General features: G+C 34.3%; 7 protein-coding genes across 12 annotated transcripts; 2 read left to right on the top strand and 5 right to left on the bottom strand.

Annotated features, from left to right (window-relative positions):
• Nucleotides 1–5304: 5304 nt before the first annotated feature.
• On the bottom strand, nucleotides 5305–6295 carry LOC110810282 (PLAT domain-containing protein 3-like). Its single transcript, XM_022036396.2, has 2 exons — nucleotides 6115–6295; nucleotides 5305–5943 (listed from the first exon to the last, which is right to left on the bottom strand). The coding sequence occupies exons 1-2, from the start codon at nucleotides 6193–6195 to the stop codon at nucleotides 5476–5478; spliced, it is 549 nt and encodes a 182-aa protein (XP_021892088.2). The 5' UTR covers nucleotides 6196–6295; the 3' UTR covers nucleotides 5305–5475.
• Nucleotides 6296–7007: 712 nt separating this feature from the next.
• Nucleotides 7008–16717, bottom strand: ATG3 (autophagy 3 (APG3)). 2 transcript variants are annotated; one of them, XR_002538962.2, is made up of 10 exons: nucleotides 16246–16717; nucleotides 12829–12899; nucleotides 12570–12686; nucleotides 12330–12493; nucleotides 10773–10858; nucleotides 9351–9402; nucleotides 8625–8690; nucleotides 7936–8063; nucleotides 7446–7609; nucleotides 7008–7293 (listed from the first exon to the last, which is right to left on the bottom strand). XR_002538962.2 is itself a non-coding variant. In XM_022036382.2 (9 exons), exons 1-9 carry the CDS (start codon nucleotides 16404–16406, stop codon nucleotides 7513–7515), a joined length of 942 nt encoding a protein of 313 aa, XP_021892074.2. In that variant the 5' UTR covers nucleotides 16407–16717; the 3' UTR covers nucleotides 7008–7512. The 2 variants fall into 2 exon arrangements, 1 of the variants encoding a protein (XP_021892074.2); XM_022036382.2 differs by having other exon boundaries at nucleotides 7008–7609.
• A 929-nt stretch (nucleotides 16718–17646) lies between these two features.
• LOC110820469 (8-amino-7-oxononanoate synthase-like) lies at nucleotides 17647–30561 on the bottom strand. Of its 3 annotated transcripts, none has more exons than XM_088210895.1 (11): nucleotides 29991–30548; nucleotides 29434–29579; nucleotides 29214–29321; nucleotides 28346–28584; nucleotides 28209–28250; nucleotides 27917–28004; nucleotides 27636–27769; nucleotides 19741–19829; nucleotides 19189–19339; nucleotides 19004–19072; nucleotides 17647–18024 (listed from the first exon to the last, which is right to left on the bottom strand). In XM_088210895.1, exons 1-11 carry the CDS (start codon nucleotides 30235–30237, stop codon nucleotides 17895–17897), a joined length of 1443 nt encoding a protein of 480 aa, XP_088067021.1. In that variant the 5' UTR covers nucleotides 30238–30548; the 3' UTR covers nucleotides 17647–17894. The 3 variants fall into 3 exon arrangements, with proteins under 3 accessions (XP_088067021.1, XP_088067022.1, XP_088067023.1); XM_088210896.1 differs by lacking the exon at nucleotides 17647–18024 and adding an exon at nucleotides 18031–18160 and having other exon boundaries at nucleotides 29991–30554; XM_088210897.1 differs by lacking the exons at nucleotides 17647–18024; nucleotides 19004–19072 and having other exon boundaries at nucleotides 19226–19365; nucleotides 29991–30561.
• A 10155-nt stretch (nucleotides 30562–40716) lies between these two features.
• Nucleotides 40717–42022, top strand: LOC110820528 (2-oxoglutarate (2OG) and Fe(II)-dependent oxygenase superfamily protein). Its single transcript, XM_022050018.2, has 2 exons — nucleotides 40717–41129; nucleotides 41234–42022. The coding sequence occupies exons 1-2, from the start codon at nucleotides 40774–40776 to the stop codon at nucleotides 41841–41843; spliced, it is 966 nt and encodes a 321-aa protein (XP_021905710.2). The 5' UTR covers nucleotides 40717–40773; the 3' UTR covers nucleotides 41844–42022.
• Nucleotides 42023–45319: 3297 nt separating this feature from the next.
• Nucleotides 45320–48571, top strand: LOC110820554 (8-amino-7-oxononanoate synthase-like). 2 transcript variants are annotated; one of them, XM_022050054.2, is made up of 10 exons: nucleotides 45320–45671; nucleotides 46028–46143; nucleotides 46563–46670; nucleotides 46873–47111; nucleotides 47208–47249; nucleotides 47332–47419; nucleotides 47505–47638; nucleotides 47719–47807; nucleotides 48020–48119; nucleotides 48253–48571. In XM_022050054.2, the coding sequence occupies exons 1-10, from the start codon at nucleotides 45422–45424 to the stop codon at nucleotides 48377–48379; spliced, it is 1293 nt and encodes a 430-aa protein (XP_021905746.1). In that variant the 5' UTR covers nucleotides 45320–45421; the 3' UTR covers nucleotides 48380–48571. The 2 variants fall into 2 exon arrangements, with proteins under 2 accessions (XP_021905746.1, XP_021905745.1); XM_022050053.2 differs by having other exon boundaries at nucleotides 45321–45671; nucleotides 47900–48119.
• A 19-nt stretch (nucleotides 48572–48590) lies between these two features.
• Nucleotides 48591–55167, bottom strand: SWI1 (SWITCH1). 2 transcript variants are annotated; one of them, XM_088211478.1, is made up of 9 exons: nucleotides 54917–55167; nucleotides 54147–54213; nucleotides 53163–53268; nucleotides 52972–53072; nucleotides 52118–52833; nucleotides 51631–52014; nucleotides 51289–51406; nucleotides 51144–51209; nucleotides 48591–49874 (listed from the first exon to the last, which is right to left on the bottom strand). In XM_088211478.1, the coding sequence occupies exons 2-9, from the start codon at nucleotides 54198–54200 to the stop codon at nucleotides 49188–49190; spliced, it is 2232 nt and encodes a 743-aa protein (XP_088067604.1). In that variant the 5' UTR covers nucleotides 54201–54213; nucleotides 54917–55167; the 3' UTR covers nucleotides 48591–49187. The 2 variants fall into 2 exon arrangements, with proteins under 2 accessions (XP_088067604.1, XP_088067605.1); XM_088211479.1 differs by having other exon boundaries at nucleotides 48591–49862.
• Nucleotides 55168–56454: 1287 nt separating this feature from the next.
• Nucleotides 56455–60036, bottom strand: LOC110820572 (GroES-like zinc-binding alcohol dehydrogenase family protein). The gene is made up of 5 exons (XM_022050083.2): nucleotides 59727–60036; nucleotides 59151–59292; nucleotides 57856–58082; nucleotides 57502–57759; nucleotides 56455–56973 (listed from the first exon to the last, which is right to left on the bottom strand). The coding sequence occupies exons 1-5, from the start codon at nucleotides 59994–59996 to the stop codon at nucleotides 56668–56670; spliced, it is 1203 nt and encodes a 400-aa protein (XP_021905775.2). The 5' UTR covers nucleotides 59997–60036; the 3' UTR covers nucleotides 56455–56667.
• Between the last annotated feature and the right edge of the window lie 1750 nt (nucleotides 60037–61786).

Below are 61786 nucleotides of genomic sequence, written 5' to 3'. Positions count from 1 at the left end.
AAAAGAGAGGAAGAAAGACATCTTATGGTGGTCAAAAGATTTTTAAGGATTTCAGTTGATATAAGCACAAAGATATTGTCAAGAACAAGCAGCAGAAGACGCTGTTCTTTCTTTAAGCATTAAAAGTTGATGCATGTGATAAGTTATAGTTAGTGGTAGCACAATCTTCTTAAAGGTATAGGGTTTAAGTTGAAATCATTTTGCAAGGTCACTGGAAAACTCATCGACGTACAAAGAATAAGCCAGATAAAAAATATACTTCTCATGGGTAAAACAGATGATATATGCTCTAATAGTTGTAATTGTCATTAGGAATGGATCTGTATTTAATTGTAATATTATGTTACCTTATTTATCAATATTATTCTTGTAAATAACTAAGCTTAATTATGGGATACACTTTACTAAATTAAGCATAATCAGCTTAATTAGAGAGGCATGTATGCAGAAAATATTTATTTATTTAAGATTAAAAATACTCCCAAAGAGAAGCATTCAGCACAAACAAAATAGTTATCATGGTATCATAGCCTAAAAAGTAAAAATAGGTTCATCTTGTCTAGAATTCAAATTTTTTTTTTTTTTATGTGGTAGTTGGGTATGGTCTTATCATTCTCTTTGGGTTCCTTTTGACTGTACTTTTCTGTGGTGATTCTCTACGTCAGCATTTTTTATTGTAGTGACTCTTTTCTCTGGTAATCTTCTAGGATCACTTGTATCATGCAATATGTCTACTATCAATTCTTCGGACACCTTTGAAATGCGATTTGCTAGTAAGAATTATTATTTTTATGAATTTCAACTTTAGCTATTGGTTACTGGTAAGGATTTGTGGGGTTATATTAATGGGAGTTCTCCAGCATCTACAGATGCTACAGAACTAGTTCAATGGATTGTAAAAGATACACATGTAATGACATGGATCTTAAGTTTTGTGGATCTTGTTATTGTTCTTTGCTTCGTTTCTCATTTGTACAAAGTTAATATGATTCCTCTTTGTTTCTTTGCAAGACTACCACTGATGTTGTTCTTCTACTTGTTTATGTTGATGATATTATTATTACTGGCAGCGATTCTATCTTAATTCTACAACTTCAACAACATCTTTAGGAATCTTTTCACATGAAGGACCTTAGTCAGCTTACTTATTTTTTGGGGCTGGAGATGCATATTAATTCTTCGAGAATATTCCAGAATCAACATAAGTGTACTAAAGATTTAATTACTTTAACAGGTCTCTAGGATTTCTTCTCTATAGATATTCCTATGGAAGTTAATGTGAAGTATTGGAGTACAGAGGGTGACCTCCTTCCTGATCCTACAATATTTTGAGAATTGGTTAGTAAGTTAAACTATCTTATTATCATACGTGATCCTACAATATTTTGAGAATTGGTTAGTAACTTAAACTATCTTATTATCATACGTCCTGATATCTTATTTGTTGTGCAGCAGATTACTCAATTTATGCACACTCCTCGCCATCTTTATTTAACTGTTGTTCGTTGTATTATTAGATATTCTCGAGGCACACCTATTCGTGGCTTGTTTTTCTCTATTGGTTCTTCTCCTTGCCTGGAAGCTTCTAGTGATACTGATTGGGTTAGTTGTCTAAATACCCGTCGTTCAGTAATAGGCTGATGTATGTTCTTGGGTTCTTCACTAATATGCTGAAAAAGTAAGAAACAAGATCGTGTCTTCAAATCTTCAATTGAATCAGAATATCGTGTCATATTTGTTACGTGTTCTAAAATTATTTAGCTTTGTGGATTATTAGTTGAACTTAGTTTTTCTCAAAATTGTCCTACGTCTTTCTGTATAGATAACACTAACACTATTCACATTGTAACTAATCCAGTCTATCATGACGCACAAAGCACATTAAAGTGAATTATCATTCAATTTGTGAGGCTGTAGACAACCAAGTTATCTCTCTTCCACATATTTTCACTAATTTATAAATTATTTACGTATTTATTGAAGCCTTGACTCATCAACGACATTCCTTTCTTGTAGGAAAATTGATGTTTCTTGATCTACTGACATCCATTTGAGGGGAGATGTCATTAGAATGCATATGTATTTAATTGTAATATTATGTTATCTTATTTGTCAATTTTATTATTGTAAATAATTAGCTTAATTATAGGGATAGGTTTATTAAATGGTAGACTTACTAAATTAAGCATAATTAGCTTAATTAGAGGCATTTATTTATTTATTTTATATTTAAGAAAGAAAATACTTGCAAAGAAGGGCATTCAACACAAAACATCAGTAGTATGATTGTCCAACATTTCTTAGGTTATCATATAATCTTACACAATGGCATTAGCATTAAAGTTAAAGGAAATCAAGAAATCCTGCTCCTTCCTATATTCTATCATATATTTTTCTTTCAATTAATCCAGATGAATGTGAGATTCAAATAAATATTAAATGATATGCTCGCTTCAATTCCTATTTAAGTTTTATTTGGATGATAATATATTAATACATGATATGATTTTTTTCATAATTTTATTTTGTTTGTTTGTATTTTCAGACATATGATATAGTTTTTTCAAACCACTAAATTAGTGTTTTTGTGGTTTAGATGATTTTATTTTCATTTATACCCTTAATTTTTTTATTATTTATATTTATACCCATTTATTTTCTTCTTTACCCGATGTTTCTTCTTCTTATAAAAGAAATCTTCCTATTTTTCTTTATTTATTTTTATCTAATTATATATATATATATACATACATACATACATATAGCCACTTGATCTTTTTTTTGTATTTCATTTATTTATTTAATTATATATATAATACGAATATAAAAAAAAAAATCTTCTTTTCTTCTTAAATTTCTTTTATTTAATTGCACCTATAAACATACATACATATATATACACTGTATTGCGACTTGATTTTATTTTTTATAAACTTTATTTATTTAATTATATATATACATGTATTTATATATATATATCTATATATTTAATTAGATATATACATATATTTATATTATTACATACAATAAAATAAAATAAATAATTTAATCGAATATATAATCATATTATCCTATCAATCTAAATAAAAAAAAAATTATTATTGTCATATATTAATATACAATCTTTTTAAATATAATATAATTTTAATATTATCATACTATATATTTACTATACAATACTATATATTAATGAATAATCCTGAAAATCACACAAACACACCCTTACTCTGACCAAACTTATATGAGAAGTTAATTTTAAGGCCTTTTATCTTCCCATTACAATCTAGCAAGAAGTTACTTTCAAGAGGATGAAAGAGTGCTCTACATATCAGTCTACAAACTACGGCACTTGTTTAGAAATATAGTTCAAATTATGGAGACCTAATTAATTAGGTACCCTGGTATACTTTAAGAATTTTATAAAACCACATATAAGGGTTGGGAATAAAGGTTTGATGGATAGGAAAATAACCAAAAAAGTAACGAGGAGTCACACACTTTAGATCCCTTAAGCATCATAACATATTAAGCGTTTAATTGCAAAATACTACTATAACAAGTCTATTAGAAAAAATTTTCGTTACTGTATCGAATAATGGTTATCTCATAAGAGAGATTAGAAGGTACATATACGGCTTTAATTTATTATTAATCTAACTACGAGTAAAAATTATAATAGGATACTCAATTAGAATTTAAAATATGATTGAACTCCTAATTCTACTAAAGTTATAATAATAGACTCTGAAGTATTACAAAAAATTTTAGATTTTTAACAAGAATATGATAATTAAATCTATTAGGAAAATTTCAATTCAAACCAGTCTGTATCATTTGCTTGTCAAGACATTCTCGTAAATTGATGGTCAATGGACTAAAATTACTGGCATTTGAAATCAAAATATAAAAGAGCTCATGAGATGGTGAAGTCAGCTATTTCAAGATCAATAAATCAAAGATAGAACGCTAAGTAAAAATAACCAAAGACATATCACCAGGACTTAAGGAATCTTAGCTATAAGTATCAAAATGGACACAATTCTTACGTGATGCTGGTATTATAAGTTCGGGTATGCAGAATATTGTCATCATCAGGTTCATGAGCCACGAGATACATATTCTGCGGTGTAGCTTGCATAGAAATGCCGTCAAAATTCAAATACAGCAGAACAGGCAAGAGAGGATCATACATTGAACAGAAAGACAAACCATTCTCAAAAAAATTTGTCAAAATATAGAAATTCAATCACTATCAAGAAGAATGTTCCTATCTTTACAAATAATAATTGGTAAAATGCATAGAAAGAGAAGTGCAAACCATTGACTTTTTAAGCTCCATATCAAGAAATTTATCAACATTTAGAATTTGATGTACCTGAATGTTGTTTCTTTATTTACAACAAACAGTTGAACTCATTTAGTTAGCATCGTTGTCACAAAACCATACAACAATAAATTAAATTTAGCTTTAGCTATTCTCTTACAGACTTGAGGGTTTACTTTTTCAAGGGGAAGGAGAGTAAGGTAAGATACTGAGTTAAGATCATCACTATTTGGTAGTGTATAAAGAGTTAAAAAAACTAGGTAATGTAGTGGTCGCCTTATGTTTAAACTCCATGTAATTCCCACGAAGGCTTACACCAGCACCAAATTAGGAATTAGGAGGATTTCATAATTTGTCCAACTTATTTGTTTACATAGTTTTTTAAACTTATTCACTGATTTATTTTTTTTTTTAAAATCTTTTTCACTAGTTTAGTGATAAACCAGTACTTTACTCTTTTTAATGAGATAAGAGAGGAAATCATCTTACAACTTTATTCCACTTTTGTTACTTAAAAAAAATAAAATAAAATATTTGGTCAATTTATAAAATAGGTTATACAATTTATATTTAGGATCCAATTTTTAAAAGCATTGAACTTCCAAAGGGCAGTAGGATCCACTTTTAAAAAATCTACCCTCTGATCTCCTATTTATTTGAGGTGTCTAGTTCCCATGCCCAACAATGTGCCAGTGATAACCAAGATCAGTGGTTGCTACTTCCCTCCCTCAGCCCGGGGGACTGACTTCAAGTCTGTCCTGAGGCTTTATTCATCTTCAAAAAATGAGCCAAAAACAAAATCAATTCCTTTGGGTGATTCACGTGAGGGAGAAAATACCATCTTGTGAAGTGGAATTTGGTTAAGAAGCCCCACAATGAGAGGCCGCCTTTCTATAAGGACACTCTCAGAACCCCAGTTATTAAAATATCAAAAAAAAATTCCTCCAAATATAAACAAAATTAAGACCATATTCACATGATTATAGTTTTAACTAATCTTCAGCCAGCTGTAATCTATTTAATATATTTGTACATTGAACTTAAAAAACATTATAACCGATTTTAAAAAGATTGAAAATTGCCAATGAGAAATTCTTACATCACTACTCAATCCAACGCCATATAACTCTTAATCAAGAGAATAAATCTCATCATACAACCGATCTTTCCGGGAGCCCAACAACAAGACGCCCATTGCTTTTCTTCAAACCATCCAGATCTCTACACCCATCAAGAATGGCGGAAAGCTTGTAAGGAGGAGCATCATCGGCGAGCCACTGGTCCACGTAGAAGATAGTCTGAGAACATTCCTTATGGGGACCAGTGGAAGTGACCTCCAAGTACTCGCAGTACCAGCCATGGTGAGGCCCTGAGCCGTCAGACGTCAAGTTGAGCCGGCAGATGGGCGAGGCTATGCAGGGGCCGCGGCCACTGAAGATGTCTAGGTTGCCGCGCTCGAAGTAGTCGTAGTTCGGACCCATTAGCCCCCATGATTCGATGTTTGGGATCTGTACGGACCGACCCTGTGCATCTCCCAGAGTCACGCTGATCTTGGAGTCCGTCCCGGCTTTGAAGATGGAGCCTGTTCTTATATATAGGTTATATACACACAAATTTTCCTGTACGAAAGAATTAACAACGGTTAAAAATTTTGGCATGAGAAATCAGTTTTTCTTCATTTTTCTGGGTTAGATCATATGATGAAATGAAGTGGGATCTAAATTTCCATGGGATGGGATGGAACTGAAAATGTGAAAAGGAAAATGCGAAGGGTTTCGAGATGTACTTACAGTGGAGGAGTCTCCATAACCTGTAGTTGCGAAGAACAGAGCGAGTAGGAGCAGTAGTGGGAGGTGGCAAATGATCTTCATCTTTCGATCGATCGACTTCTCTCTCTGTCTACCTATGGGCTAAAATGCAGATCAAGGCATGTAAATGCATGTATATATATATATGCAAATATATGTATGTATAGAAGATGGATATATGATATATGACTCTTTCAAGTCTAATTTTAACCATTATTTTTTTTTGCATAATTAATAATTATTGCCCACGTGATCTCTTCCTTTTTCTAACTATTAATTTTTGTGTTCAACCACTCCACTTGTATTGTTTTATAAAATACAATATTTGTATTTTTTTGCATTTTATATATATAAAAAAAAAAAAAAAATCAACATTTCTAAAGCTCCATCCTGAAATTCAAAGACAACCCCCCACGTGAACCAGATTTAGAAGATAACACCAAAAGTCTTGCTTGTATAAATTATATATAAAAAGGTTTCTTGTATCAGATTACAATAACCGATTATTATATTTTACTAACTTAATTATCAGCTAAAAAAAATTACAACTTCAATATTTTGTGACACATCACACACTTTTGATAACATATAAATTCATGTCTTCAAAATTATATTTAAATAAGAATATTAGATTTACAAAATATATAAAAAAATCTTCTTTACCTATCTCAGCAATAACATATTTCATATCTCAGCTGCCCTAAATAGCTTTGATCTTATACCCTTCAAATTCTATAACTTTTGTATTATTTTTATATAAAGCCATTAGTTTTTCGAAATAAATATTTACACTCGTCTAAGTTTTTAACAAACGTACATTAAAGGTTAACATAAATTAATCAAAATTTTAAAAAGGCCGAATAATTTATACAGAATTGAATGCAATATTGTCTTCATATGTGTTTGCGTCAATTTTTAAAATCATACAAGGTCACATATACAATCTGAATAACTCACTCCTTACTTGACTGCGGCAAACAGTTCTTGATTTTTTTTTTTTTTTTTTTTTTTAAAAAAATTACTGCAAATAAATTCATAATCTTATATAACTCTTTAAAATTACATTAAAGAGAGCCATAATATGTACAAAGAACAAAGAGTTGCAGATAACGTAACCAAATCCTGTTTTAGTTCCTCCATGAAAACCTGCAGCGTTTCCATCTGGCAAACCCGAGAGAAAAGAATCAAGGTATAATCACCCAAAGCAGCAACAGGAAAAGGAAAAGAACAAATAGAAGCCAGAAATAGAGTCCCTCCAGATCTAACGCTGACACACAATAGGCAATAACTCCCATGTTCAATCAAGCAAGTACCATTTGGCTAGCTGTTTAAACATTGGCAGTGGAATAATGACACGATGATCGTGGCAATTATCTGAAATCAGTTGCTTGAGCTACCGAGATCAAAGTCCATGGTGTAATCATACTCAATCGTTGGAATTACAGAGGCCACGAATTTCAAGAATAAGAAAAGATACCTACAAAGCATTTGATAATGAATTAATGATGGCCCAAGACGCTCAACCCAAAAAAAAAAAAAAATTAAGTTGCAAAGTTTCATCAGAACAGAAAACTAGAAGTATAAGGGTCAGAATAAATCAAGCTGCGACATGCAATAGGTAGCAGGAAATATGTATACACTGGACAGAAATTAATGGAGTCATTTCAAAAGATTAATGAATTGATAATTTGAATTGTCTAAGTGACACTCAATGTGGCAAGAGATGGTTCCAAATAAAGTGCATATCCTTGTTAGAGCTATTGATGAATAGCATAATTATCAACAGGAGAAGAGAAAGCATACTTGTCAACTTCAGGCTCCACGCCACGCAACATTAGAACATCAATAATTTTCTTCATAACAGCTCCATGTCGACAAGGATGAACAGATGCATGCTTCCCAGGCAAGTGAGGATGATCCTCAATGGTTACCTATGTACGTGTCTTAAAATTTAAGACAGATCCAATTCTTGGAAAAATATAAGATAATCACAAGAAAATTTGATGTACATGGAGAATTAGCAGAAGACAAATACAAAGAAAAGCATATTCATTTAAGAAACTTATCTTCAACTATTCAAATCTACCAGGAGTTTTTTCTGCATAACAAGCAAAAACTAAACAAGGCAGAGTTGATTAGCACAGGTATCGTCAATCAATGCACAGATCATGGAACTAAGACTTGTTAGTTTTTGTTTGTCTCATGTAACGGATTACAATGGTTGTAACTCTTATCCCAATGGCTCAATCAAAGAAAAAGCATTCATCAATGCTTGTATAGGAAAATGATTCATCCAACACAACTGATTCATCCAACACAACTGATTCATCCACAACTAAAGAAAAAAGTATTTAGCATTATATGGCAGGAGCTTGTTTAAACTAAGTTTATAAATATCTGAAATCTGTCTTCAGCACCCAAAAACACTGTAATAAAGATGGATCCCCTAAGGGGAGTCCAATCCATCTCAGACATGGGATTCCAAATCTCACCGTTTTACGTGCATGGTCTTGACTGACATCCTCGAGGACAAGTTCTGGCTGCAGTAGCATCCTCAACTGCCATAGAACAACAGAAGATGCTAAGCATTTCCACTAACTATAACCTTTTTAAGGGAAAAAAAATGCTGTAACTATAACAAAATCAGAAAATAGACTACCAAACATAAGAGAAAAATAAAATAGAATTAGAGCTCGTCTATAGAGATTTATATCCCCAATATTCTTAAAAGAACGTTTGTACTCGAAGGCTACGCTGTACAATCGGTGAAGCATTCATGGTCAGAAAACAGGCTTCGGACAGGCTTTTTACGTATAAGAGGCACAACAGATTTATTTACAACAAAATCTAAATGTTAGAAATAACCTGCCGAGGGTTCCAAAACAGCTGTTCAAGATATTGAATTACTCACCACAATTGCAGGATAAGGCACACAGTTTTCAGACTTGCTTAATGCCCAAGATATTGAAGTACTCACTTTCAATTGCAGTAAAACACATGCTTTGAGGAAAACTCTTCTGAGTATATTTGAAATAAAAGAAAATAGTCTATCAAAGTTCATTTGAAACAAAAGAATATTTTATCACATTTTCAAATGGATTTCAAACACAACAAAAAGAATAATTACATGAAAAGTATTAGTCTCTAAAGAGAAAATTGGCAACTGCTGATTAATAACCAAACAAAGGCCACAAAGTTCAATGGATAAGGTGACAGACCTCGTCGTACCCAGTGAGCCAAACACGTGGAGTTTGGTAATATTTATCATATCTGAAAAGAGAGGAAGAAAGATATTTTATGATTGTTAAAAGATTTTTAAAGATTTCAACTGATATAAGCACAAAGAATATTGGCACGAACAAGCAATAGAAGAGGCTGTTCTTTCTTTAAGCATTAAAAGTTTATGCATGTGATAAGTTATAGTTAGTGGTGGCACAATTTCCTTAAAGGAATAGAGTTTAAGTTGAAATCATTATGCAAGGTCACTGGAAAAGTTATCCGTGTATATAGAACAAGACAAACAAAAATTATACTTCTCATCATGGGTAAAACAGATTATCTATGCTCTTATAGTTGTAATACAGTCATCCATATGCTAATCAACTAAACCAAAGCGCATGATTCTCCAACATTTCTTGGGTTATCATATAATCTTACCAGGCCAATACACAATAGCATCAGCATTAAAGTTAAAAGAAATAAAGAATCTCTGCTCCTTCCCATATCCTCACACATTCCCCCTTTAATTAATCCAGACAAATGTTAGATCCAGATAGATGTTAAATGATCTGCTCACTTCAACTCCCTTTACTCTGGCTAAGCCTTTATTAGAAGTTAATTTTAAGGCCTTTATCTTCCCGTTACAATCCACCAAGAAGTTATTTTTTAAAGGATGGAAGAGTGATCTACAGATCAGTCCACAAACTACAACACTTGTTTAGAAATGTAGTACAAATTACAGAGATCTAATTAATTAGGTACCATGGTCTATTTTAGGGGTTCTATGAAACCACACATAAGAGTTGGGAATAAATGTTTGATCAATAGGAAAATAACCAAAAAAGTAATGACGAGTCACACTTTGGATCCCTTACACCATGTCTATTAAGAAAAATCTCCGTACTTGTATTGAACAATGGCTGTCTCATCAGAGATGTTAGAAGGTATATATCGGGCTTTAATTTTATTCCTAATCTAACTAGGACTAGAAATTCTAATAGGAAACTCAACAAGAGTTTAAACTATAATTGAAATCCTAATGTTACTAAAATTATAATAATAGACTCCGAACTATTGCAATAAACTTCAGATTTTCATAAGAATATGATTGTTAATCTATTTAGAAAATCTCATTTCAAACCATTCCGCATCATTATTTACCATAGGCCTTCTCAAAGCAGTATTTGCTTGCCAAGATATCCTCGTAGTCCAATGGTTAATGGGCTAAAATTATTGGCATTTGAAACTCCTCAAAATAAAGCATTAGAAATCAGAATATAAAAGAGCTCATGAGGTGGTGAAGTCAGCCATATAAAGATCCATAAATCAAAGATAGAAATCTAGGGAAAAATAGCCCAGGACATATCACCAGGAACTTAAGGGATCTTAGCTATAAGTATCAAAATGGACACAATTCTTACGTGATGCTGACATCATAAGTTCGGGTCCGCAAAATATTATCATCATCAGGTTCATGAGCCACAAGATATATAGTCTGCAGTGTTGCCTGCATAGAATTACCAACAAATTCAAATCAGCAGAACAGGCAAGAGAGCATCATATATTGAACAGAAAGACAAATCATTTTACGCAGAACCTATTCACTTGTTAGACCATTGTAAAAAATTTGTCAAAATATAGAAATTCAATCACTACCAAGAAGGATGTTCTTATTTTTACAATCAATAGTTGATAAAATGCATAGAAAGAAAAAGTGCAAACTATTGACTTTTCAAGTTCCAGATCAAGAAATTTATCAACATTTAGAATTTGATAAAGTACCTGAAAGTTGTTTCTTTATTTACAACAAACAGTTGAACTCATTTAATTAGTATTGTTGACACAAAGTTGTACAGCGACAAATAAATTTAGCTTTAACTATTCTCTTACAGACTTGAGAGTTTACTTTTAAAAAGGAAGGAAAGTACGGTAAGATACAAGTTAAGATCAAACATTATTTGGTAGTTTTCAAAGAGTTCAACCAGCTAATGTAGTGGTTGTCTTATCTCTAAACTCCCCATAATTCCCTCTAAAGCTTATATGGCCACCAAATTGAGAATTAGGAGGATTTCATAATTTGTCCAACTTATTTGTTTGCATAGTTTCCTAAACTTAATTGCTAATTTATTTTTTCTAAAAATTTTACACTAGCTTAGTAATAAATCAGTACTTTACTCTCTTTGACAAAATATGAGTGGAAACCATCTTAAGCATAATTAATGCTCAAATATTGATGGATTACAACCCTATTTCACTCTTGCTACTTTAAAAAAATACCTAGTTCACTCTACACCTCAAATAAACGCCTAGTTTACTTCATACCTCAAACTCCTAAACATAGGCTAGAGTTCAAAAGAAAAATGTTAGCCAGCAGCCCTTTCAGAGGACATTTGGTTCAGGTCTTCAATAGCTTAAAATTATTTCAGGTTTAAGATAGTTTTTTTTTTAAACAATAATATAACCATGTATAAAAGCTACAGCACCACGGGGGTGCAACCCATGTACAATTCAAGTTTAAGATAGTAATCTTTTTCATTAAAAATGTGCACATATTATTAATTCAATAAAAATTACAAACATTGACAAAAGCTTTTGAAACTCGAAATATTCAAGTTTGAGGATGGTGTTGTCTTTTACTTGGTCAACACATAGAATCTCTAAGGCGCTACTTCACCAACTTTCAAAAATTTTTCCCGAACACTTTATAAGTTACATTGCTTATAAACTTCTGTAAAGTACCAAACACAATACCAAAAATTTTAAAATCTTCTAGAAATTATGAACCCTCTTTGATCAAAAGATCAATTGAGCCAAACATTTTAATCATTTTAAAATCTCCAACACTTAATTTATAGATATGTAGCACAAGAACCTGAGAAAATCAAAGATTGAGAATATTCCATGCAACTCTTTGAAACCTTTCTTGAGAAACAACCCTTACAAAAACTTTGAAAGTGGCATGATCAAAATCAACTTACAGGGTCTGTTTCAATTATGTTATCAGGTTCTTCATACTCCGCCATATCTGGAATATCTTCCTCTTCCTCATCTCCAAAGTATGTGGGGATTGACGGAATTGTGTTTTTCTTGTTGGTTTCTAAGGCCTCCATGGTTGGTAAATTCTCATCCTCATCACATTTACCTAACATAAATTTGAGGAGCAGAGTCAAACAAACAAAAATAAATTACAAAGCATCCAGCTCCAGGTTAAAATATACCTTTTGGTTTTCCATGAGTTGCCAGCCAGCCATCATTATCTTCATTATCAAGTAGAACTTCACCTCCAGCAGCTTCATATTCTTCCTCTACAGATGCAGCTCTTCGTAGGCAAGGAACTGAGGGGGAAGTTCATACCGCAGGTAAAGTGAATAGGGGAAAGCAGAAAAGGAAAAAAGTGTGCGATTGAGGAATACAATAACCTTCAACAAGAAACAAGTTGAGGAACACAGAGACAGAAGTGAACCACAGAAATATTACCATTTCTAGTAATCAAAAACTGTTTGTCTCGTGGCAAGTATGGCTTCCTCTTGTTTGGTTCACCAGATTCCCTATCAAACATAGAAACAAGTACCCATAAAAATCAAACTAAAAAGAGGACAAGATGCCAATGATGCAGATCAAGGCAATCTCTTGTAACTGCACTCTAATGTTATAAATAAATGAATGTCTAAATTAAAAAATTATAAGACATGATTGAAGATTTATCTTGCCAAGTACAAATTGGTTGCTACCAGTGAAGGGGTTTAGAAGGTGGAGGACTTTGCGCAGATTATTGGATGCTGAGTGACTTCTTTTCCATATGTTATTTGGGGCTTCCTTGGGCCCTAAGAGCAATGATAAAGTGATTAGGATCCAATCTTTAAAATGATGGACCTTCCAAAATATACCCTCTCTAATCTCCCATTTATTTCAGGTCTCTAGTTCTCATGCCTAACAATGTGCCAGTGATAACCAAACCATTTTAGATCAGGTGGTTGGTACTTCCCTCCCTCAGCCCAGGGGACTGACTTCAAGTCTGTCCTGAGGCTTTATTCCTCTTTTAAATGAGCCAGAAACAAAATGAATATGTGGTTAATAACCTTAAGCAGATTCAATGCAATTTCCTTTGGGTGATTCACATGAGAGAGAAAATGCCACCCAGTGAACTGGAATTTGGTTAAGAAGCCCCAATCAGGGGCCTTGGTATAAGGACTCTCTCTCTATTCAACGAGGCACTTTGAGCTAAAAGAATGTGGAAGTTTCTCACCGTGCAATCCAGTTACAAATAAGTTACAGTTTAGTTAAAATATCAAAAAATTCCTCCAAATCATAAACAAAATTAAGAGCATAACACTTAAAATAGAGGATCTAAAACCATAAGTCTCTCTCAATTGAAGGGAAAAGCAATGCCCTCAAAATCCATTCTATTCCTCTGCTTAAATAACCAACATGGTAGCCCACAGGGATTAGTGATATGAATCTCCTAACATCTTCTTTTATCGGCTCTCAGGGAAGACAGCTATGGGTTGGGAACAATAGGTCAGAATGTGTTATGTGTAAATTAATGTGTTAAGTATTGACAAGTAGGGAAAATAAAGCTAGATAAGGACAAAGGAGTAGTTAAATAACTTTCAGATAACTACTCTTTCTCTTGTATAAATACATGCTGTCTTCTTTGACAGATTTTACACAAGAAGAAATCAATAAAACAGTGTTAATACTTTCTTACTCAAGAGATTGTTGGGTTCTCTCTTAACGAGTCCATACAAATGATAAAAATTAGAGATCATTAAGTTCTCTCTTAACGAGTTCATATAAAATGACAAAAATCAGAAATCGTTAAGTTTTCTCTTAACAAGTATATATTATTAACAAAATCACATAACGAGATCTATAAATTGGAACTGTAACAATTTGATACCAAAGCCAAATAGTCATGGAGAATTGCATTCCATGTTTGAAAATTTTCAGCAGACTCATCAAGGAGATAGAGAACAAGATAAGTCGAAGTTTGAATTTTTCATGGGATGATGCGAGGAATTATTGACCAGAACTGGCCTGAAGGAGTCCAGTAAAAGAAGCAGTCAAGCAGACCACCATCAGTTGTGCCACAGAGAGGCTATTAAATCCATGGCGTGCGATGTGCGAGGAAGAAAACTTCCAGAACAAGCAGACCCCTCTGCGTGCACCATGCCACGCTGAACATGCGCCTCTGCAGGCTCGAACACAAATCGGCAACAACCTGAAACCACCAGTTTGCTGAGTGCACTTTTCTGCTTCGTTACAGCAAACTGGACTTTTCCCTTTTGACGGTTCTAGCAATGAAGAAAATTCTGGAATTCCATCATTACTAGAACCAGAAACTATAGCAGCGGCAGGAATTTTGTGCATGAGGACAAGCACAATTCTTCAAGAGGGAAGCAATGTGACGGTTAATATTATGGTGTATTAGGGAGAATAAATGATGTTTAAGTGAGTGAACAACTGTATTGCAGAGAATAAGTCAGTATTTATTATGTGTAAATTGATGTGTTAAATGTGAGCATGTTTCTTATGGAGAATAAAAGTAGATAATGAAAAAGAGGCAGTTAATTCTGGAAATAACTTCCAGATAACTACTCTTCCTCTTGCATAACCACATGCTATATTTTTTGACAGATTTTTAGGCAAGAAGAAATTTATGAAAAAGTGTTAGTACTTTCTTACCCAAGGGATTGTTGGGTTCTCTATTAATTAGCCCATACTATTAACAAAAATCAGAGATCGTTTGATTCTCTCTTAACAAGCACATACTATTAACAAAATCTCATAAGGAGATCCATAAATCGGGACTGTAACACTCACTCTCATTGCCGATGCCATATTCTAGTCCATTTGGAAAGAAAGAAATCTAGAAGTGTTTGATGGTGTTGAATCTAATTTGGCTACATTTAGAGACAACTGATTTTAGACATTACTAATTTTGCTGAAGGGTCATAGACTCGTTAGTGGAGAATAACATTGATGAGTAACTCCCTTGTATAATTTTTGTTTTTTGTGTTGCCCATAGGTGGCCACCCCCTACCTCAGATCTCTTTGAACCTGAAAGCAAGATGTAGGTGTACAGTTCACCATGACAGCTAAAGACAAAGAGGTAAAACAACCAGTAATCCAACATCTTCACCTAAACCAAACCTCAATTGACCCGGTCGTAAGCCCTCCAAAAAGCCAATAAAAACCAAACACTTATGCCTTAACCTCAGCCTTCCTCCACATCTCAACAGCATCTAGAATTTGCTAGCTCAAATATAGCACACTGATATTCAATATGGTCTCACAAAGCACCTCTCGCAGTTGCAAAAAGAGCACTTTCCTGACAATAATATACATAATCCCAAAGGGAGTATGGCAAGATTATCAAGAGTGATTTTTCAATAATAATAATAATAATAATAATAATAATAATAAAAGATTGTGAAGAGGGATAACATTTTATTTTAAAGTGAAAGTTTCCAGTCAATGACTACCATGTAAATCAGATCCAGTTTTGCATTACTTATGTTAGTCAGATCCTACAAGAACTACTGAAAGAAATCGGACAGCAGGGAGTAAGACGACATTTAGCGCATCTCTATTGTCAATGCATGTTTACACGGACAAATAGCAGGCATGTAAATTACAGCGTAAAAATGTCCACAATTTAAAGAAATAACAAATAGCGCATAATATGGGTAAATAACCAAAAATCATAACTATAAAAACTAAGATTCATAAATGAATTCCATAATCTATGTAGAGTTCATTTGATCGAGACATACCGTAACAACGTCGGCGAAAATAACAAATGTGTCATGCAACAGCTAATTCCATTCTAATTTCCCAAATATCCAACAAACAACATAGTTTAGCAAGGCAGTGACATATAAGAGAAATTACCAGGACCAGGTGGGACATTTAGAGACGAGATTATCTCCAGCGAGAATGAATTCGCTTACGCTAAGGACTCCTTTTTCTTTGAAGGCAGAGACAGTGCGAGGACCGGTTATTCTCTCTACGGTGCCCTTGAATGCTTCGTGTAGCTTCTGTGACAATACCATCGTGAGGTGTTTTATACACAAAGAGTGAAGGATATTGATTCAGTAGATAAATCTTTAGGTACACCCGAGATGACTGCAGGGATGGAGAAACAGGAGCAGAATCCCGACCGAGGTTCCGGCGGCAGAGGAACCGAGGATTCAATTTGAAGTTTTTCTGGAACGTGGCCGCAGGGAGAGAAAAGTAGAGTGGGAAAAAGGGGTCGCCGGTGGCCGGGGATTTCTCTCGGCGTCGAGTAGAGTTATATTTTCTTGGTTCCAGGAATTTTGCCGCTGATTGTTGAATCACCGATCCCTTATGTTTTATTACTATTAAACTCTTTTCGTTATTTTATAGAAGTTGTTTATTATTTATGATTAACATAATTATTTTAAAATGCAATTTACGTTTTTCAGATAATAAATTATGTTTGATGTAATTAAGATAATGAACACTTGAAATAAAAATTAAAAATAATATATAACCTTTATCTGAAAATATTATTTTATTATTTTAAATTAGTTTTTTTTTTTTTTTTTGGTCTAAATATAATTAGAATAAGTTTCTAGACATGTAGTTTAAATGAAATGTATCTTTACTTTTTACCCGAAAAATTTTATCTTTATTTAATTTTAAATCATAAAAATTAAAAAATATCTCAAAAAAATTTATAAGTCAAAAGTGATTAAATAATAAAGATAAGATATTTAATACTTTTATTGAAAAAGTATAGCATATATTAAATTTCTTACTCAGTAGAATAATGGTAAAGAAATCAGCACAAAATAGTATGAATATGTATATATAAGAAATACTGTGAACACATACGTGTCAATTTCTTTATTTTTTAAATAATTTATATATATATATATATATATTACAACAATTATTTACTTATTTTTATAAAATAAAGATAATTTTAAATATATTAAAATAAAGTTAATATGATAATATAAAGAGTTATCTACTCAGTTAATACAATAATATATAATAATTATCTATTTATTTAATATAATAATGTATAATAGTTATCAACTAAAATATTTTAAATATAAAAATAAATTTTGAATATATTATTATTTTATATGATTTTTGTTTAGTTGGTAATAAATTCAAGAATTTACAATATATAAATTCCTGATGATATATATATATATTTTTTCCCATCTCATTCATTTTACATATTTTTGTTAAAAACTAAAACATAATTTTTATATTTTTACTAGAAATGTGTTTTCTTCCATATAATTTTGTTCAATAAAATAATAGAACTAATATATTTTTAATTATTTATTACAGTTACACATGTATTTATTACATCACTTTACGAGAAGAGTTAATTCTCATGGAAATTTTCCACCAAAAAACAGAGTATGCGGGACAATCTCTGTAGACAAGGAGTGGCATGACTCCTGATAAAGTAGTATTTTTAACTAAAAAAACAAAATATAGTTAACAGCTTCCTGGGATGGTGCACTCTCATTCTTCCAGGTATGGTTGGCAGTTGATTTCTAGAGCTTAGCATATACAAGATTTGTGCTATGATTCTTAATTTCTCCAATACTGATGCAATCTGAGAGTGTGGCTAACAGCTTTTTTACATCTTCTGCAGTATGAGCTGCACTTAGAGTCACCCGTAACCTAGAAGTAAAAGATAAACAAAAAGAAACCAAGAAATTGAGAAGATTAACTATTGTTTTGCAACATTATATATGCAGCTGATAACAGCTTTTTTACATCTTCTGCAGTATGAGCTGCACTTAGAGTCACCCGTAACCTAGAAGTAAAAGATAAACAAAAAGAAACCAAGAAATTGAGAAGATTAACTATTGCTTTGCAACATTATATATGCAGCTGAAAGGAACCATAACAGCAAAATGTTAACCAAAATCAGCCAAATCAAATAAAATATGGTTCAAGTCAGATAAAATATGGTTATTATGATATATTTGATTGATCAAAGTCCATTTTATCTGCCACAAGGATTAATTAGTTGGTAAAAGAAATAAATTTCTATCTTGATTACCTAAATTCGATTTTTTTTAAAAATACTAATCCAAGAGTAAAGCTCTAAATGCATTAAGTCAATATAAGGGGCGTGCTTATTCAAAAGCTAATTCAAATATATCTCGCAACTAGAAAAGAAATCTACTTTCATCTGTCTACCAAAAAAGAGAGTAGGATTAATCTCAACTAACTATTCTCTGAATCACATGATGTGATTTCCCGTGTTGGAAAACTTGAGAGCCAATGAAGAGTCAAAACTGCCAAAGCTCAAAACAATTCTAGAAAGCTTTACCCAAGGGCCGAAGACGTGTTTACTTACATGCCTAACTCCCCATAATATTATCTCCATGCACTATACAAAGCTATAATTAGCTCCCCATAAAATTCCCTCTAAGCACTATACAAAGCTACAATTCTTTTGCGACCTATATCCTTGTCTTAGACTAGATAAATGAATGTCTAGCCAGAAGCACAAAGGAAAAGTGCCATGACTTGATCAGAATATCTGATAGACTCAGAAAATGATGGCACATCAAAGAAAAAAACACCGAGATGAAACTATTTTTTTGCTCTTACATCTGAAAATTACAGAATGGTAATGATAACAAAAAACCTGCATGAGTTGGGAGGAACTGTTGGGGGTCTAACTGCTACCACGTGGAAGCCAGATTTTAACAAATGCCTGTTCCAGGACAGTTGAAAAAGACTAATTTAATTTAACAATGACAATAAAGGGAGAGACAGTGAGACAAAAGGGGGGAGAGACAGTGAGACAAAAAGGGGGAGAGAGAGAGAGACCGGCTGGCTTGTAGGGCCTTTTCTTCACTCCCTATAATAAGAGAGATTATGGGGCTTGTGACTGGCACTCCACAGTAATCACTAAACTCCCGCACCCGATTCCAGATTGCAGTCCTGCGCCATGTTTCCTTTTTTGCCACAATAACAGCAGCTGCTACGCCATACTTACATTGTTAACTACAAAAATATATTCAAAAGAAGGCAGAGAATATGCTCAAAATATAAAAAACCAATATTCAGTTCGAACAGTGAACATAAAGAAATGAACTTTAGGATCTGTGGAACATCATGCAACAGATGATTTTCCTCATACAAGCCATAAATTCCTAATTGAATACCTTCACTTAATAGTATTGCTGGATGAAAAGAACAAAATAACAGCACATAATCCATTTCCTGTCACACCCACATAACAATTTTGAATTCCTACTAGTATATAGCACATTCTATATGCTGCTATAACTCTTGTCAACGTGCAACTAACTAAAGCAGACTGAAAACAGGAGCACACACCTAAAAATCAGCCTGTAAAGGAAAAATACTTCAATTTACCATATGCGGCAGCAACAACAGGAACCGGTGTAGCAGTTGAAAATATAAAAGAACGACCCCTTGACTGAATGAGTTTCTTCCATCTTTTGCTGTTTATATAACATTCGGAAAATGTAGTTAGCCAAGTCATAAAACCTAGTGATGTACATGAAGCATTCAAGTCATTCCTTATGTAGCTTGTTAATTCATACATAAACTCATTTCCCTGAATCATCAAATGAACCTCAGGAAACTTAAGGATAAGAACTGATTTCATCTCATGCTATCATAATGAAATATCACAAGAGTGTTTGGTATTTCTTTCTTATCCCAAAAAGAGTAATTAAACTTGTATTGACAGGAGAAATAAGTGTGTTATATTTTTATCAAAGCAGCAATTTGAACCAGAACTATAACACTAATGACTTCAAATATCCATCTTGTCTTAAAGCCTCAGTTTTTTCTTTCTCCGATCTCGTAGAATTCAGCTCACATAGCGCAGTGTCAACATCTTCGTTTTAAGTGAAGTTAAGATATCTACATCATGGTTAATTAAAACAGCCAACCACAGAATTTAATAAGATTCTTCTGTACCAGGAGTTAATCAGTGAAAGCATTCTGGCTCATTTCTTCTGACATATTTTCCAAAAGAGAAAAGGAGGAATTCATTAACCCGTGTCACCCATAGTGACCAAACATAATATTAACCAGCACATTGTCAAGAACCTTGCTCATGGGTTCGTGACTGAATTGGTTAAGCAGAATAGGGATAGGGAAGAAGAGAGAGGGAGTCGAGAGAGAAATTTGAATTACAATTTCAATTTCAAATTGAACATGCTTTCCTTCCCACCAGTGAGTCATTTATATAGGTATAGGGGGTGCGCCTTTCAGTTGCGTGAGTCCTTTATGGCTACAACCAAATGAAAAAAAAAATAATCCATGCACGTAACTGGAAGTACAAAATTGCCTTCTGTCCTCACACCTGTTTACCCTTTTATCCTTCTTCCTTCGGTGCACTTTTAGCAGCTTCCTTACAATACTTTTCCCTTGAATGGAACCTTATCTTCAAGGTTGAGATTTGGAAATTGGTGACTCATATACTAATAGTCTTCCCAAGTGTAATCGTCCTGTGCAGTACCGTCCCAGGAAATGAGGACCTGTTCCATTTTGTGATCACCGAGGGGAATGGTCCTACGTTGCAGAACTCTCTCAGGTTGGACACTGGGTACACCCTCCCAGTTATCCATTGTAGGTTATTACCCTAGTTCATTACCAACAATGTTTTTTTTTAACTGGAACACATGGAAGACTGGGTGGATATGCGAGGATGGGGTAATTTAAGCCAATATACCACTGGTCCTACTTTATGTAGAACTTCAAAAGGACCATAGAATCTTGGAGACAGCTTGGAACTTTCATCTTGTGTGACCAATCCTTGCCTGAACGGTTGAAGCTTGAGCAGCATAAAGTCATGTTCTTCAGAACTACTTTAACTATGATAAGCATCAACATATTGTTTGGTATGGAGTTGAGCCTTCAACAAATATTGTTTAATTACCCAATTAGCTTCATCTCTCTCCATTATGAAGGCTTCAACTGATCATGAGCGTGGTGTGGATCGACGACATCCAAGAAGTGGGGAGAAGTGTAATCATAAAGAGCTTAAAAGAGGGTCATTTGCAAACTCGAGTAGTATGAAGGGTTATACCACCATTCAGCAATCGTTAGTCATTTTGCCTATGTTTTTAGTTGTTGATTGGTCATGCTCCTGTGATATGTTTCTTTGGTTGAGCCTCTCCATTTGGCTATCCATCTGCAAATGGTAAGCGGAACTGAGATGCAAGGTTGCACTCATGGCCTTCATCAATTCTCTTCAGAAACAACTAGTGAATACCATATTCCAATTAGAAACCAGGACCTATGAAATTCCATGCAGCCAATGATTGCGTCTATGTATACCCAAGCTACCTTTTGACCTATGAAAAGGTGGCAAAGTGGTATGACATGACCGTTGTTTATGAAACATTTGACCACCACCAGTATTGTATCCTTGGCTTCTGATATCCGAAGTTGCTTAATGAAATCTAGAGACACATGGCTCCATGCTTGAGATGGAACTAGTAATGGTTGAAGAAGCCCTAATAATGGTACCTTCTCTACCTTACATCATTGACAAATGTGACAGCGTTTTATCCACTGACTAATTTGGTACTTTATACTATGCCGATAAAAGTATTGTTTTCGTATGCTCAGAGATAGCTTTAATTCTTGAATGACGATCTATAGTTGAATTGTGGCATTGAGACCCTTAGCCGGATATTACCTCCAATCACCTACCTCCATTTGGAACGGAGGATCTCCTGATATAAGTGAAATGGAGACTTGCTATCAGGAGATACCAGAAGTTCCTTAACTAGAGCTGAATAAAGGATTCGGTGTAACTGGTTAGTATTTCAAAAATCCATGCCAAAGTTGTTGTGATTACGGCATACCACGCCTCTGCTTCAGTATGCTCTTCTCTCTTCTTGAAAGGGCATTTGTGCAGAGTTGGTTGACCCTTGCTTATACTGAATTCTATAATTCAATCCCAACAATTTCATTACCCCTCTCTATTGAACCATTGTGGGCACCAGCTAATCTAGATGATACCTGAGCATTTTTTGGCATGTTTTGATAATAAACTTGGTATCCTCCAAATAATGCTTCCACTATCTGACTACATGTAAGACTTTCAAGAGTTCTTTCTCGTACACAGATTCTGATTGATTTCAAAGACGTTGCCTTACTAACGAAGGTTATACGTTTTCTTTCCTGCATTAAAACAACTCCAATACCTTTATTATTGACATTAGTGTCTAAATTAAAAAGATCTCCAAATTTTAGCTGGCACAAGACAGGACTGGAGGTCATGAAAAATTTGAGTTGTTGGAAAGCTTTGTTGGTATATGGGCTCCACTAGAGTGCTCTCTATTTCAGTAAATCAATAAGTAGCTTTGTGATGACATCATGATACTGTATGAGTTTTCTATAATACCATATCAATCCCAAAAATCCTCTGAGTGCCTTCAAGGTTCTTGGTGGTGGCTAATTTATAATAACTTCTACAAAACTGTCTTAACCCCCTATTGAGAAATGACTACTTCAATCTTCTTTAGATAATTTGGCGTATGGCTTGGTGGACCTTTAATAGTTTTGGTACTTCCTTGTTTGTAATACTCTTGTGTGTTCGAACTATAAACAGGACTAATATAAATTTTCAGATGAATGCCTTAAAGATATGGTTCATGAGAGCTAGAAAGGTTGTTTGGTGCATTGATGAGACCAAAAGGCATCACTCTAAATTCATAGTGGCTCTGGTGCATTCTAAAAGCTATTTTGTGAATGTCTTCTTTCCTAAACTGTACTTTTTAGTGACAGTCTGCTTGGAAGTCCAACTTTGAGAAGATTGCTGCTTTATATTATTTATTAATAAATCATTAATGATTGGTATATAGAATTTGTTCAATGAGAGAATCGAGCTACCTATAGTCAACACAAAACCGCTAGGATCCACCTTTCTTTTTTACTAACAGAACAGGAGATGAGAAGGGACTATGGCTAAGATGAATGATGGAATCTTCTAAACATCTTCTGAACTACTTTTTTATCTCTTTTTCCTAATGAAAAGAATATCTATAGGAATGTATCTTCACGACCACCCTTTCTTGAGTTAAAGAGATGGCATGATCAAAGGCCCTAGGTAAAGGGACTCCTCAAAGACATCCTTGGATTGCTCCCAATGCTTCATTCGACCTTTACATTGCCGTGTCTGGGGACTCTGTCACCATCACTAGAAAGACTGCCCCTCCCTTAATGGAATGTTTCTGTTTCAACTATTTTTATGTTGTTAGCCCCTTTAAGTTGGATAGGGTTTCCCGTCTCTCTTCCTTCGAGAACTATTAACAGATCACCATAATGAAACTTCACAGTAGCATTGACAAAATAAAAAATCATGGGGTTGAATTGCTTCATCCAATCAACCCTCAAGATCATGTCATACCCGCCTTACTCAATAACAAGAAAATTGCAACAAAATATGTATCCTTGCATCACCCAGGAAACATCATGACACGCAATGTTACCAGAGATCTTTTGGTCATTGGCCATCATCACCGTCAAAGATTTTTCATCCATCACTTTATTCTTCATTCACTTTGCAGCATTCTCATCAAAGAACAAGTGTAAACTACCACTGACCAAAATAACCAAAACTTCATGTCCTTTTAACATTCCTCTAATTTTCAAGGTGGCTATCCCTTCAATGGCTTGCATGGAGAATATGTCCGTGTGGTTCTCTTCTCCTGTGACCAATTCCTTTAACGACGCCTCAACCCCCATTCACAGGAGATTAACTCTTCCACAACTATTACAGTTTTGGGTTTGCATCCGTGTTCAAGAAAATAGTGACTATGGACTTTGTAACAGGAGGTGGTTGTTCTCTTTACTCCGTCTCTTTCAATGGGTTTTCAAGAGTAAAATTAGGGGAATGCTCCAATTCTCTAGTTTCCGTGTTTTCTATCTAGGCAGTATGTTAAAGAGAACCGCTCGTAAAATAAGCGCTGAATATCTCGATGATGAATTATTCCTAAAACAGAGTCTGCTCAAATGCTTGGTTGAGTGTCCATGGCTCAAACAGTCATATCATGGGCTGCGATTTTGGTTTTAAACCATTGATGAAACTCGATATGAAGAATCTCTCTGATAGAGTTAGGTTATCTGTGGTCACTAAAGCTCTGAAGTGCTTAAATTGTTTATGATAATCCAGACAATTCTAGTCTGCATGAGCTTATTAAAATCCTCAATAAAAGGCTTGGTGACATCGCCAAATTTAAGACAGATGATGCAAAATACAGGATCAACTAATAGAATCTAAAACCCCGCATATACATCAGCAACCAGAAATTCTAAGCCCTAAGTAAATCCTTCCTACTTAACCTGCACTCAACAAGGAGTGAAAACGAAGATAATAGTAATAAATGAATTAAATAGAACGCCACAAAAAAAAATTTTGATAAGTTAAAATCAATTCGAGAAAAGATAATGATGAAGACGCCATAAGTTACCTTAATAAGTAGACATCAATTCTCCACTCAACAAAAAAGTTGAAGAAAATCTCATTATTTAAAAACTAAAAATTCATAATTTTATTGATTGAAACTTAAATTATTACGACTATAAATTGATTCCCTATTTATAGTATAAGCCATGTAAATAATACGGAAAATAATCTCCAAATTTAATGGAGAAATTACATAAAAAATTTAAATATAGAATAAAATAGGAAAACTAAAAAAATTAAGAGAATTGCAATTAATATAGGATAGATATTATCTCCCTTTTTAAATAAAGAAGATGTTAATTAATTATGGAGATTTTGGACAAGAAATTCTAGTAAGATATTTTCTTCTTTGTCAAGTGTTTTCCTTTTCCGTAAGATTTGATATTTAAGAAAATTTTCTATTTCTCAAGATATCTTGAGATTTAGAATCAATTTTCTGTTCTTTCACAAACACTTCTCGTTTCAAGGTTTTTTTTTTTTGGTTAGCCAACCTTGGTACCACACATCTGCGACTTCACCTAAGAAATGGTAAGCAACTTTGATCTTTAGTTCATCTAGTGTGCCACGAACTAAGAAATACTTGCTGCACCACCTTACCCAAACCGTAGGATTAATTCCTTCAAACAAAAGGATTTCCACCTTAAGTCTCAATGCACGTATGGGAAGGTATATCCTCAGGGTCATGCATTGCTTGTGAGGGAAGAATTCCTCTTCCTTTTGTAATAGCTGACAGTGAGTGATTGGTCTGGTTGTTTGACTCATTGGTTCATACTACCACGTAACATTTCAACTATTTAATCAAATTATTGTTTGATTTTGAGATGTGTTTTGTACACCTCAATCATGAATTCTGTGAGTTATTGATCGACCTCCTTTACGGAATCCTCCACTGGTTGCATCTTGCCTTGCTCCATCACAACGAATTTTCATTTGGACCGAGTTCGTGATGCTACAGAAGCATGGCTTTCACCAGATTTTAATGGCTCCAGTGCCAACTATTCAAGAACCTTCTCATGGGTTCGTGACTACATTGGTTAAGCATAATAGGGATAAGGACGAAGAAAGAGGGAAAGAGGAGTTGAAAGCGAAATTCACGCTTTAAGAGGGAGTCGAGAGAGAAATCCACGCTTTCCTTCCCACCAGGAAGTCGTTTATATAGGTATAGGGGTGCACCGGTTAGTTGCACGCATCATTTATGGTTACAACCGAATGAAAACAAAAATCTATGCCGTAACCGAAGTACAAAATTACCCTCTTTCCTCACACCTATTTACCCTTTTACCCTTCTTCCTTTCATAACTTTAAGCGGCTTCCTTCACACACACAAAGAGATGGAAACTACTTTGATGCAGGACAAGGAGAGGGTGAAGGGAAACAAAAGTTAAGCAAGAAATAGAGAAGTAGAAAAGATTCTTAAGAATGATCAATAATGAGGTTGAACGATACTACGCTAGAGGTAGTCTTTGTAATTTGTATGGGCACCAACAACATAACCATATACAGAAAGATGTCTTCAATTGTAGAATTTCAAAAGATACATCTGCTAGAATAAAAACTGAAGTTTCCTAAATAAGTCTTAACCTTCCAGACTACTTAATAATTGCCTCTGTAACCAAAATATTTCTAATAATGAGTACAATGTCATAGTCAACAGTTATTCCGCTAATATTTCCTAATAATGTTATTCTTCCATTTTAATGTCTTCCTATTCGGCATTGCTCTCCCCCAAATGGTAATAACCTCAAGTTTTAGTTACAAGGCATCAAGAAATTGAATCCTTGGGCATGTATTTCAAAAGTGTGGATTCAAAGAGAAGGTGAAACCAAGTAGGCACCACAAAATCAACAAGAGGAAGTGTTGGCAGTAGGCACACTCTGGTTATCAACTTCAGCCACCCAAAAAAAGATATTCTCACTTGTCATACATCTTCCATCATATTTTATGACCACCTTTACTCAAAAAACTTGATAACTAGCTTTTCTACCTTTCATGGGATTGTGCAGAATGGTACTTGGAATTTGGAATTTGCTCACTATTGATTCCTTATTTCAGACTTCTTCCAATTCATGTGCCTACTTACCTAGATTTATTGAATTTTTTCAAATCTGTTAACTTCTCTAACAAAAGATCCAAGGTTTTCATCAACTGTGAATCTGCCCATTCCAATCATTTTGTAAAACTTTCCTTCACTTCTTTTTGGGCTTCAACATCAGCTCTAGAAGTATAAAAGTTGTCAAGTTCGTTTTGTCCCTTTGTTTTCCTATCACAGGAAAACTTTAGTTCCGCCTACTTCAGCCCTTGGACAGTAACATTGGATGTCTGATGAACGACAGTGCATGTAGTAGAATTTCTCCACATAACAAGGATGATCTCATATCTCAGGCCTAAATCGCATCTGGACATGGTTCCTACCAAAAAAAAAACCAACAATCTAAGAGAGTTTCAGATTAATCAAATTCTTTGCATGCACATCCTCTGTTATTTGGCATTCACAAAGTCCATGATACACTTAGACTAGGAGAATATGATCAGGCTTATCCTCTGTTATTTGAATAATGATCGTTAAAATTGAAAATGATTTACGCAACAAAAATGGAAAGAAAAAAATTCACAATTTTAGGTCATCTAACAAAATCCTAAAGCGAACCATAGAGTATAAACAAGCAGCAACAAAAAGAAAATAATTAAATACCATTAAATGCAATGAGTATGCAATATGATAGTGTTCTATTGATTAACTCCAGAATCATTAATTTATTTACTTCTGTTACCCACAACTCTGGACCAGCACAAAAAATGAAATGGAAATGAATTTTACCTGCATGCTATGAATCCACCATGACAACCAGCTGCCTTACTCAAAGTGCCAACACATAGGTCAACATCTTTTTCACAATTAAATTTCTCAGCCACTCCCCCACCCCTTTTGCCACACACAAAAGTTCCATGGGCCTGACAAATCATGGATTAAAGAAAATAATAGTAATGAGAAAAAATTACACCAAATTAAATTTGTCAATAACAAAGTTTCAAGCCCGCATAAGACTTCTAACCCCTCCTTATAGTCCCATTACCACCTCTAAATTCAAGATGACTTACATCATCGATGACTAATAGAAAGCCATGCTTCTTACGAAGCTTAGCAAGCTCAACTATTGGTGCAAAGTCTCCATCCATACTAAATAAGCTGTAACAAGGAAGAGAAGAAGAGATCCACTAAAGTCAGGGAGAGACATATAATTTTGATCATGCAAAGCATCCAAGGTATGGTTACAATAGTTGAAGGGGCAAAAATTTACCTAAAAGAGTGCTAAATAGTATCAGATCATTTAATAAAAAAGGTAGCATAGGGTTTATTACTAAGAATAATAATTTGTTTAAAAAGACTAACCTGTCAGTGACAACAACTTTTTTCTTAACTCTGCAAGTTGACCTGTTCAAATACTAATAGTTGGCCTTGACATAAAACACTAGATGGAATAAATCAAATGAAAAGGAATGAGAGAAGTGAACTGGAAAAGCAATTACAGCAAAGCATCAAGATGGAACATGTCACAGTGTCTATATACAAAAACTTCAACACTTCCTCGTCGTTCGACAAGATGGATTCCATCAATTATTGATGCATGATTCAGTGCATCAGAAAAAATTGCAACTTTTTCTTCCTTCAAAGGTTTCTGACCCCTAGCCAAGAGAGAGCCAACACTTCCAATTGCTACCATCAAGGCCATATTGGCAGCAAATCCTGTAGGACAAAGAAGGCAATCCTAGAACACAGATCGAAAGCAAGACCTCATCAGTTCTTAGTGAGGTATCTTAGGATGAGTAACAAACAGAGTTGATACAGAAAAGAATATGCATAATAGTGTTGAACTGATGATGGGGTCTTTTAGGATGAGTCACAAACAGAGTTGATAGAGAGGAGAATTTGAATAATGGTATTGAAGATGATGGAGAATCTAAAGATGAGTCACAAACAAAGTTGACAGAAAAAAGAATATGAAGAATAGTATTGAACTGATGATGAGGTATCTTAGGATGAGTCACAAAGTACTGAACTTCCTATTAATGAAATAAATGATCATCATGCTCTTTAAGTTGCCAAATTATCAGCATTCTAAATCAAAATCTTTCCTCTTCTTATGCAACCTACTAGTTCAATAATGATTTCTTGTTTCCTCTTCATCTTGTTATCCAGGATAAACAGAACTAAGTCAAAAAAATGGGCAGATAGGCAAACAAGAAACAGGAGAAGGCCATAAATCTTAACACCTTAGTTCCATAAAACATTTTACAAATGCCCTTTGCCTGAACAAAGTAACCACTTGGCATATGCCTTGATATATCAAGAAAACCACAACTATAGAAATTTAAAAAAAAAATAATGCAGCCGTACCTCCTTCTTCTTTAAGTCTGCCAAGCATGACTCTAGTAACCTATGATAATTGGTATACCCGCAGACTAAAGCGGAACCCCTCGGGCCCATTCCATGTTCTCGAGCCGCCTGTTTGTAAAGTGTAATTCTAAATGTATTAGCCTTAAATTGGGGGAGAAAAAGTATGGTAAATAATTGATCAGGAAAACAAGGGAAAAAATGATAAAAACATGAAACGTGCTTTTGCAGCAGCATTCCTAATTGTGGGATGTGAACTCAATCCCAAGTAATCATTTCCAGAGAATAAAAGAAGCCTCCTGAATTGCTGCATTTCACCCGAGCCAACTTTACCATCAGCAACTCCATCCCTAACAACAATCTCGTCTCCTATAACAGAAAGTGAGTTTGGAATACATTAATAATTCTTTGCTCTAACAAATATTTCTGTATACAACAAACGTAATTTATACCCCATCTTCATTCATTTTAGTGAAGCGAAAAGCAAATAACCCAACTGTTAAACACGATTAGTTGGTAAGTCAAAGTAACTCTGTTTCTGTTGACACCCTAGCACTTCAATCCTTCCCAGCAGATATGATTAGACTCAAGGTAATACGCAGTTTAAAGCCACAAACTAGAAGCAGTGTTCTTTTTCTCCAAAAAAAAAAAAAAAAGACACCAACTTAACAAAAAAACTAAAAAGAGAGAGAGAAGAAGCAGTGAATAAAACGAAATAGACCAACACTCTGTATGTTGCGTTTGTAAGCAACACAAATGGGATACAGAGAAGGAAGTTACCGGAACTGGGGATGTCATGGAGCCATCTCTGAAAGGTGGGTTCTGAGATTGATACCTCAACAGAGGATCTATCCCATGCCTGCATTTCATCGAACACCTGGTATTCCTCGTCATTAGCTCTTGGTTCTTGGCTCCGTGATTGTTGTTCAGTGGAAAGGTAAATGGGTCTTAGAGATCGCAATACTTTCAAGGACTCAAGCTTTGTAAGTGCGTCTTCTACCCACTGATCCCATGAGCCCTGCTCCATTTTCGCGAAGTACAATGAAAATGGAAGGTCAGAAAGAGAGAACGGGAGAGTAGAGTAGGTAGCTCCTGAAAAGAAAATTGGAGAGTAGTTTTGTTAGGTATAACAGGATTAACAATGAGAGGCTAGTTAGCTCGCTGAATGCGAACGCAGACACGATGCTAGTGGAGGGATCAAGGTGGCTTTGAAGATGGAGGGCCCATTAGAAATGCTATGAAGGGATCAAGTTTTTGTGGGGGTGACAAAAGTATTTGATTTAATTGGTTTAATGTTAATAAAACTACCGAGATGAGATTGAATTTCGTTCAATAAATTATTATATATATAGTGGCAATAATAGATTACAATTTAATTTCGTTGAAGAAATAGTTGAAATCCTTCTCCACAATGGTGTTCTCGTTAACCCATCCACAAACAAAGTTTTTTTTTCATGACCCCATATGCACTCGGCTTACTTACGTAAATTGTGTTGTGTTTAGCCTTTTTATTTTTGAGATTCACTAACAACAAATCATCATTAGATGCATAGGAAAAGTAGACTGTATATATAATATTGATGAAATTTCTCAAACATTTTATGTCTTGAGATAATTTTTTAAGACGTATAAGATAATTTTATTTAAATGAGTATTAGATATAGAATTTTCATATACCAAAGTTTGAGAATGGTTTTTGATATACATGCATATGTAGGTGTACATATATATATATATATATATATATATCTTTTTAAATTTAATTAAGACACAGGTATGTATATTTTAAGATTGTCATAATAAAAATAAATTGTGTGGATATTAGAATGAGAAATTACGAAGCTAAATAAATTCTAAGACAACAGAGACAATGAAGCCATAATTAACCTCTATATATGACCTGATTTTTGCTTGCTAACTCCACCTAGAAAATAGCTACTATGAGTATATTGTGAAAAATAGAGAAAAATTATGAGTTATTATGACAGTAATTGTGAGAACTTACTCATAAAGAATAAGATGTTTAATTATATAATTTGTAGGTTAAACTTTTAAAATACAGTGGCACCAATGTAATTATGAAGAATAAGGGAAGATAAGGTTAATATTGATATAATATTAATTTCCATGATTTGGAATATTTTAGTATGAACAGTAAACTTTGTAAAATTTGTGGCAGTGTGAATGAGTTTAGTCTTTAGAAAATAATGTAATTGTTAGGAATCATTTATTTACTTTGTTTTACAATTAGATGTCTGTAAAGATTATTGGTTATAAAATCACGTCTGTATATATATATATATATATATATATATATATATATATATATGAAGATTTAGTATTAATTAATTAAGAATGTAAAGAGGATTAATTTATATACCCGAAATGGGCTATTGAAGAATCTGTTGTTGAGGTTTCAAATTTGTATATTTCTTTTGTCTCTTGTTGTATATTTTGGGTACCAAGAGAGTTTAATTAGATGCATATCAATTACTAATTTAATTAATTTAATTATAGATACATTGTATATTATATGTGCATATAAATATATACTCTTTTAGATAAATATGTGATTAATCACATCATCAAACACTATTAATTATTTTATTAGATGCGTGCACCTTTCTATCAATTTAATTATTTTTGTACCAAGTTAATTAATACACATTTATTTAATTAATATTATTTTTAACTATTACATGTCAATAATTATTATAATAAATTAATTTAATTAATAATATTTTAATTTACATTAGTAACATATATTTAAATTTATTATTATTACTCCTCACATTCGGTTTTGACAGAAAATGCGTAAGTCTGATGATGACTTGTGTGACTTCGTTTTCGTATTTGGTGAACTTCAGTCGTAGGGAGATTGACCCAATTATCCCCTACAGAGTTTGTTGGCAAAAAGACCCCTTGTCCCCTTATCTATTTACTCTTTATGCAGAGTGATTGTTTATTTTATTTGGGAAAGTAGAGGCGGCCGAGAGAATTCATGGAGTTCGGGTCTGTCCACAGAGCCCCAACATCTCCCATTTACTATTTACACATGACTCATTCTTCTTTTTCAGGGCCAACATGGATGAATATATACGAGTTAAGCAAATTCTTCACCAGTACGAGATCGCCTCGGGCCAAGCAATTAACTTCCAGAAATCTAATACCTATTTTAGTGTAAATAGCCCTTTAAAACTTCAGTCATTCTTAAACAACATTATAGGCGTGCACAATAGTATTGATCATGAGAGGTATCTTGCTTTACCATCCTAGGTAGGCCGAAGTAAAAGAAGTATTTTTAGCTTCCTCAAGGATATGCTTAGTGTTAGATTATTAAGAATCAGTTAAAATCTATTCTTATCAACTTGTATTTGAATTTTAAATTTAAGTTTCCTTGAATTATGTTGTAACCGGATAAGGGTGGAATTGAGTTTGTGTACAAGATCATCACTTGCACGAAAAAACAAGATCTGTGATTGTAAATTGGTTTATTTAAGCCATGCAAACATGAATGAAATCGTAGCCCTTTTTCTTGCATCATCTTCTCAAAATTTTACCGAAGCACAGAAACAGAGAACTTTGCAGGGTTATGCTCTGTTTTTGTCCCCTTTCTCTCTCTTACTTTCTCTTTCTACAAAAGCTACATAATTAGTTTTTACAAGTAGCAAATTTTCACGTAAAAATATTACATGGTATCAGAGCTTCTTGTCTCGAGAGATCTGTGAAAAGAATAAAGCCTATCCATCAATCCAAAAATCTCAAAAACCCGTTACAAAAATGGCAACCTATTCTGGCTCATCTGCACCTCCATATTTCAATGGTGAAAATTACCATGTTTGGGCGCTGAAGATGGAGATATATTTGCAATCACTAAACCTCTAAGATGCGGTTCTCAATGACACCGAGCCACGTCCACTGCGGGACACGACGTCCTTAACCCAGATCAAAAGACATGAAAATGAGGTTATGAAAAGGCCTCGTGCGCTTACCTACATTCACTCGGCAGTCTCAAATGCAGTATTTAGTAAGATCATGCCCTACAAAACCCCTAAGTCGACCTAAGACAAAATCAGAAAAGAATTTGAAGGTGGTACCAGAAACAGAAGAACACAGTTGCTAAAATTGAAAGGAGAATTTACGACGCTGCGAATGAGAGAAGATGAAACAGTAAGACAGTATTCAACAAAGCTAATGGATATTGTGAACAAGATAAAGCTGTTGGGAGAGAACTTTCCTAACTTACGGGTGGTAGAACATATCCTAATTAGTTTACCAACTCGATTTGAGTCCAAAATCTATGTGTTGGAGGAGCTGAATGATACTGATACCATCACTGCAGCTGAGCTTATCAATAAGCTGGATTCGCAGGAGCAGCGAACCAACATGAAGGAAACCAATTACACAGAAGGAGCCTTGTTCATAAGAGCCAAAGCTGGAATTGAGAACAAAGGAAAGCAGACTGAAGAGAAAATCTCAACCGGGAAGAAACAAGGAAACCAAAACAGAGGTAAGCAATCAAAATTTTCTCCTTACAAAATTTGCATCTTGACCAACCATCTAGAAAAGGATTGTTGGTACAAGGACAAGAAGGCAATTCAGTGCCACTTCTGTAAAAGGCTTGGCCACAAAGAAAGAAACTGTAGGCTGAAGCAGAAGCAGAATGAAGGTCAACCTAAAGGAGAACCTCAGCAAGCAAACATCACCGAAGCAACTGGTGAAGTCTCGCCAAACTTGTATGTGGCCTTAAATAAAGTAATAGACGAAGATGACACAAAATGGATTGTTGACTGTGGGTGTACATCCCACATGTGCAAGAACGAGTCCATGTTCACCTATCTAAACAAAGCTCTGAAAGACAAAGTGAGGTTAAAAAATGGCAAGTTCGAGAATGCAGAAGATAAGGGCACTGTCTCTGTGAATACACACCTAGGTACACGACATATTACTCATGTGCTTTTTGTACCTACATTAAAGCAAAATTTGTTAAGTGTGAATCAAATGACAAATAATGAGTATAAGGTTCTTTTTTAGAGTAAATGCTGCAGGATTTATGATCCTGATGGGAAGCAGATCGAAACAGCACCAAAGATTAATCAGAATTACCTGCTGTGCATGAAGAGGCCAACACACATGGCCTGTTATGATAGTGCAAATGAGGGTAAAATTTGGCACAGAAAGTTTGGACATTATCATTTGTCCGACTTGAAGAAGTTGCAAATTGAGAACTTGAGTCTCAACCCCCCTTCACTTAGTGAAACCAACACTGTCTGCAGTGTATGCCAAATGAGCAAGATGCATAGAACACCATTTCCTGCACAAGCCAGCACACGAGCAACAGAAAAACTTCAACTTGTTCACTATGATATTTGCGGGCCAATGAGCCAAGACTCCTTAAATGGGAGCAAGTATTTCTCCCTTTTTATTGACGATCAGACATGGAAGGCCTGGGTTTACTTTCTCAAAAATAAAGCAGAAGTGTTTGGTAAGTTAAGGAGTTTAAATTGATTGCAGAAAAAGAAAGTGGGTGTTTTCTCAAAATGTTAAGAACTGATAATGCATTTGAGTATAATTCATAGGAATTCAGGAATTTTTGTAGCTCTCAAGGGATCAAAATGCAACTTGCTGCCCCCTACTCACCACAGCAAAACGGCGTTGCTGAAAGGAAGAACAGAACTGTGGTGGAAACAGGGAGATGTCTGATGAATGACAAACACTTGCCCAAACAGTTCTGAGCTGAAGCAGTAAACACATCTGTTTACTTGCTTAATCAGTTACCCACTCGTGCCTTGGAGAAGATGACTCCATTTGAAGCTTGGCATGACAGGAAGCCCAAGACTACCCACATTAAGATCTTTGGCTCAGTCTGTTACAGCCTGATTTCTGATGAAAAAAGAATAAAGTTAGATGACAAGGGAGAGCTTGAAATTCTTCTCGGCTATAGTATAGAAACAAAGGAGTACCGGGTGTATATGCTGAGCTCTAGAAAGCTTATGATTAGAAGAGATGTCGTGATTGATGAAGGCTCACACTGGAATTGGGTAGAAGAAAAAATAAAACGTGATGAGGTAGGAAAACTGGTGACAAGAGGAGATGAATCTGTACCAGCTTCATTCCCTTTTGAATTGGAACATGATGAGGAAGTTGGAGATGATGGAAGTACTAATGGAGTTAGGATGAGAAGTCTCTCTAAGATATACGAATCATGCAATTTTGCCTTCAAAGAACCTGCAACCTATCAAGAGGTATCCACACATTCCTCTTGGAAGGATTCTATGATGGAGGAGATTGCTATGATCACAAAGAACAAAACCTGGACTTTGATCCCTAAGCCAGAAGGTAAGAAGATAATCGGTGTCAAGTGGATTTACAGACTCAAGTTAAATTCCGATGGCTCTGTAAATCAACACAAAGCTAGGCTGGTGGTGAAGGGATATGCCCAGACTATAGGAGTTAACTTTGGGGACACTTTCGCTCTAGTTACAAGACATGAAACCATCATAATGATCCTGGCAGTAGCAGCGCATTCACAGTGGCAGGTTATGTACCTGGACATCAAGTCTGCATTCCTAAATGGTGATCTCCAAGAAGAAATTTATGTTGATCAACCGGATGGATTCACTATTGGGGGAAAAAAGGATCATGTTTATCTGCTATATAAGGCTATGTATGGCCTTAAGCAAGCTCCACCAGCTTGGTACCAGAAGCTGGACGAGTACCTACTGTATTATGGATTTAAAAGGAGTAAGGTAGAAACAACACTATATGCAAAACACGATGAAAATGGTTGGAATCTGATCACTACCATTTATGTAGATGACATACTGGTGACAGGTAATGATTGATGTAAAATGGAAGAATTCAAAGGACAGCTTGAGGAGATGTTTGAGATGTCCAACCTAAGTGAAGTAACATACTTCCTAGGGATAGAAATAAAGCAAGCTCAAAACGAGATTTTTCTGTCTCAAGCAAAGTATACACGTGAAATACTTAAAAAGTTCAGCTTGATTGAGTGTAAAGCTGTCTCTACTCTATTAATTCCAAACTTAAAGTTAACTAAGGATGAAACAGGTGATAAAGTGGATGAGGCAAGGTACAGAAGCTTAATTAGAAGCTTGCTGTATCTCACTGTTTTAAGGTCGGATATGCTGTTTGCTGTGAGTTTGCTGTCATGATTTATGTCATCTCCAAAACAATCTCACATGGCAGCGACAAAGCATGTATTAAGGTATCTTAAGGGTACCCAAAATTATAGAATTCTATATGAGACAAAGGGAGAAGGAAGGTTACTAGGGTATACTAACAGTGACTGGGCAGGGAGTCTAGACGATGCACGCAATACTTCTGGTTATTTATTTTCATTTGGCTCTAGTGTTTCTCCTGGGCATCTAAGAAGCAAGAAGTGGTTGCTCAATCTACAGCTGAAGTTGAATATATTGCTACTATAGGTGCTGCAAATCAGGCGGTGTGGCTAAGGAAAGTAATACATGATCTAAAGTTGGATGCGTCTCTGTCAACCGAAATTTTGGTGGATAATAAGTCAGCCATTGCAATTGCTAAGAACCCAATGATGCATGGTTGAACTAAGCACATTAATGTGAAGTTCCATGCAATTAGAGATGCTGAAAAGAGTGGTGAAATCAAGCTTACTTATTACTCATCCGATGAGCAACTGGCGGACATTCTGACAAAGCCGCTTGGAAAAGGAAAATTCAAAATGATGAGAAGGAAGTTAGGAATTGTAGGGATTGATTCTTAAGGAGGAGTGTTAGATTATTAAGAATCAATTAAAATCTATTCTTATCAACTTGCATTTGAATTTTAAATTTAAGTTTCCTTGAATTATATTGTACTGGATAAGAATGGAATTGAGTTTGTGTACAAGATCATCACTTTCACGAAAAAACAGGATCTGTGATTATAATTTAGTTTATTTAAGCCATGCAAACATGAATGAAATCATAGCCATTTTTCTTGCATCATCTTCTCAAAATTTTACCGAAACACAGAAACAGAGAACTTTGCAGGGTTATGCTCTGTTTCTGTGCACTCTCTCTCTTACTTTCTCTCTCTACAAAAGTTACGTAATTAGTTTTTGCAAGCAGCAAATTTCCACGTAAGAATATTACACTTAGCAAACGTTTGAAGGGCTAGCATACTAAAGACTTCCCCAAGCTAGGGAAGGAGATTTTACTCAAATCAATAACGCAAGCTTTCCCAACTTTTTGTATGGGGGGGGGGGGGGGGGGGGGTTTCACATTCCATCACTTATGTGTGAAGAACTTCAACGCATGATGAACATTTTTTGGTTGGGTATAAAAAAAAATGGTCGAAGAAATCTGCATTGGCTATCGTTGGAATATATATGCAAAAGCAAGGAAGAATGTGGCATGGGTTTCCGTCAGATACTCGGCAAACAATGTTGGAGGATTTTTAGCAACCCGGACTCCTTAATTGCTAGAACGTTCAAAGGTAGATACTTACCTCAAGGGGATATGTTAACTACAAGGTTGGATTCCAAACCCAGTTTCACTTGGAGGAGTCTGTTTGTAGCTAAAGATCTCTTGATGAGTGGCTTGAGATGGGTTATAGGAAGCGAGGAGAGTGTTAGAGTATGGAAGGACTCGTGGATGCCTAGAGAGCAAGATTTCTAAGTCCAAAGCCCATGCATCGAAGGCCTTACAGATATATATGTATGTGACCTTATGAACAAGGATTTGTTGAGCTGGAACTCAGATATGATCAGGGTCTTGTTTGGGAAAGAGGAAAATGTGTTCATCGTCAGTATCTTGTTGAGCTTGAGACGTAGGGAGGATAAATATACCTGGGTCTACTCGAAGGATGGTAGTTACACCGTAAAGTCAGCATACCAACACTTAAAAGGCATTCATGCAAATCATGCAATGAATACATTTTATTTGTGAAAATACATTTGGAGTGCTGAAGTCCCTCCTAAAGAAAAGAGCTTCACATGGAGATTGTTGAACAACATCCTACTTGTAAAATCCAGACTAAGAGAGAAGGGTATTGGGATTATTAATACATGTCCAAGATGCAGTAAAGAGGAAACCATTTTGCATACTTTCTTTGAATGTGAAAAAGCTAGAGGCTGCTGGAGGTTACTGGGCATTCAATTACAGTCAACTCAGCTAAGAGGTTTGCTTGGATGGACGGAGCTAAACGTCAAGAACCTACCGAAGTAGGCAATAGTGGAAATACTTTGCTGCTTATGGCGTACCTCGCTGGAACGGAATGAATTTCTGTAGACAAGAAGGATGTTTGCCTATCAGACGTCCATCTTCTTAATGAGGAAATTCTTTAACTGAACGGAGACAAGCGAAGGAAATCCGTGATATATGTAACGTGCAACAACAACAAACTTCACCCATTCCCTCTGTATGACAAGCTCCAGCATCAGGACTTTGGAAATACAATGTTGATGGAACTATTTTCGATGTCGGTTCTGAGGCAGGGTACGGAGCAGTCATCCGAGATTCTTCAGGAACAGTGTTGCTAGTGTTCTCTGGTGGGTTACAAGGGTGTCGTTCACCTTACTTAGCTGGATTGTTGGGCAACTGAAGTGCGATGCAGTATATACTCTCAAACGTCAATGGACCAGACATCCTGAAAGCGGATGCCCAGAAGGTGAAAACAGCTTTGATGTCCATTGAGGAAGATGGTTCTTAGTTGGGGTTTATTATAGATGCTTTAATGAACTTGGGTTATTTTCAAAAAAATATATATTATTGCTGATATGTACATTTTATACTATAATAACACATAAAATGTAAGTGATTAACATTGGAAATTGAGCTCAAAAAAAAAAAAACATTGGAAATTTTTTCTATGTAATTTATTTTGGAAATTAAAAAATAAAGGACATAGTGAAAATAATTGTGTGCATTATATATTCCCCACCCACTTAGCTAAGACTCTAGCTTAAACTGAGTTGGTCAACGTATATATTCTTGTATTATACATAATGGCGGCTCAAAAAAACTTTGTAGGGTGTTTGACATTTCAAGGGGATGAGTCAACGCAGCATCTGATTAGGAATCTAAGCCATCAAAAACACACCTCCATAATTCATGCTTATTGGTTACAATTAAAATAAATCCAATGACTTTTTTTTTTTTTATTTATAATTTGGTCCAACTCCACAACTACACCCTCAAACCACTTTACCTATACATACATAAAAAAAAAAATATAACCCATAATTCATATTTAATTCTATTATATATAGAGATTTATTTAGACTTTTACTTTTTTGTCCTTATCTGTATACCCATTAATATATGTATTTGACTAATACTTAATTTGTCTTATATTTTCCTTCCCCTAATTATTATGTTTTTAACTAGATTTCTGTCTTATTTTATGAACAGAATATAGTTTTCTAATTATATAAAAAAATATATATATATAATGTAAATATGAACAAAATTATACAGAAGTAAAAAATATAAAAACAATATGTGATCCAAAATTTCATATGTGTATAATTTTAAAATTTGTAATTAATTAAAAATAAAATAAATAAATATTATCATATAAAAAATGAATAATCCGCCCACTAGATCCTTCTAAGTCACAGTGAATTAAGGGAAGGGGGACAAGAAGGGACATTTTCCACTCCCTGAAATTAAGTGTTTTACATGTTATTCTATGTATACATACATACATATACATATACATATACATATACATATATATATGGTATTGACACGTTATAGCTAAACTTGTTAATTAGTCATATATAAATAAAAATTTTCTCTGACTTCTTAGTTATTTCCAACCTATTATTTTTGTAAAAATGATACTACATAATCGATTATATAATTTTTTTGGCTCTATTGCCATTAAAATATATATATATATAATATAATTTGGATCAAACTTCGAATTCACTATAGACTTGATTCATTGGTCAAAGGGTAGTTGTTAGTGATTTTTAAATATATATATATATATTTTTTTTACATATATATATATATATATTAGTCTTTTCTCCATAGCATTATATGCAAAATAGTGGGTTTGTAGAGAATTCTAATATCATTTATAAAATATTAACCTCTTAATTTACATATTATTAATAAATTGAATTTATATTTACTAATAATTTAGAACTAAAATTGGTGGGCTAATTGTTTTGGGACTCTGAGTCATTATAAATGTTACCAATATAATATATATGTTTATTATATGTTTTAGCACATTTATATCAACAGCATAACAACAATGTCTTGGTATATATATATATATATACATTTTTTGGTAAATGTCTTAGTATATAATAAAATGTATTAGTAATAGCGTTATATATTAGTAAGATATATTACTATATATACTATGTATTACTATATTAGTAATAAGACACATTGATAATCTATATTCATTATACTACTATATCTATCTTTTTATTCATAACTTTCCGCCTATATATATACATATACATATATATATATATATATTCCATTAACTCGTCTCAATTCCATATAGCAAACCAACTAACTACATAAAATCTTCATAAGTATTTATTTTTATAAATTAATCTCAAATGTCTTCTTCCCAGACATGTGCACGGCTTCCTGTATTTGACATCTCTCAGCCCTTTACCCCATCTTCCCTCTCCTCCCTCTCTCAAGCTTGCCAACAATGGGGTTTCTTCCACATAATCAACCATGGAATTTCCACACATCTATACAGGAAGCTTTACACACATTCCAATCGTCTCTTCACTCTCCCTTCCCACACCAAATGCAAGGCCGGTCCTTCTTCTTCCATTAACACCTACACTCCTCCTTTCATTGCTTCCCCTTTCTTCGAAAGCCTTCGAGTCTCCGGCCCCGATTTCTTCTCTTCTGCTCAGAGTTCAGCCGAAATTCTCGTCGACGACTCGGATTCGGAATTCAGGTAAGATCATCTTCAACCTCACAGCAGCTCTAGTTTTCTTCCATGACAAGGCATCAAATCAATTAATCGATTTGTTTTTAAACGGTTTGTCGTGTTCTTCCCAGTGAGGTAGTAGAGGAATATGGGAAGAAGATGAGTGAGCTATCGAAGAAAATTGTACAGGCTGTTTTGATGAGCTTGGGAATCGATTTCGAGAAGAAATTTTACGAGACCGAATTCAGAAATTGCCATGGTTACCTGAGGATAAACAATTACTTGCGACCGCCGTCGGAGGAAAAGGTCGAGGAAGATAAAATTGAAGGGCTAGGAATGCACACAGACATGAGCTGCGTGACGATTGTGTATCAGAACGAAATTGGTGGACTCCAGGTTAGATCCGTGGAAGGGAAATGGATGGATATAAATCCATGTGAGGAGACTCTTGTGGTGAACATTGGGGACTTAATGGAAGCATGGAGTGATGGGCGATTGAGATCGTCCGAACACAGAGTTGTTTTGAAGAAATCTGTTAATAGATTCTCTGTGGCCTTCTTCTGGTGCTTTGAAGATGAGAAATTGATTTATGCACCCAGTGAAGTTGTGGGAGAAGAAAATGTAAGGAGGTATAAGCCGTTTGTTTGCAGAGATTATGTGAGATTTAGAGAGAGCAGTGAGGAAGGTAAGTTTGAGAAAGTTGGATACACTGTCAAAAACTTTGCAGGTATTGAAAGCTGAAAGTTTATGAAAGTCAATCACGCTAAACCCATAAATATTTATGTATATGTTTACTATATATATATATATATATATATTCTCCTATTGGCTATTTATTGAGTTACTGAAAATGTGTTTAAACTTACATTTAATTATTCTGTAAGTTCTCATTTTGTGTGGTAATGGACTCTGTTTGTGAAGTCTTCCTCTGTTAATCACATCCCCTGTTCTTTTGGGGGGAAGAACAGTAATTGTTTCTGAATATTGGCCCTTGTATACAATTATCACTAATTAATTTCTCTTTTTTTTTTTTTTTAAAGTGAATGTTTATTTCTTTAATTAATTATGATATATACAATCATAAAAAATTTTCCAACAATTATATATAGAATTCATAATCTTATTATTTTTTTAAAAAAAAATATTAATTATCTAACTCATGAACGATAGATCTAACTCTTCGTTTTAAACTTTTACTGCATTATTTTTTATTTTGACTATTATTATATTAATTATTAATAATTTTTATATAATTTCATAAATGAAATTTAAGAGACAATAAGAAATTCGTATTTCAAATGGGTAAATTTGACTTAAAATGAGGAAGAGAAAAATTATAAAAATAAATATTCAAGTATCACATGGCACATAATCTAATAATCAACATTAATAGATTCTGGCTTGCAAAAAACGGCGACGTATTTGGAGTTATTTAGCATACATTTCGGTGCAGGGTCAATATTGTGTTCAGTGGAATTAGACACGTCATCATCCGTAAATATAAACTATAAATACATAATCTAATAATCAACATTATGGGAGGCCACGAATGGTCAGGGCAAAAGAATAAAAGGCTTTTTTTTTTTAAATTTTTTATTTTTCCATCAACCATTCACCAAGGTCAAATTTCCTGTCAGCACACATTGATGTCAATTTTCCAGACCGTTGTGTTTTTCACCAAAATGCTCTTTTAATTTCTATATCCTCATCCTTTATTTTACCTTTTTTTTTTTTTTAAATTTTTTTAATCTAACATACGATACTTTTTATTCTACTTTCAATTCTTATTTTATTAAGAATAAAATTTTTAATTAAAAATTATATTTACCAAATAATTAGAAATTCTGTCCATCAACATGTATGATCTTAAATCATAAATAACAAATTTTCTTGCAGAGTTTGTTAACTTGATTAATTCACTTACTTCTATTATATTAATGTTAATCATTTAATATTAGAATTTTAATTTTTATTTATAGTGACAGTTATATGTTTTATGATCAAAATAATTGAATTTTTTTTGCTTATGCGGAGTGTTTTTAATATTTTAATATTAGAATTAATTATTAATTTTAATTTAATAAAAGTTTATATTTTTTTAAAAATTAATCGAAATATGTTCTTATTTATTAATAAATTTTTTGCTAACACAACCTATTACCGCAAATGCTTATCAAAAAGTTTTTTACAAGTTTATGTATCATTTTAAATTTATTGTAAATAAATAACCCAAAAAAAAAAAAAAACCATTTGGAGAAGTTATGACATGTAAGTTGATCCTCGGTGTCTAATGTGCGGGGAAGTGTTGAACATCTGGATATTCATGAAATGTGGCCAACCAAAATCTTTGTTTGTACGAGTGGTTTGTTATAGGAACCCTCGAGTGGTTCCTCTGTGTTGCACAAGTGGATTTAGCCTTATGATTTGATTTAAAAACTACTGCGAATTTTATATAGCCTTATGATGACAAAGGAAATTCATTGGTCACTCTTTCGGAATGCTTCAAGACCAATGGCAACATCACATTGGATTGCCCCCACCACTAGGCACGTAAAAAACTTACCTGGACTTGTCTTGAAATTGTATGTAGAGAGACAGTACTAGTGCAGTCCACAATCTACTTACTAAACACTCATTACCAAGTTGACTTTATCATTGATTTGTTAACTATTCCTAAATTATATAAGTTAATTTCTATTTCTAAATTATTCCCACCTAAAAAAAAAAAAAATCCCCCCATAATCTGAGTAAAAATTGTAATGCAGGAAATTTAAATTCGTTTGATCGGACTGAGCAATTGAAAAGAGAAAATCAAAGAAAAGATTTCGGACCACGCTCTCACAAATTCTCTCTTCTCAAGAACTCTCTCTCTCCTCGAGTTGCAGCTCTCTCTCTCTCTTCGCAAGTCCTCTTTTCCCCCTTTCGAGCTCTCGGGCCTCGCCTTTAACTAATCGGATGAACACGCTTCTTCCTCTTCGCGTCTCTTCCTTATCTTCTTCGGATCATGGTCCCACTTGTCTTCCTCCTTATTTTCTTCCCAGAATAATAGCCCTCTCCTTTCCACCAAATTTTCGAAAACCAGAAGCCTTAATCTCGTTGCAACGACGCCGTTTCGATAAGCGATTGAACGACGTAGTTTCAACGTTTTTTCTTTCAGAGGCTTAAACAGCGTCTTTTTGCGTGGGCCTGGGCTCGGTCCCTTTTTTCTTTTCCTGGGCTGGGCCGTTGGGCTTTTTTTTTTTTTTTTTTTACTTCTTTTCCTTTTCTTTTTGTCACAAATACAATATTTAAAATAGAATAAAATAAGACTTAATTAAAATTAATTTCACAGTCTTTCTTAATTATTATTTTTTGTTATTTTATAAGATATAGAAAAGTACACTATAAGACGTAACATGATTAATCTACGTGGAAAATACATTATTTTAATTTTACAAGATATCTCAAGTATTCATAAAATAAATATATTAAAAAAAAAAAAAGTTAAATACCATTTCATGATTCTTTTGACATATATAGATTTAAAATGATATTTGAATGTTAATAATATAAAGTGAATTTCATCTCATTGGGAGTTGGACAGCGGCAACAACTGGTTTCAATGTGACAGTGATATTTATGGACAGAAATAATATTGATATTAATCCCTGTTTGGTACGGTTGAAAATAAATGAGATATTAAGTGTCCTCCTATTTATTTTGGCAAGTGTTATTATCGCTATTTATTTTTCCCAACTCCTTTCCTTTGGCACAATAATGTTCAGGAGAGCTACCGGAAAAAAAAGAAAAAAGAAAAATTGATTATTAATTTTATAGTTGAAAGTGTTTTCAAATTAATACAACTTTTTGGTCTCCTTTGAGAGGGCCAAAAAATAATAAAAATAATTTCTATTTAGTATTGTGACTTTAAAATCATTATATTTACTATTTTATAATTTTAATTAATATCATTATCTATTATGTTCGTATAATAATACATTGTTATTAAAGTTAATTTTGAGGTGAAAAAAATTGAACTTTCATTTTAATTTCACATGGAAATTTTGGCGTTCAATTATTGAGTCACTGTATCTCATCTCTGAATATCTGAACACTGACACATTTAATTCATTGTTGGGTCGGGCCGCATAGGTTCGGGTCTTCCCAAACTTCTTGTTTTATTTGCAAAGTAGGTTCGGGTCCTTCTATAGACATATGATATGTATATATGTATGAGCAGTAGTGGGGGGCTGAAGCTGAAGTTTTCCTCTCTCTCTCTCTCTCTCTCTCTGAAGGTGGGTGAGTTCCTGCAATTTTGAGAAAGGAGAAAAGAAAGGAAAATGGAGAATTTGTGGGACAAATGGGTAGAAGAATCGGTGGAGAAGCTGGAGGGTTCAAAACTGCTGTTATCTCTGAGAACTATGTATCTGAAGAATCTGGAAGAAGAGGAGGAAGTAAGAGGAAGCAGAACAAATTTGGAAGAAGAATTTCCAGTCTTCAATCAATTGAACCCATGGGACCGAAACTCTGTAGAGCTGGCTGTTTCAGAGTTTACCTTTAACAAATGGGTCAATGGTCTCTCCAGTTGTGGTAACTTCTTAAATATAGTCCTTCTTCCTCTTCTTAAATTGCTTCACATATACATGTGTCCGAGACATCAAGGTGAACTGATTTTTCACTTCCGAGGGAGAAGAAGATTAAGAAAGGGTGGTCCGAGTTTTGTATTCTGCATTAGTTTTTTATTTTTTTCTCCATCAACCAACCAGTCCTGGGGAGCATATATGAATACACACACACACACAAATATATATAATATGTTACAGTAAATGGGTTTGGAACCTTAAAAGAGTTTGTTTACGGATAGTATCTGTAGAAAAGGTTTACATTTGCTGCTAGAGAGGGATATTAGACAGTTATATTTATGTTGGGGGTTTTTGGATTTGTAGGAGAGGAGATTGTTCACAGGAATCCAGAGCAGAAATTCAGGAAGTTGCTTGCATTCTCTGGAAATGATTATCTGGGGTTGAGCGCCCATCCCGCAGTTACAAATGCCGCCGCAAAGGTTACTCTTCATCTCCTTTTTCTCTTATTTTTCTTTTTTAATAATAAAATAATTATTTGTATTATCTTAAAAACAAAATATATTCAAAATAAAATTAACTTCTATAGTTTTGTGCCAAATTTTCAGAGTTATAAAAAATTACAAATCAAAATAAATTTGTAATTTAAAGATAAAATTGTAACAAAATGTTTTGAAAAATGATCTTAATATAAACATAATTGAAGTTCTAAAATAATAACTTTGCCTTAAAATTTATAATGTAATTTATTATATGAAAATCAATTTATTATTTGAAAAAAAATTTAATGAGAGATATATATATATATACATACATACATACATATATGTGGGTGATAAGTTCATAAAATGATGAAAGAATTAATTAGACTTGGCTAAGATGAGTATATATGAGCAAGCAGGCAGCCCGAGAGCATGGAATGGGGCCAAGGGGCTCTCTTTTAGGGTGTGGGTATACCAACTACCACCGGATGTTGGAGACAAGCTTGGCGAGGTCCAAGAAAAAGGAGGTATGTATAGTTTTATTATTCCCCAAATTAAATTACTATTTATTATATTTGCCACAAATATATATTGTGATTGGAAAATTTGGAGTGGAAATGGAGAAAAATAGAATCAAGAAATTTATTTGTAATGGAAATATTAAATGGAGGAAGCAAATAATTAGTTGAAAAGGAATTGAGTAACAGAAGATATTTTGTTTACGTACAGGATTGTGTTCTTTGTCCAACGGGGTACGCCGCAAATGAGGCGACGATGGTAGCAATCGGCGGAGTGGCCGCTCTGTTATCGCCGGGTGAAAAGCCTGGCGACGCCGACAAGGTTGCCATTTTCTCCGATGCCCTAAATCACGCATCCATTATTGACGGTATGCGTCTTGCAGAAAAGCAAGGCAATGCTGAAGTCTTCGTCTACAGACACTCCGACATGTCCCAACTCGATGCCTTGTTGTTAGTACTCATTTTCTCATTCCATATTTCCTCTGCTCTCTCTCTCTCTCTCTCTGTTTTTTCTCACTTCGATATCATTTTCTGTTTATCCGGCAGATCGAATTGTCCCCTCAAGAAAAAGGTTGTAGTCACTGATAGGTTGGTCTTCTTATTTTTTCTTTTCCTCTCAAATTAATTGAAAGATTATACGATTTCAAGGATTTGTTCTGTTGTTTTTCAGCTTGTTTAGTATGGAAGGAGACTTGGCGCCACTGGATGTGCTTGTTAAGCTTCGAAAGAAGTATGGCTTCCTTTTAGTCATGGATGACGTAAGTCCTCTCTTCAATATAATTCACCGCTGCTGATAGATGTTGAGAAATTTTCTTTTGCTGATAGATCTTTTACTCTGCTCAGGCTCATGGGAGTTTTGTTTTCGGCGAAAACGGAGGTGGACTAGCTGAGCTATTTGATTGCGAAAACGAAGTTGACATTGTTGTTGGGACTCTAAGTAAGGCAACTGGTTGCCTAGGCGGATTCGTAGCATGCAGGTAAAAACTTTTGGTAATAAATTAAAGCCCAGAAAAAGGATAAAATTATTATGCTACCTGCTAAATATGTATTTGTTCAGCAAAAATTGGAAGAAACTGATTCAGTCAAAAGGTCGATCGCTTATGTTTTCAACTTCTATGCCACTCCCTCTTGCTGCCGCTGCACATGGTAATCTAATAAACTCCACTACTCGTGTTTGGCCAGTGTCTAGGCCATCCAATAAGTTTTTGTCTCTCAACAGCATAAGCTTTAATTTGTAGCTGCTGTAGTCGTGGCAAAAAAGGAAAAATGGCGGAGAAAGGCAATTCTGGATAATATGCGGGAATTCACTGCTCTCTCGGGAGTTCGCCTCACTAGTCCCATCGTCTCTCTTGTTGTAGGCACTGAAGAGAAAGCCATTCGGGCTGGCAAGTATATGCTAGAATCTGGGTTTCATGTGCTGCCAGTCAGACCGCCTGTAGTGCCTCCAAACTCATGCAGGTTTGCTGTGTTTCTTTCATTTACTCTACTATGAACATTACATGGTTGTGTATCTTTATCTATTTCGCTATAAATTTCAGTGTAAACATAATATATATTCCTGATCTGTTTTCTTCTTTTCTTTAATACATAGGCTAAGGGTGACACTCACAGCAGCTCATACAAAAGAGGATATACAGAATCTGATAGCTGCGTTGTCAAAATACATAAACTTCCAAGATTTTATCACAAATAACTCAAATATATCCTCCAAGCTCTAAAATTCAGATTGTCTTTACCTTACATATCTTATCTGCGATGAAATATTTGAATAAGGAACATTGATTATAGTTAAGTGAACAAGAAGGATGAAAAGTATCCATTCGACCTTCTTGTGCATGACATCCCATTTTCAATTTGTATGAAGATGAACTTGATTTCAATAATCAGTGTCCAATTATGTGTATTTATAAGATAGCTCCAGCTAACTAAGACCGAGACCAAGTTACCATTGGGAAGCCAATCTCTTGAGTGCCTTTTATTGTAAAGACTGGTTCATTCATGCTTTATGCGGTCCAAAATTTTTTATTTGCATAAGATAAATTCTATGCCATGTCTTTCAGTAAAACTGAAGCTACTTGTATAATAAGGTTAAATTTTTTCTAGTCATCCACTGTTAAAAGAAAAAAGAAAAAATCCCAGCAGTAAAAACAGAGAACCATGGCCATGAAACAGAACAATATACACTTTCACTTATTTTACGTCGGATACATGATTGGAGATCGGTAAACTGTCCAATTAAGACGAGAGATCTTGGGGATCTTGAATCAAATTCCCCAGTCAAAAATTCAGACCATGGTGCCATGCGACATTCTGTATTATGTGACTTCGAAACTATACCCTCTCCTAAGGCAAAATTATGAAATCTACACCATTAACTATAAATTCCTTTTCAATCACCTGCAATACTCCTTGATAATAGATATAGGCACTTAAGATATATAGCCTTTAGTGGAAAATAATAGTGTCGTATAGTACTAATCGATTATCTGCAGCTTATTATTAATTGATTTGCCCCACCTGGATTTATCAACCATGGAAGAGTTGTCTCCTCTGATAGGTTAGACGTGCAGGCGAGGTGTTGCTGGGACCCAGATTCTGATACTGGGACAAGCAAAATCCACCTTCACCGTGGTTTTCAGGAAGTTCATTAAGGTTGATGGAAGTGTAGCTATTCGTCTTGCCATTATGGGTGGTGGTCTCATGGGGAATAAGGGGAGTGGGAACGATGAAATGCCGCCTTTCAGCTAATGGTTTGAAAGGGGAAGCAAGGTGAGTAGGAGAAGGCGCTGTGGGAGTTGTGGACGAAGAGGGGGGAGTAGGGACTGGAAGTATGTCTTCAAGTGGAACCGTTGGGGAAATTCCCATGTTTGGCCACAGGAAGCTACCTTGGGGCTTGCATATTCTGAACCCACTCTTCAGCCGTTCTATTTTGCTTGCCATGTCCTCTGTCGCTGATATTGTTTTCAGCGGTGGGAACGGCGGCGCCGGAGGTGCTGCTTTCCCTCTTAACCTTTCTCTCTCTTCTTCCTTCTCCGATATTATTTCTGATTCTTGGTTTTTACCAGTCACAGCAGTTGTTTCCTTGTTAGTGCTTGATGATGGTGGTGGAGGTACTGAGAATAATAATGGTGTCTGAGTTGGCCCTGCCGCCTTGTTAGATCCAGGTTCTTGGACAATTGATTCGGGCCTTGGTCTCTCACCCTGCACGATCATCTGTATCAATATGGTACACAACATTCTTAACGCTGCCTTGAAAAATATTGAAACTTTGATGGATTATTAGAAATTGATACTAACAAATTATTTACAACATATTTACTTATGTAACTTTTTAAAATAACATCATATAAAATTTTTAAAAAAATTAAAATATACATTTTTATTTTTAAATTAATAAACTTAAAATATATTATTTAAACTACACTTAAAATTTTTTATAAAATTAATTTAGGTCATTTTAATAAAATTTACATAATTTTTTAATTTCACTGAGTGAAAAATTATAAATAAATACATAGCTAATGCCTTTACTAAAAAGATAAATAGTTTATTTATAAATGGAAGCAGAATATACGCCATAATTACACACAGAACATAAATGCTAAAAATCATGCGCCACTACGTATTCCAATCGCTAAATACACAAATCCAAACTTGGCAGCAACACGAAAATCAGTGGATAGAGAAAACCAAACAACAGCAGTACAGTAATGTGAGCGGCAAGGGTTATAAATGATTCTCAAAGAACTAGTTGATACCATTCATTAGAAAATTGGATAAATTATAAATTATATAAAAATTTTTATGTTATAATGTAACTAAATTCTTGTCATATACTATGCATAAAATATGATTTTTATAATTGTACAAAACAAAGTATAAACAATATTTTTAGATGTAAAATTATATGAAAGTAAAAAAAAAAAATTCTAATAAAAATATAAAAAAAATTATCATACCTTAATTTTTGAAAATAGATTTGCAAATGGAATGCCAGAAAAAAAAAATGATCAATAATTTATAGTGTATAATTTAAAAGTTTATGACCACCTAAAAATAAATTATATAGAAATACAAGTATATTTAATTTAAATTTTTAAATCTAAAATATTTAAATATGTAACTATTATATATTATTATATTATTTTTATTTTAATATATTTAAAATTATTTTTATATTATAAAAATAAGTAGATAATTGTTATATATATTATTGTATTAAATATAAAATTATTAAAAAAATGAAGAATTGATATTTGGGAATTTCTGGTACTATATATATATATTACAGCCTAATCCTAACTTTTAAAAAAAATTAAAATAATCTTTGATCCTACATGAAAAGCCAAAACCAGAGAAAAAAAAAGCAACAATATGTAGAGATGTTCCATCAGAAGCATGACCACATTCATATATTATGTATTTTCAAACAAAAAAATAAAGATCACGGTGTGAAAGCCTTTTCATGTTTGAAATATATACCTGTGAAATTTTCATCAATTGGTCCTCAATCTGAGCTTTTTTGTTAATTAGGTCTGTGTACATTTCCTGCCAAAAGAATCGACTAAAATGTCAAAGAATGACTCTTGGATATGAGAATTGATAATTAAACTTTTCACCCTTTCACCTTCCGTAGAATTATCGAGTTATCAAGCTGCCGGGTCTCGCTTGTGACAATAGAATTTAAGGTGGTCACAGTGGCAAGGTCTTCTTCTTGTTTCTTAGATATATGTTGCTCCATCTCTCTGATCAACAAAGCATAAGAACCATTAGACAGAATAGCCTAAAAGGAATTCTTTTGGGTTATACTGACAAAAAAGAAAGGAAAATCATTAAACGGGATAAATACTTGTCAACTTGGACATTATTATGTGAAAACGCCGAGAAAGAAATCTCATCATCGTTAACCATAAATATATTAAACGCATGTTAAGGAAAGAAAGAAAAAACAATGGCCACATCTACATACCTTTCCAATTTGGCGACCCTTTCTCTAAGCTCCTTGATTTCCCTCGCACAAACAGGGTCTTGGGTAGGGTTATCACCAGGCTTCCATCCAGCTGGTGGCGTCCAATATGGATCTTGAACCCCAGCCTCCTTTCTAATATTGACCAAATCCGCGCTCTCCAGCCAGTACTCCATTGCCCCATCTGCATTATGCCGCCTCATAAACCTCTCTTGTCCACCAGGAGCCACCTTTCCGGCCATATGCTTGAGCAGATGATCCAAAAGACCTGTGTCGCCTATCAACTTCCTGGCCTCTGATCTCAACGCTGGTCTCAGGATTGAGTTTCCAAACACTGCACCTTTCTCCTTTAAGACTTTCAACATGTTTTTCTCGGCCAATTTATACCTTTCATCAGACAACGCAATGGTAATTTGTTAAAACATTGACATTAACTACTGACTTGTCACTAGTTAGTTATTACCAATAACAATAATTAGTTAATTCGCACCTCTGAAGGGACCATCTATCTATGAAGTTCTTCTGTCTGTTTTCCTTGGTATTCCGTTGGTTAGCCAAAGTCTGATACCGTTTCTCACGTTTAACCCGCTTAGCTTTGTGAGTTGATCTCTGGCGTTTTCTCTTACGGTTATTCCTCTTCGTTGACTCACCAGAATCATTATCTCCATTGACATTCTCCTCATAGTCATCAATTTCTTCTGCCTCTTTTGCATCCTCTTCCTCTTCGTCATCCTTAATGTTCTCTTCGCTTTTCACTTCCTGACCTTCACTGACGGGACTGCTTGAAACAATCTGCTCCGTTGCTTCATGATCCTTCTCCTTCAGGTGTCGGCTAAGGTACCTAACTTGGCGGCGGTTGCCCCACTTGACCATCCCTGTAGAAGAGAGTTGAGACCAGCATAGTCCCTTTTTTGAAACCACGCTACAGAGCTTATTGATCGACGCTGTACTTGGAATTTTTTCCTTATCATCCGAAGGCATCATCACCCAGAAACTCCATTCCTTTCTCCTGACTGAGATTTGGTGAGGTGGGACTCTCCGGTAAAGTACTTCTCCGGCCAGTTCCAATCCCATCACATGTTTTTCGTCCATTGCTGGCAGCATATTCTTCTCTGTCTTCCTCCGGTTCCTCTCGCTGAAGTGGTCACGGAGAGAATGGATACTTGGGAACCTCAGTGAAACGCTATTTTTGGACTTCTTACTCACCTGTACGTGTAACAACACTGATCCCATATTACCGTTGCAAAAGGAGGAAAGTGTTTAAAGAATGAAGCATACATCAATGTTTGTGAAGTAAGCGAAAATAACAGACTCTTCATGATATTTGATCGTGTTTTTATTTACCACAATGATTCTGATCGACCTGAGTTGATCCGGGGTTCTTCGAGAGAGTTTTGAATGGTCTATCTCATAGTATGAACCCACTTTAATGTGCGCTGCAGCATCTGGAAACAATAAGGACAGTCCTCAAAGCAAGGAAGAGCAATAGTACGGAAAAAAGGAAATAAAAAGTAGCAGGGACTTTTCTATGATACCATTGGTACAAACCGGTGAAGATGGGCTCAGTTCTTGTCTACCCAAACAAGGGCTGTTTGCGGCGTCCTCTTTTTGTTGTTGGTTCTTTTTTAAGCAAATCATTTCCTTCATAATCATTCATATATTCAAATATACAAAATGGCAATGTGTTTTTGGAGGCAAGAAAATGGTACTTAAAACCAACAACCCGTAGAAGTAATTATGGGACTATATCGTTGTCGCTACATGTAGGTACTATATACACACACTGACAAACAGTATTATTTTACCCTACATGCACTCTCGTTACGTTATTAGAATCAAAATCACAAATGCATCATGTCCACTGTGCACGTGGCCAGTTTAATTCTCATAGTATGTGAAAAGCGAAAAATAAAAAACAAGACAAAATAGACACGTGAACGTGGAGACTTTTTATCTCTATTAGAAAAAGTCGACATGTCATCTGTATGAGTACGTCGCGCCAGCCAGTAAGGAATGAAGGCTGATGCCTTGCATGCACACACAAAATGAATAATGCATTCGAAGCAAATTTATTTGTTAAATATATATTTATTTGCCTTAATTTTACCGCACATTTACTACTGTGTATTTTTTTAAAATAATACATATAACATATAGTGATAAAAAATGAAAGTTAAGAGATATTAACTTTGATAAATAATATTTAATGAAATAGTAACAATTTTTAATATAAATTAAAATTATTAAAATCTACAGAATTATTTCAAATAGGATACTTTTTTTCCGTTGTGATTTTTATTTTTAGAGAAAAATTATCAATATCATTTTTTATTCTGTTTTTATTTAATATTATGTATGGAAAGTACAGATCTCGCATAACCGAAACGCATCACTGGACGCGCGCTTGATGAGTCTGTGAGAGACCAACGCTGCCAGTCCATGGTGGTAGCCTTTTCTGTCTCATATCGTTTTGCAACTCCCTCATAGTGGAGAGAGAGAGTAACAGAGAGAACACTTACCGTGAGGCTTATTGCTGCATTATCGACACTACACCAACTTTCTTCCATTTTCATGAAATTTTTTAATCTACAATGCACGAATTAATTCTTTAGTACACAAATCAAAATTCGAAGTAATCATGAAGCAAAGAGAAAGAGAACAAATCGTTTTACAAGTTTGCGCTGGTAAAAAGCGTTTCAGCATCAACATATACTAGCAGTCGTAGCACTAGTTTTTTAAATGAAAGTGACCTAGAGAACACTAAACAATAAGCACAAGTCGAAAGCCGAAAAGGAAAAAAGAAAATGGATGCAGTGTAATTGCAGATTTACTTGAAGTAAGGAAGAAAAGAAGGGGGCGGGGGAATAGAAAGATAACGAGAGAGAGAGAGAGAGAGAGAGAGAGAGAGAGAGAGAGAACAGCATAACGAAATAAGTACGTATATGTTTGTTAAATGCATCTGATTAACAAGTACAGTCCACTGTGCAGAGGCTCAAATAAAAATACTGAAGCATCAAATTCAAAAGTATGGAATAAAACCGATAATTCTAACTAAGAAAAAGCCGAAACCATGTTTGTTGTCTCTGAGAAGGAGGAAAAATATCGTCAACCGAAGAAAAAATGCATAGACCTGAGAAGAAGAACGTAGCCTTGTTTGGCGAGTGGAAAACGATAAGAAAATGCAAGGAAAACATCCGTTAACACGCCGATCCTCAGTCCTCAAACAATATAAAGACATTATACATTATTATCAACGTCGGAAACAGAGGAAACGAAAAAATCGTTGTACCTTTTGTTAGCTACAATCGGATTTTGAATTTGTTAAGCTCAAACACCTGAAACCGATCGATGGATAGATGCTGATGATAAAACTTGGAAATAATTAAATGGAATGAAGTTCCTATAAGAAGAGGAATCAATAGAATGGAAAAAGAGAGGAAGAGATGAAATGAAGTTAAATTTTGATGAGATGTTTTTGGGAGGGGGTGAATGGGGGGGTATTATTCTGTTATGGTTTGATATAACCGAAGGAGAAACGCAGGTTGCAGTATTATAGAGATTTTTTGAGTGAGGGAAAGGAGGTAATGATTAGAAGCGTGTTGCACCTCACGTGACCTCTCTCCCTCTCAGAATAATTGTGGTCCCCCGCCATAAAAATTTTGTTCTAATTACGAATTTACCCCTACCACTGAAATTTGTCGATGGTAATAAAACTACTGTTGGTTCTCAAGGTTTGTTTAATCTCATTTTCATCTTTATTTTAAACCAAGTCTAATTTTTAATTTTTTTTTAGACCGGAAGTTGAATTTATTATTATCATAATAATAATATTAAAAATACAATGAATTTTTGTCTTTAAAATTTATTTAAAACCAAATTAATATTAAAATTTAGTCCGTACATAATTATATTATTGTACTAACCCCAAATTGCTTGCCCAGAGATTATAATTATTCTCTCTTTTGATCCCATCACTTACTCTTCTCTTCTCATGGTTGCAGGATATTTTTGACGATTAAACAAACCAAAAAAATTTAATTTTTTTTTTTGGTGTAGATTAATTTCACATTAAAAATAATAACTATCTGAAGAAATAAAGAAATTGAAAAAGGGTGATTTAAAACGTTGCATTAAAGACTCAACAAATCAACAACTGTGTTATCATATGCTAACTCTTTGCTTCCGTAGAAATTTTAGTTATTCGATGGATTTATATAATACAAAAAGTTAGAATTTAAATGAACAAACAAAAGCAAATATATCAAAACAGAAAAGACCCAAAATTCGCAACAAAAAAAAAAAAAAAAGTCTTTTAGTTCATTCAGTTGATAGTTCCAACCTACTTTAAATTGATAGTTGAAAATGTTTCAAGAGTTTACATTAAAACTACAACTCTGATTTTCGAAAATGATTCTTAATAATTTGTTTTAATGCATTGCTATATTGTAACTCAAAAAAATCATTACTTGGACTTCTACTGATCATTTCAATTTTCATAATTTATTTTTCACTTTTATATCATTAAACAAAGAGTCAATAATTAACTAAATTCCACAAAATTAAATTTGTCCATTCCGAAAGAAGCCACAGAATTAAACAAATAAAAATGAACCGCCCTGCTATATGTTGGCAACTTTCAAGGAGGTACAACCCCGCAACTTAAAAGAACGATGCACATAATTAACTGGTGGAGTGTTCAACCACTTTAGCCACCAGCACACTACAGCTTAAGTGGTACCCTTTCATCTCCACAAAGTTGGAGGTTAGAAGTTACGACCTTGTTGGCTAACGTAAGGAAAAAAAAAAAAAAAAAGAAAATACCAGTGCTACAGTTCTCCAACATTATTGACAGAATATATACAAATACCACTGGATAATAATAAACCCATAATCCATCTAATAACAACATTTACCAAAAACAAATTCCCATGAGAACAACTCTTTATCTCCAAGACAAACTAAAAATTGTATCCAAATTCATAGTTTGGTGCATATGGTAACGACAGAATAGACACAGGACAGGACACTTCCTGTTTACTTTTATGGTAACAGCACTACCGATCCAGAAGTTTTGCGGCTCTCAAGGTCTAAATGTGCCTGCGCAACCTGAGACAAAGGGTATTTATGGTTTACTCGAACTCGCAAAACCCCAGATGCAACATTGGCAAATAACTCCCCTGCAGCTTCTAGCAGCTCATCTCGGGTTGCTGTATAATGCATCATTGAAGGCCTCGTCAAGAACAAAGATTTCGCTGCCAGTGCAGATAATGGAACTGGATCTGGTGTACCAGATGATTGCCCAAAACTCACCATGTATCCACGATATTTCAAGCAATCCAGTGATCCCTAGAAAATTACATCTCATAAGAGCAAAGAAATCAAGTTTAATGCAAAAAATATGCAACTTGGCACCGACGGACTGGGCCTGACTTCCAAACAAGAGGTTAAACGATAACCCCGTTCAACACCATCTTGGCTTAATCTATTCTGAGCTATGATCTATTTGGTTCTGCCTATGAACTTTAATATCAGATTTTGACCAAGAATACTCTTCAACTCGATTGCAATTAGTTTAAAGTGAAACAATTTTAGTTGGCAGGATGCAGCCAGCACTTGAAACTGGAGACTAATACTAAAACATTTATAACCAGAGGTGGAATCATGCTCTTGCATTTCATTGGTTCAACCTCAACATTAGTAACCTTATTACGAATCAGGTATAATTCTGGTCATTTACGGAAAGCAGATATAAGGACACAAAAGGGAAAGACAAAAAAAAAAGTGAAGTTGTAGCCTGAATGATCAACCCTCAAAATAAAAAATACTCTTCATTGCACCAATTATCGATAAAAATAAGAACTGAATGACAGTTACCTGAAAAGTGTCCTTTCCGACAGAATCATAGACAACATCAACCCCCTTGCCTGATGTTATATCATTTACTCGCGCAACAAAATCCTCTTCCTTATAGATTATAACATGCTGACACCCATCTTCCTTGGCTTGGTCTGCCTTCTCTTTAGTGGACACAGTTCCAATGACTGTGGCGCCAAGGGCATAGGCCCATTGACACAACAAAGATCCGACTCCACCAGCTGCTGAATGAATGAGGACTGTATGCGCAGGTTCAAGCTGCATTGCAAGTGAATATCATTGCATCTTTTAAAAGCTACCTGGGGGTTGATACAGCTGCAAAAGATTCAATTTCTATCAACAAACATAACTTACCTTGAAACAACGGCGCACTAAGAACTGAGCAGTCATGCCCTTAAGTAAGACTGACGCTGCAATTATGGAATCAACTGAAGGAGGAACTGGCACAACTTTGTCAGCAGGAAGGATCTGCTCTTCAGCATATGAGCCCATTGGATTACCAGCATAAGCCACGAGATCCCCTACTTTCCTACCAGTTAATCCAGGTCCCACAGCTATCACCTCTCCAACAGCTTCCATACCTGAAATGAGGGAACTATGTTTCAAACTTCTGAAGAACTTCACATGCAATTATCAATGAGAGAAATTGCTGTTCAGAGCCAAGTTCAAAGCTGATATCATAGCCTGAACCAGCAAAAGGGATACTAACACCAGCCATGTACACTGTCACTACAAAGGATAATTTGCCCAAGGTAGCCAATGATATGATTCCTGAATAGTTCCATAAAAAGGAGAATGTACAAAAAATTATAGTTCAGTAATTTATAAATTTGTAAGAGTTTAACAGCAAACTCCAGCATAATAGACAATGAATGTCTAGGGGGCCATACTTGTATATATCAAGAAGTAAGAGTGCAAAGAATATTAGTTGAAAGTTCTTGACACAAACAATACTACTTAGGATATCTTGGATGAATTTTATCTGTTAGCCAAATAACAGTTCTTGTTTGGATCAGAGTATATGCAGAATATAGCAAGAAGACAACAGCCCATAAACCACACAAGCTAGCAAAACAGATCAACCCAACTAATGAGACAATAGATGGCCAATCTTCACAACAACTAAAATTGTTTCTGTTAACATGCAGCAGCAAGAGCCAAGCAGAAAATAACTGCTCCTACTGCTCCTCTTGCCAATTTGCATAAGCTGGTAAATTTACGGGAGTACTTATGACCATAAAATATCCAAAGATCATGCAAATCACGTCTCCATGCTCAAGAGATTTGACATGAACTAGCCACAATATAGTAGATGATTCATTAATTTGATGATCATCTCTATTACGACTATTGCTAAATAAAAAAGATGGCACATAAGTAAGCGGCATAACTCTTTCAAAGATTCCAACTTCATTTGTCAGGAGGCTTTGTCAAAGAAGTTAGCCTATATATTCCCTGAATTCCAGTCCCTAGCAATCCAATAAAGCACTTTCAAGGAACTAATCCACAACTTCATTGAGAAGAAATAACACAGAAAGAGTAACCACCGTGCCATAATCAAGAAGATTATTTATACATATTGTTAAATGACAGAGGCACATAAAAGAGAGACGTTTTTCGATTGCCGCACTCTAAGAAAAGAACCAAACCTGGAGTGAAAGGCATTGTGGCGGGCTTATAAACTCCTTTGCGGAAGTATATATCAATGAAATTAAGTCCAATGGCCTTGTTCTTCACACGTACCTCACCCTCCTTCGGCTCCCCTAGTTCAACATCCTCCCACTTGAGGACCTATCAACAAAAATGAATCTCAATACTAAAGGTAAGCGGCTAAGAAACAAATGGGAAGCGTAAACGTAGATAAATTCTAAAACCAGTTCCAAAGAAATCTTAGAGAGTGAACCGATACAAGCAAATCATGAGAATATATATAATCAGGTTGGCCAGGTAAAATCAATAAACAACTCCTTTTAAATTCATAATCAGATTGGCCAGATTTGCTACAGAAAAAAATACGGGAGAATAAAATGCTTTCCAGGGATGTTCATTCGCACGGTACTCCAATCAAATAAACCTATCCCTGTATTTCCCACGAGTTCAGAATCTAAAACCCCAAATACCATCGATCAAAGGGGGAGAAATAGACCATTTAAACCACAAGCAATTTGATGAATACCAAATCAACGTTTTAAACAGAAATAAGATATAGAGAAGAAGAAAGAGACCTCAGGTCCACCATGCTCATAAACCCTAATAGCCTTCACCATCTTCCTCAGTGGCTCTGTTGCTTGTAATGCTTCTGTATTAAGTGCTTTAACGAGAGCTATTTTGCTTGTTAGTTTCAATGGAGGAATGGACTTAGGTGTGGAGATAGTAGTGTTAGGAGTGGAAATTTGAAGAGAAGTTGATGGCAGGTTATCGGTGGATTGGAGCGGAACCGGTCGGGATCGGTGAGAGCGCAGCGGTTGGAATCTCCGTCCGAGGGTACATATCATATTTGACGCGACTACTCTTTTTTGTTAGTTTTTGAAGTTTGTAGAGATTACTAATGGAGTTTCATTACACGTGTCCATATTAAAGGCCGTGTCTTAATGTTTTCCAATAACGGGCCTCACATAGCTTTGTTAGATTTTATTAACCATAATCAATTCGTAATATAAGCTACTAATTACTATTATTAAGAAATATGCAATCGTAATTTTTTTTATCGATGGTTCGAAACGCATCTTACATATATTAAATTAAATTATTTTTAAATAAATATTTAATATTATTATACTTTAATGATATGATATAATATTATTACTAAAAATAATAATATTAATATGACGTACATATTATATTCGTATTAATTTAATTAAAAAAATTAAAATTTTAACTTATTTAAATTTAAAATTTTAAAAATAACTAATAAAAAAAAACATGTTTTAAAATACCTTGGGCAAATTTTATTCAATTTCAAATTTCTTACAAAAACTCCATGAAAGAAGCTCAAACACTTGCACCAATCATGTTAAAGGAGTTGGGGTTGAATTTTTGATGAAAAATAAGGCCTTCCAATGCATTTTCACACTAATGTACTAAACTACTTTCTCTAAATGTCATCTCGTAATTTGATATTTTATTCTCTTAAGTCGTAGTGATTCCTACCAAACACTTATTTTTCTATTTTATCACATCTTTAAAGAATTAAGATATAAATCATGACTCATAAAAGAGTTCACACGTCTTATTGAAATAATATGTTTTTAATATAGATTGTCTTTGAGATTACTTATTTCATATTATTTATTTTAGTAGTTTGTTTCAATTTTCTCTTTGCTTGAAGTTGAAAGTGATGTTATATATTATAACTTTTTTAATTATTCTAAATAAAAAATTACTCACTTTATATAAGAACCAAATTGTTAAAAGTATAAGTCCAATTAATAATCAAATGCACGAGAAAGGTAACTTAGAAGACATATGTTAATAGAGTACTTTATTTCTTTTTTTTTTCTTTTAATTTAGAGATGATGTTATATATTAGCATGTTAGAATAAAAATATTTTTTAAATAAGTAGATCTGTAAAACTAAATACACAATTGCGTACTGAATTAATGAAAAATATATGCGGAAGCGTACTTGAATCCTTTGCGGAAGAATTATTCGTGTCTGATGGTAGAATCTTCCGAATCAATATGATGCCTCAAAAATTCGTTTTTTCTGTGACAAAATTTTAAAAAATAAAATGGCGATCTTGTGATTCGAAAACCATAATCACATTTTATATCAACAAATTTTTGTAATTCTTATTTCGCCTATCATAAATTGAGAATATTACAAAAATGATATATGCACATTATAAGCTCATACTTAAACTCGATACATTAAGGCCAAATATTGTTTAACCATATTTGATCACTTTTAAACGAACTAATTAAATTGTTCGTGTCTGATGGTAGAATCTTCCGAATCAATATGATGCCTCAAAAACTCGTTTTCTCTGTGACAAAATTTTAAAAAAGTAAAATGGCGATCTTGTGATTCGAAAACCATAACCATATTTTATATCAACAAATTTTTATAATTCTTATTTCGCCTATCATAAATTGAGAATATTACAAAAATGATATATGCATATTACAGGCTCATACTTAAACTCGATACATTAAGGCCTAATATTGTTTAACCATATTTGATCACTTTTAAACGAACCAATTAAATTGTTCGTGTCTGATGGTAGAATTTTCCGAATCAATATGATGCCTCAAAAACTCGTTTTCTCTGTGACAAAATTTTAAA

The sequence above is a fragment of the Carica papaya genome, chromosome 9 (assembly GCF_054855325.1).
Source record: "Carica papaya isolate Zhongbai chromosome 9, ASM5485532v1, whole genome shotgun sequence".
Taxonomy (NCBI): domain Eukaryota; kingdom Viridiplantae; phylum Streptophyta; class Magnoliopsida; order Brassicales; family Caricaceae; genus Carica; species Carica papaya.
Note: the sequence above shows the minus strand (reverse complement) of the source record. Positions and strands in the feature narration are given on the sequence as shown.

What these genes read in the sequence shown, in the direction of transcription:
- LOC110820528 (XM_022050018.2), top strand. Translation starts at nt 40,774, where the DNA reads ATGTCTTCTTCCCAGACATGTGCACGGCTTCCTGTATTTGACATCTCT. An exon ending in GACTCGGATTCGGAATTCAG is followed by an intron (nt 41,130 to 41,233) that starts GTAAGATCATCT and finishes TGTTCTTCCCAG; the next exon opens with TGAGGTAGTAGAGGAATATG.
- LOC110820469 (XM_088210895.1), bottom strand. Translation starts at nt 30,237, where the DNA reads ATGGAGCAGGGCTCATGGGATCAGTGGGTAGAAGACGCACTTACAAAG. An exon ending in CCATGACATCCCCAGTTCCG is followed by an intron (nt 29,580 to 29,990) that starts GTAACTTCCTTC and finishes TTTCTGTTATAG; the next exon opens with GAGACGAGATTGTTGTTAGG. An exon ending in TTAGGAATGCTGCTGCAAAA is followed by an intron (nt 29,322 to 29,433) that starts GCACGTTTCATG and finishes CTTTACAAACAG; the next exon opens with GCGGCTCGAGAACATGGAAT.
- LOC110820554 (XM_022050053.2), top strand. Translation starts at nt 45,422, where the DNA reads ATGGAGAATTTGTGGGACAAATGGGTAGAAGAATCGGTGGAGAAGCTG. An exon ending in CAATGGTCTCTCCAGTTGTG is followed by an intron (nt 45,672 to 46,027) that starts GTAACTTCTTAA and finishes TTGGATTTGTAG; the next exon opens with GAGAGGAGATTGTTCACAGG. An exon ending in CGAGGTCCAAGAAAAAGGAG is followed by an intron (nt 46,671 to 46,872) that starts GTATGTATAGTT and finishes GTTTACGTACAG; the next exon opens with GATTGTGTTCTTTGTCCAAC.
- SWI1 (XM_088211478.1), bottom strand. Translation starts at nt 54,200, where the DNA reads ATGAAAATGGAAGAAAGTTGGTGTAGTGTCGATAATGCAGCAATAAGC. An exon ending in ATGCAGCAATAAGCCTCACG is followed by an intron (nt 53,269 to 54,146) that starts GTAAGTGTTCTC and finishes ATGATTATGAAG; the next exon opens with GAAATGATTTGCTTAAAAAA. An exon ending in GGTCGATCAGAATCATTGTG is followed by an intron (nt 52,834 to 52,971) that starts GTAAATAAAAAC and finishes TTACACGTACAG; the next exon opens with GTGAGTAAGAAGTCCAAAAA.
- LOC110820572 (XM_022050083.2), bottom strand. Translation starts at nt 59,996, where the DNA reads ATGATATGTACCCTCGGACGGAGATTCCAACCGCTGCGCTCTCACCGA. An exon ending in ATGAGCATGGTGGACCTGAG is followed by an intron (nt 59,293 to 59,726) that starts GTCTCTTTCTTC and finishes TTTTGTTGATAG; the next exon opens with GTCCTCAAGTGGGAGGATGT. An exon ending in CACAATGCCTTTCACTCCAG is followed by an intron (nt 58,083 to 59,150) that starts GTTTGGTTCTTT and finishes CCCTCATTTCAG; the next exon opens with GTATGGAAGCTGTTGGAGAG.
- LOC110810282 (XM_022036396.2), bottom strand. Translation starts at nt 6,195, where the DNA reads ATGAAGATCATTTGCCACCTCCCACTACTGCTCCTACTCGCTCTGTTC. An exon ending in GTTATGGAGACTCCTCCACT is followed by an intron (nt 5,944 to 6,114) that starts GTAAGTACATCT and finishes TCTTTCGTACAG; the next exon opens with GAAAATTTGTGTGTATATAA.
- ATG3 (XM_022036382.2), bottom strand. Translation starts at nt 16,406, where the DNA reads ATGGTATTGTCACAGAAGCTACACGAAGCATTCAAGGGCACCGTAGAG. An exon ending in GTTTTTGATTACTAGAAATG is followed by an intron (nt 12,687 to 12,828) that starts GTAATATTTCTG and finishes CTTCCCCCTCAG; the next exon opens with TTCCTTGCCTACGAAGAGCT. An exon ending in GGCTCACTGGGTACGACGAG is followed by an intron (nt 8,691 to 9,350) that starts GTCTGTCACCTT and finishes GTTCTATGGCAG; the next exon opens with TTGAGGATGCTACTGCAGCC.